Consider the following 56,753-nt stretch of genomic DNA (forward strand, 5'->3'; position numbering starts at 1 on the left):
GGGCCAGAAAGCCAAGCCAGTCCCCTGTTCATGGAAAGGCAGGAGCCAGACTCCAGGTTGGGGTAATGGTGCAGGATGCTGGTTCCTGAGTGCAGTGGGGAGGTAATCCAGTTTCCCAGAAGGGTTCTGGGTCCCAGGGGTCAGGCAGGATCAAGGGCAACTTAGATATAAGGCCTGAGGTGAGGGTTTCACTAGCAAAGAGGGTGATCTGATGGTGAGCTGGGTTTCCTAAACTTGAAAGAAACCTGTCTATTGGATTCATTTTAAGAACTTCTGCAGGAGACATAGGGCTGGCTGAATATGCAGCTGTGTGCCAGAGGAGCAAAGACTCCGAGAACCAGGCAGGAGCAAGCATGAAGTTGTGCTCCTCACAGCCTGAGGAACCCTTACAGGTGGAAAGACACTCCCACAGTTTAAAGAAGCAAAAACCAAGGTTCATGTTGCCTGAGGCCACACAGCACTGATTTCAATTCCCAGACACTTGGTCTCTTTCCATCAGAACAAGTTCCTTCAGTCCCAGCACCTCCCACCACCCACAGCCTCATCTCATTCCTGCCCTATAGGTTTAGGCCCCAGCCTGTACCCCAAGTGCATGGTTAATTCATGTTACAGAACTGCCCTTGCCCTGGGAGGTTCAGGTCGGGGTGCTTCAGCCCCGAAGCACTGTCTCCTCGGACAATCTGAAGAAGCTCAGTCAACTTTTCTCTGGATGTACAGACGCCACAGAGAAGGCAGGGAGAGACCCCAGCCTCAATCTCTAGCACCCCGCAGGTGCAAGGGCCCACACTGAATGTTCAGGCCTGGTTCCTTCTCATTACACAACTTAGTTTCCTGCTCTCTGGGGGCTTTCCTGCTCCCTGAAAGCAATTTACAGAACTCTCCTACCAAATCCTTAATCAAGGCACAACGTCCGTAGCATCTCCTGTCCTGATTTGCAGGAGAGGGTCACTCTGTGGCTCTATCACTCACTGGCTGTAGGACTCTGGACAATTTTGATGTCCTCTGAACAGTGCTTCTCAAAGTGGAGCCCCAGGGCCAGCACCAGGAGCAGCAGCACCTGGGAAGTTGTTAGAAATGAAGATTCTCCAGACCAAATAAGTGAGCATTTGGGGAGTGGGGTCCTGCAACCTGAGTCCTCAAGCCCTCCAGGTGAGTCAGCTCTAAAGCAAACTCCTAGATCAAAGGTTGTTCCTAGATCAAAGGTTGTTCTGAAGAATGAATGAGATAGTGCAAATCCCCAGGAGCAGGCAAAGCCATTGAGTGGGGGTGGCTGTGACTCTTGTCTCACCCGAAAGTCACTGTTCCATCTCTGCCTCATCCTTATTCACAGTCCATATGCTGTTTCACAAGAGTGGGGGACTCTTCTGGCACTTGCCCTCCTTTCCTTTGTCCCTCCAGCTGGGCTGAGTCTCAGGCTCCATGGCTTCCACTCTAGCTGACCCTGAGTCTCTCCTCTGCCCAAGGCCAGCATTCCCTCTTTCAACCTGGAGTTTCCACTGTTGAGGATGGTAACTTCTGCCCACAGGTCTCTCAGCAGCCCCTCCTAGGCCCAGTCATGCTCACCAGCTACTCAGACCCAGAGTGCCCAGAACCTGTGCACAGAACTCCCTTTGTCTTGGACCCTCTCCCCGTCTCCAGTGCCTCCAACAGGACCCTACTCCCTATTATCTCCCCCTCCTTCAACCTTTCCCACAAAGTCATGGAATGAACCTTCTAGAATCTGGACATATCACTGGGAGAAGGGTTAGGGTCTGGGTTTCCTGGAACCAGAATCTAGCCCCAGGCATCGCTCCACAAATAGTATTCATGTGGGAGAAATAATAATAAAGTATCATCAAGGGGGCTCAGATCAGAAAGAGTATCTTTCCCCCTCCAGGTTTCTCCATGCTTCAGGAACTCAGTTCCTATCTTGTAGCCCCAGGATGAGACTCTCCTGCACCTGCAAGTGTGGCAACCAGCCCCCAGTGATTGGTAGGGTTTTCCAACTGTTCCCCTGGATATGTTCTCCCTGGGATGCTGGTTTAAACTAGAAATTCCCCCAATGGTCTGACTTAATGAGCTTCGTTTGGAACCCAGAAATCTGAGCATTTAAAACAATCTCCCTGGTGTGATGCTTAGGACAAGATAAATTTAGAATGAGGGGGAATCAAAGATGAAGATCTGGAAACAACTCACTGTACCCCTGGTGTGGTGCTTGAGGAAGGGGGGCGCTAATCTTCTGTTTTGTTGAATGGAATTTTGTGGCGACTGGTCACAGAGATCACCTCCCCAAATCCAATTCTTCAAAAAAAAGAAAAAAAAATTCCGACAATTGACAGTTCTTTTCTTGTTGCCCATACTCAGTGCTTGAGATCAAGGAAAGATTGCTTAAACCAATAAAGTGAAGATAAAGGGGCCAAAGTGTGGGATTAAAAGGGATGAGCCCAAGCTGTTAGCAGACACAGGTGAGTGACCACCTGTCCAGGCCGGATCTGACTGCTCACTGGCCAGTCTGCAGCTACAGATTTGGGGGTGGTGGGGACAGCTGAAGCTCGCTCTTCTTCAAAATTGCCAAAGCCACCAAAATAAGCCATGCTCCCCTCCAGCCAGCTGAGCCCGCCCGTCCTGGTCGGGTGGACAAGGGTGCAATTGACCGGCGTGAGCTGCCTCTCGCCCACCCAGATGACGGCCATTTTTTTTTTAAGCCATCAAATTCAATATTTACAAAAGAACAATTCCATGCTTGGTTCTAAAACTCCTGACCACCCAAGGATCAGTTTGCTTCTCCCTTCAGCCCATGACAAGAAAAATGTAGGCGTGTGCTTTCCTCTTAAAAACAGAATAATAAATAGAGCAATTTTTAAAAAAATTAAAAAGCAAAACCGTTTATTGCACGCGGCGCCTTTCCCTCTGGTCCTTGAACAGAATAAAAAAGCCCATTTTGCCAGGGCTGGGTCCCCGCAGCTGCGGCCCTGTAACTTTAAACCTGGCCTGAGATCATCGTTTTGGCGCTAGCCAAACAGAGCCCGAGGGCGGTCCCAGTGCGCGGGGGCCGGGACCACCTGACGCCCACCCGCTCCCCGCCCTCGTCGGGAAAGATAAACGCTGACTCGGCTCCCAAGTTGCCAGCTGCGAAGTTTGCGCTCGGTGCTGCAGCGGCCCGGGAACTCGGCCACCCCAGGCTCGCGCTCCTCCAGGCTGGGCCCAGGCTGCTGCCTCTCCATCTGCCCAGCACGGACACCTCAGGCGGCCACCAGGAGGACGAGTCTGCGGGGAAGATGTGGACGGCTCCCGTGCTGCTCTTGGTTTTGGGGAGCGCGTGGCTCTGGGTCCCGGCGCAGGGAGGTAAGCGCCAGCGACCGTGGCCGCCAGCAGTTGCTGGTGGGGGACTCGCGAGCGGAGACTTGCTGGAATACCGGGCCTGGGGTCTGAGGTGGCCCGGGGGAGCGCGGGGGTGCGCTTGCACGCGAGTCCGGGCCCCGCATCCCGGAGGAGAAGAGCCCACGAGCAGCTTAGCTGGGGACAAGTCCCAAAGAAACAGCGGAGTGGGTGTGGCAGGAGGCGCCCCGGAATCCACAGGCGGCCAGGCTGGGGGCAGAAGTGGTCCCCCAAAGGGTCAGCTCACAAGACATAAGCTCACAGAAGATGGCAGCCAGGGGCTTCTGCCTAGGTTAGAGCCCCTGGGCTTTCCCCAGGATCCCAATCAGGAGGGCTGGTCCTGGGAGAGTGTCCCCGCTGCGGTGGCCTAGGTCTCCCCTGTGTGCCAGCACCTTCTTGGGTACAGACTGGAAGAGGCCTCACCTCTTAAGGGAAGGTACTGTGTGTTGGGGGGCGTGGGGGGGGGTTGAGCAGAGTGGTGAATGGAAGAGGGTTGTTCTGCTTTCTCTTTCTGCGGTGCTGGGACCCAGTCCAGGGCCTGGAGCAAGCTAAGCAAGTGCTCTGCCTCTGAGCTACACCCCAGCCCTGGAGCACTGTTACAAGCATTGAGGTTTAAGTGGGTTTGGGGGCCATATATTGAACGGGCCCAAAATGTCAATGACAGAATTCCCGTCTGTGACTCCTTGGACTTTAAGTGGACTCAGTCTGATGACCAGACCACCATCCACACGTTCCCCTCCCCTGTGTCCTCTTCTTGCCCCCTCTTTATCTCTTGCCCCCTTCTTCCTAGTGTACTGTGTGCTGATCTCCATGAACACCTGTCAGTATTTTACTTCTTTTCTGGGATTTTTGTCTGTTTCCCTGATGGTATATAAGCTCCAGAGGACTCCAATGCATCTAGGTTTGCTCCCCAGGGTCTGGACAATGTCTGATAATAATAGTTGCTCACCAAATATTGGCTGAAGGAATTGTAAGCAAGCTATTGATCTTTGAGGCTGGAGGTTGCTGAAGGTTTTCCATATTGAAGATCTAGGTAGGCCTAGCCCCAGGAGAGTCTTTCTTGGAGAGGGTGTGGTCTCCAGGGTGCCCAGCCTGCATTTCTATAATTCCAGGGCAGACAAGAACCCCTAGACTTAGGGAAATTATACAGAGTGCTCTGTGCCGGGGTGTCTGCTTCAAAGAGACTGAACCACTCTGTTTACAGGGGCCATGAGCTATTCACGGTTGTCCTATCTTTGGAACTTCTCTTTCCACTGGAATATATACAGTTCTTTATTTCGTTTCCGTTTTGGCCAGACAATGTGCACATGACAACATTTTGTACAGGGCAGAACAAGGTGAGGGAGGAACCTACCTGAGCCACACATCCTAGCATCCCAGGAAACACAGGCCTAGGCTTCCTGGTCCTTTGTTTCCCCCAGGGCTAGGGTTAGTTGTAATCATGTCCAGCCAGTTCCTAAACATCAAAAGTACTCCTAGCAGGAGGTGCGCAATCTTGTTTGAAAAAATAACTAGAAAGTCCACTGATAAAGAATCAAGGCCAGCCCGGGCTGGGATGTGATGGCGTCCGTTGTAGAGCACTTGCCTAATGTGCGTGGGGCCCTGGGTTCCGTCCCCAGGACTGGAGAAAAAAAGAAAGAAAGAAGCCCCACTGGGGTGGGCAGCCTGGGGAGGGGTGGGGGTGGCTGTGTGTGGAAGCTGCACTGGGCAGGAGCTGAGGCCCAGCAGGGTTTTTGTCTGGGAATAATGAGTGAGGCGACTTGAATATGGATGACTAACTTCATTGAGCTGAGCTATTGTTGGGGAGCTGGGCTGGGGGCAATTATGGTGATGAATGTTATTATCCTTCTCTTAGGGTCCTGGGCCCGACTGGGTTTCTCCCATCCAGTGCTATAATCTGGTTCAGTTTTATAATCTGGTCCCATGTGTCATCTCTTGGGGCGTTTGTGGATTCAAAAGAAGACGGTTGTCCACACATCTGGCGTTTTCCTCAATTGTCCGGCCCCACCCTCACTCTGAACTTTGGTCCAAAACACGTACTTGGGGGCCTGTCCGTAAGACAGTTTGTTTTGTGAAATTCTGCAAGCCGTTGCTTGCTGCCAACCCATGTGTGCTTTTCCGGGACCAACTCACCCAGGATTAATCATGCAGCGAATGGATTTCCCTGTGATTTCCCCGAACTTCTTGCCAGTTTTGGAGGCCCTGAAATCTTTGTGAGCTGCTAAGGATTTTTGTTGCACTTGAGGTATTTAATAAAGGTCGGGTCTCTTTGAGACTTCAGGAGGAAGTCCTGTGCATAACAGGGGAGTACAAGACTCTAGTAGCATCTAATATAAAAAACCACATGTTTAAAAAAATGTGTCCAGACAGGAGAAGGCTAAGTACAGACATGGCCAAGAGGACTAACTCCCTTTCTCCACCGCTGTGAATGAGCAGCCTGAGAGTGACTGTCCTAGGGAATTATAAAGACCTCCAACCTTAAGGGAGGATAGCTGATCAGCAGGAAGGGTATGGCCTGCCCTGCATTTCCATCCCCTGTCATGTGCTAGGAACGTCACCAACTACCTCATTTAATCCGTTACAACTCCTGTAAACTGTACATTACCTCAGAATACGCCAGAATTGGGGATTCAGAAATGGGTCTGATGCCAAACCTCAAGCTCTTTTTACAACACTACTCTGCCATTAAAAAAAAAAAAAAAAAAGTTGAACTTGAAACTAAAAATGAGCCTCACCTTAAGCCTCTTAAACATGAAAGCAAAAATTTTCTAAGGATATAATAACTGTACATTGCCTACCACGCTCTCCCTTTATGAGTGGAATTCTTGAATTCACTCTGCACAGGGGTACATTGCTGGGTGCAGGATTTGAACTCTGCTGCTTTGGGGAGGAGACACTAGCCCACAGCGTGCTTTGCAGTCTTCACGAAGTCACAGACCTGCGCTCTGAATTCCACTGGCTTATCTGAATATTTGACATATTTCTGGCTTTGGAGAGCCAGGCAGCCAGGTTACAACTTGTGAAAGTATTGCAGGGGAGTGCCAGGAGGGAGGGGAGCGGGAACTCAAGGACACTGTGCTATGCTTATGAAGCTCACTTAGTGAGTCTGCCAGAGGCCCCTTCCTCTCCACCGAAGCCTTGCCATTCCTGCTACCCGGACCCTCTCAAGGAAACAGACAGCATGAGCCTTTACTTGGAAGAGCATCAGATGGTTAGGGGTGCCGGGGTCCTTCTAAAGCCAAGTGTACAGTTACTGAGATTTATCAGGATTCTGCTGGGTGGGCAGAAGATAAAGCTCCCCTTGATTAGAGTTTTGAACCCTTTCTCTATTGATGTCTTTTTTTTTTTTTTCTTTTGATGCTGAGAATGGAACCCAGGGCCTCATGTTTGCTAGGCCAGAGATTACATCTGCAACCCTTCTACTGATTTTTTTTTTTTTTTTTTATGGTACTGGGGATTGAACTCAGAGGCACTCAACCACTGAGCCACATCCCCAGCCCTATTTTGTATTTTATTTAGAGACAGGGTCTCACTGAGTTGCTTGGAGCCTCGCTGTTGTTGAGGCTGGCTTTTGAACTCCCCATCCTCCTGCCTCAGCCTCCAGAGCCTCTGGAGTGTGCGCCACCGGCCTGGCACTTCGACTGATTTCTTGAAGCTTTCTGAGAAAGGAAACTGATTGGCATTTTATCCAGAGGCTATGAGATAGGTGAGGGAACAGCTGCAGTCCTGCCCAGTTCATCCAAGGCAGGAGATGGAAGTAGCTGCTTCTTCCCCAGGTGCCTGAGCCCAGCACCCATCACCCAGCCTGTTCACAGCCAGCCAAGGGATGGTGAGCTTTCTTGAGCTTTGGCAACAAGAGGACAATGGGTTGGTCCTCATTTTCTTTGGCTGAGTGTCTTGCCTCAAGAATGACTCCAAGGAGATGGGTGTGTCCTTGGAGGTGAATCAAGCCCTGTCCACTGGGAGGCGTGCAGCCTTGGCCAGCTTTGTTGTTTGAGAAGCAGAAAACTGAAATTGTTAAGACAATGAAAAATCGAATGCAGTTTTTCTGTTGTTACTGGTTGTCGTTGTTGTTGTTGTTGGTGGTGGTCATGCAAGTACTCTACCACCAAGCTACACCCCCAGCCTTTTAATACAGTTTTAAAATGAAACAAAACAAAAACCTATGAAAACAATAATCACCTTTCCTAAGGAAGATGTGCTCTCAAACTCTATCCATGGAGGGTGACCTGCAAGACGCCCCAGACAGTAGACAGAGGCCAACCCTGAGCCACCCGGGGGCCCAAGTCACCATTGTTATGTTTGAGGCGCTCAGGGGAATGCCAATGACCTGGACGGCAGCGGGTGGCAGGGACGGGAGGAGGGAAGAGCTGTAAACATCACCGAGGAGAACAGGGTATTTCCCACAGTTCATCACCAGGCCTCCACCCGGGAGAATAAAACACAGCAACTATCAGAAAAGCTGTGATCCAGTGAATAGCGTCTCCCCCAAAGGACAAGGTTTCCCAGTTTGTCTAGAGTCTAGAAAGGCGAGGGAAAGAAACCAGATTTATGGACGTTAAACCAGCTCCACCCAAGGAATTCCTTTATTTAACAAATGTTTGTGGAGAGCTGCTGGTGGGGGGGCGGTCACTGTTACGCCCACTTCCAGCTGGTCTGAAAGATGTCCTATCTGCTGGCCAGGAGGATTCCCACCTCAGTCAAGGTGGTTCGCTGAGAATCCGGAGTCTCTTCCCTCAGTCTGGACATGCGTTCCACCCCACAGCCCTGCCCTTTGCTTTGGGTCTCTACAGGTGACCAGACAGCATCTTGGGTCCTCTTTTTGTTCCCGAGCACAGTGTGCCTTGGGTAGCCAATATGTGCCTGAACGCCAGGAAACTATTTCCCGTTCTGTTTTAGCCTGTTTGGCTTCCTGGCCTGTTCTGCTAACGTGAGACAGTTTCACCCCAGCGGATTGCCCCGTAATAAGGTGAAATGCGAATCTGTAAGGCCGAGGGAGCCAGGTTCTGCATGGGAGGGGTGAGCAGCATTAACGATATTTTAGCAGCTAACATTGACGAAGGCCTTAGATCCCTTATTCCCCCCAATCTGATCTCACCCCCTGCTCTGTTGTCCCCACACTTGGTGTCTTCACTTCCTGACTCTGCACCCAACAGGGGCCCCACAATCTAGGTTCAGTCTCAATACGCCCGTCTCCTCGTTTGTGCTCCTGTGGCCCACCCCTCCCAGATGCGGACTCCTGCCTCCCCCCAGGCTCTAACCACTCCCCAGCTCCAGCCTGCACCATTTCCCTTCCAGGAGCCCTGCCTCTTCCAGTTTCTCTGTTTTTGCTCCAAAGGTTTCTTGTGCCAGGACTGCCCCTCCCAAGATCAAGTCCCATCTTCCCCACGAGGCTCTTTCCAGTTCACAGTCCCAGGACTCCCTCGTACTGCACACCCCTGGCAGGGGGCGAGTGTCTGCACCTGGGGTGGCCCAGGCTGCTGCTCCATGTATTCTTTTTATATCCACAACATGCACCTAACATGCACCACAACATGTCCATTTGTCTCTTTTCTAGCTGCCGCCACATATTCACACTTCCTGTCTTTAATTCTTAAAATTTTTAATTGACCCATAATTATACATATTTATGGGGTACAGTGCAGCATGTCAATATGCATGCAATATATAATGATCAGATCAGGATTGCTGCCATATCCATCCCCTGGAGCCTTTGTTATTTGTCTTGGGGACAGTCACATGCACGCTTCTAACATGTACACCCACTCATTGCCAACCCTCCTTATCCTGCAGCACTTGGGATAACTAGGTGTGAATATTCGTTTTCATTTCTCTCGGGTATATATGCAGGAGTGGAACTGCTGGGTCATATATGGTGACTCTTGATTTACCTTTTTAAAGACCTGTCTGCTGTTTTCCAAAGTGACTGCACCATTTTACATTCCCAGTGACAATGTACAGCATCCAGCTTCTCCCTGTCCTTGCCAACATTTGCTTTCTGTGTATTTGTGTTTAAATAGTAACCTTTCGAATGGGTGGAGTGGTATCTAGTAGTTCTGATTTATCTTTTCCTAATGACAGATGATGTTGAGTATCTTTTCCTTTACTTGTTGGCCATTTGTAGATCTTTGGAGAAAATGTCTGTTCAAATCCTTTGCCCATTTTTAAGTTGAGTTGTACTTTTATTGTGATTAAAAGCATTTTTTTTTAATTTTAGATACTAGACCCTTACCAAATAGATGAATTGTAGACTTTTTTTTCCCATTCTGTGAATTGGGTTATTTTTTCAATTTCTTGATAGTATTCATTGAAGCATAAACTAAATACTTCTTAAAATCTACTTCATCTCATTTCCCTTTGTTGCTCGTACTGTTAGGGTTGTATCTAAAAAGCTGTTGCTTAACCAAGGTTGCAGAGATTTACTCTTGTGTTGTGTGGTTTTAACCCTGGTATGTAGGTTTAGTTAATTTTTGTGGGTGCTGTGAAGCAGAGACCCAGCTCCATTTTTTACAGGTGGGTATCCAGTTGTCCCACCACCATCTGTTAAAAAGATGATTCTTTTCCCCCTTGATCCATATTGCTATCCTTATGCTAGTACCACATAGTCTTTCGTTTTTTAGAATGTATTTTAATTTAAAAAAACTTTCCCTAGTGCTGGGATCAAATCCAGGGCTTCTACATGCTAGGCAAGCACTCTACAACTGAGCTACATCCTCAGTCCATATATATATATATATATATATATATACGTTGTAGTTGGACACAATGCCTTTATTTTATTTATTTATTCTTATGTGGTGCTGAGGATCAAACCCAGCACCTCACACATGCTAGGCCAGCGCTCTACAGCTGAGCCACAACCCCAGCTATCCCGGGTCTATTTTTATTATTGGTTTTTGGATACTGAATCTTGGGTCTCACTGTGTTGCCCAGGCTAGTCTCAAACTCTTGGGCTCAAGCATTCCTCCTGCCTCTGCCTCCCGAGTAGCTGGGACTCCAGGTGTACACCCCACTGCACCCAGCTGAATACAGTCTTGATGACTGTAGCTTTGAAGTAAGTTTTGAAATCATGGAGTGTGAGACCTTTTCCTTTGTTATTTTGTGTGGTTTTTTTTTAAATAATTTTAGTTGTAGATGGCACAATACCTTTATTTTAATTATTTATGTTTGTGTAGTGCTGCAGATCCAACCCAGTGCCTCACACATGCTAGGCAAGTGCTCTACCACTGAGCTCCAGCCCCAGCCCCTTCCCTTGTTCTTTATGAAGATTGTGATTCTTCCTGTTCTATTTTCATTATTTGTGCACATTTCTTGCCCTTAGAAAGGAGAGTGCTTACAGGAGCCCGAGGGCTGGTGGTGGAGTGCTTGCCTCCCATGTAGAGACCCTGGGTTCCATCCCCAGCACCACCAAAAAACAACAATAAAAACGCTGTTGGGGCCACAGTCAGCTGGTGAGGAAGAAGAGGGAGGAAACGGTGGCCTTTCAGTAGGAAGGACAAGCAGGCAGATGATAGAAACATCACAAAAATCAAGTAGGCTGGACGGGAGGCTAGGAGCCAACTTGGTGGGGAGGGAGCATTTGTGCACTCCGGTTTAGCTGCAGGGATTTTGAGGTTAGAGTGGGACACGCAGTTGGCTCCATCTCGGGAGCACAAGGGGAATTGCCTGCTAAGGGGCATCCGAGGTGAGCCTTGCAAGTGAAGCGTGGTGTCTGAATTTCCCCTGCGTCAGAACAGAGGGAGAAAGATGGTACGGGAAGGTCCGGAGAGATCCTCCCTGCCAATAACAACTAGTTAAAAAAAAAAAAGAAAAATCTATGGAGCCGCACTTGAAGCCTTCCAACCAGGCTCAGGATCAAGGCCAAGGGCAGCTAGTGGAAACAGCCACATTCTGCAGGGGTGGACGGTGAGGTAGGATCCAAATGCTTCTCTTCCACTCTTGCAAAACTGCTCTGCTCAGCTGACGGCCAGAGTGAATCAGAGGCTCAGATTCCCGTTCAGTTTCCCAGCAGATGGCAAGTGCTCCCCAGCACCCCACTTCCCTGCCCGGAGGCTGTCCTGGGGCAGCACTTCTAAGACAGGTTCCCGTCATCTGGTGACTCAAGGGCTAGCACTCTGCCCTGGGAGGTGGCCTTTCCTACCTGACTGTGCTCCCAGACCCCCCGCTGAGTTCCAGAGACCTCATTAGGGAGGTGTGGTTCCAGTTTAAAAAACTGTGAACTCATTTCCTCTTTTACTGGAGAACACTCTGCTCTTAGTCAAGGGTGAAACGTCTCCCCAAGTTGAGTAATCTTGGTTGAGGTCGGAATCGGCAGCCTCTGTGTGAATGCTTGTCCGTGTTGGGGGGTGCACAGAAAGTCGATTCACTTCCGTGAGCCCTGGAGAGTTTAAATATCACCCGTCCATTCATTCTGCCAGCCAGCAGACCCGTGCCAGCGGCTGGACCTAAGCTTATGACAGAATGGCATGTCACCCTGGCAGCTACAAATGCTGGTCCAGAGACAGCAGTAAATGGCAGAGCCACCCAAATGCTAGTACAAGGGAGAGGCTCTCCTGTGGGAGAGCTCTGAGGGACGGGGATTTTACCTGGGCAGTGAATGGTTTGGATGGGCAGTGAGATGGTTGAAAGATGAACCTGCAGGTGCCTGGAGCAGCTCAGCCTAACGTTTCTGCAGAAGTTACTTCAGAGCAGCCTCAGTCTATTCCAGCTCTTTCTTTAAGGAGACCCGTGGGTCGGAGGTGAACAAGAGCAACCAGTACCTATGACGCCGTGTCACAGTAGTCAAGGCATGGGCATTGGGGTCTATGGGTCTGGAAGATCCTGATGTCTAAGCTCTGCTTTGCTGCTTGCTCCATATCTGGGCAGTTCACTTCGTTTTCGTGAAGACCAACGAAGGGCACATGATACCACATTTTGCACATTCTAAAATTCAACAAAAAGTGGCCATGATCAAAATCTCACCTCATGGTTGTAGAGATTAAATGCAGAATTTGTGAATGAAACACGGAAGGTCTCAGTTTCTTTCCCCTTCCAGGGGGAGAGAAGATGGATCTAGTTGGGGCGCCTGATGTTATGTCTTATGGATCCAAAGTTCTGTCTCTTCTACCTGTCCAGTGACTTAATATGTGACTCCTTGCTAGTAAACTGAAAATACTTTTCCTAATGGTCATTGGCTTCTACTTTTTCTTTCTTTTTAAAAACATCAATGCTAAGGATCAAACCCAGGACCTCAGATGCTAAGCATATTCTCTACCATCAACTTACAGCCCCAGCTGGTTATTTTTTTTTTTTTTTTTTGAGGCAGGATCTTGCCAAGTGGCTGAGGCTGGCCTTGGACTTGCTAACCTTCTGCCTCAACCTCCCAAGTTGCTGGAATTACAGGTGTGGGCCACTGTGCCCAGTAGTTGTAGAAAACTTTCAAAATTCTGCTTTCAACTTTGGGGGAGTGACCCAGAGGGGTCACCCCACCCAGAGCCCATTATGCCTGTCTCCTGGCTCCAAACCTCAGTGTGCAGGAACTCTTTTGATTCCCCCAGAGGAGCTAGTGGCACTTTTCCAATGCCAGCAGCCGGCAGCCACGTCCCAACTCCTCGTTGGGCTCAGCCTGCAGGGGCTGACAGACCTGTCAGGGTGAGTGGACAGCCACTGCTCATTAGAAACCAAACAGCAAGCGTCACCTCATCTCGCGGGTGAACGGTCCTGTCTTCAGCTACGCTGTCCCTTTTGTTAGGGGAAGTTATTTACCAACTCTGGAGTGAAGGCCAGTGAACAGTGCAGGGATATTATAATCTAAGGGGTCATTCAAGAGAAATTTCCTTCTTGGCTTATAAACGTACTTACGCAGTCAGCCACCCAACAGACGTCTGCTAAAGGCGACCGTGGCGCCAGCCCCTGGCGGCCTGGGCCGTGTGGGCTGGAGGTAGGTAGCCCTGTGAACTTCTGACAGAAGGTAAAGTGGGTGCATTTCTGTGGGTGCCTGGGGTGGCAGGGCCAAGCCTTCTAGAGGTTGCCTAGATGAATTGGGTAGCTTAGATTTTCCAGGGCCAGACTTTTGATCCAGGAAGCAATTTAGCAGGGTTCAAGGAATGAGTAAGGAGAAGTGACCCATTGGCCATATCAGTGAGGTTGTGCCCACACCCTGCCAGCGACTGGACTGCCAGGAGTCGAGGGCACACAGCCCTGCGGTGGGGAATGGCTTTCTTTGTGCAGAGGAGCTTTGGAACTTCAAAGGCTGTGGGCTCCCTCCATATTCCAAAGAAAGGCTTTCATGTGGTCAGGGGCGCGGCCAGCCTAGGGGCACCGGGAAGCTCAGAGGCAGTGTTCTGATGCCTTCCTCCTGGTGGGGGAACACCAGCTCCGGTAACCAAGGGAAGGTTAGCCAACAGCTACATAGGGTGCATTTGGAACGGAGATGAAGGGGTCGCACAGAGATTTGGGTGGTCAGGGCTAGAGCACCCGGCGGGGTGGGCTCCTCTCTGCCATCTAAGGCGTGTTTATTTTCAGGTTTCTGGGCACAATTTGGAGACCTGATGGGAAAATAAGATTCAAAAGCCTGCATCTATGTAAAAGAAAAGAAGTGGTGTTTTTCCTTTCCAAATACACTTTTTGACATCTCTCCAAAAGCGTGACTTTACTGAAAAAAAAAAAACAAAGAAAAAAAAAAAAGCAAAGCAAGTGTCTTGGGGCCGTGTGGGCTGTGGGTGGCACGGTGCACTCCTGTCGTTGTTTATTAGTTATCAGACAGTTTCTCCTGGAGGCAAAACCAGATTCCTTACATTCCTAGAATGTTTAAATAAAAAAGCATTTAACTTTTCTCAATGGCTGCAAAAGTCTTCCCAAGGCTGTTTGGTCAGCTCTCCTGGAAGGCTGACCTGGGTGTTCATTTTGACCCTGGAGCAGCCCTGGAGTGGAGGACCCCGGGCAGTGTGAAGGCCTGCCTTACTCTGCTGACCAACACTGCGGGTTTTCCTGAAGACCCCAAGAGTGACTCAGCTGGAGGCTGTGAAAACTGCTTGTCCCACCGTCAGAGTCCAAAGCAGAAATGAATAGACGGAGCTCCTCCCGGCATGCAGGTGGACAGGGCAGGAACTGCTGGCTTTTGTGATTATCCAGTGCATCACCCAGGAGTAGCTGGCTTTGTGGGGTGGGTGTGCCAACACAGCCCTAACGGATCCTGAAGTGCATTCTTGGCTCCGGGAATGTGCATAGTTCTGATTGTTGGTGGATGACGACTGGGAATGCTTCCTGGCCTTTACCTGTCTGGTTCTTTCCTTCTCCGTCACCACTGTCCTGGTGTGAGCACCAGCCACTGTCACCTGGCAGCAGAAATGGTCTAAATGCCCTCACTGCCTCCGCCTGACCCTTCCCAGCACACAGTCCCTTCATGTGGAACCCAGAGTGGCCTTGCTTTCTGGACTCAGGTGAAGTCCTCCCCTACTCAGCCCCTCCTTCCTGGCTTCTTTCCACCCCTTTCTTACCCAGTCCTAGCCAGTGCATGGGACCAGAGACCTGGCCTGAGCACTCTAGGGCTCAGAGTGGTACTCAGCACATAGCAGCTACTCGAGAAATATTTGTAAAATAAATATAAGTCCCGGGAGCTTGAGATAAGAGAGATGGGCTTTGTTGTTTTTTGTTTGTTTGTGGTTTATTTTATTTTTCATGCAGGAATCAAACCCAGGCCCTCTGCGTGCTAAGCAGGGCTAAGCAGGGACTCTACCATAGAGTGACACCCTCTCCTGGTGGGTTCAGGTCTCGATCATTGTTGCCGAGTTCACTTTATAGCCAAGAGAGCCGCAGTCCAAGGAAGGACGTTCTTTGAGAGCAAATTCTAGCCTTCTCCTCATCAGGCATTTAGATCCTCCCGATGTTCCCTAGAAGGGGACATGTTTGAAGAAGTTGAGACTGTGGTCACCAAAGAGGAAGACTGAAGGTCCTAGCAAGATGAGATTTCACCAGGGGAGTGGGGCCCGGGGGACGGTGCTGCTTCTGACCAGTGGGACTGTGACTGAGGGGAGGACCAAGGTGAGGGTGGGGAGAAGAGAAGGAGGGTGGGGCCTCGGGAGCAGGTGCAGGCTGTTGAGAGCTGCGGGAAGCCCATGTCAGAGAGGGGCGAGGCTGCCTTTGGTCCTGTGTTGGACCTAGGATGCACTTGGCTTTGTGTCACCCATGAATCAGACAAACTCAGCAAAGCACTTAACTTGTGACCTGGCAAAAAAATAAAATAAAATAAACCTGTCCTGACAACATGTTCAAACGTAAAGGCAGGCTTGGCACGGTTGCAGTAGGGGCCTGGCCAAGGGAGGGAGCCCGCTGACTCTGAATCCAAGGACGAGCCACCAGCCGAGAGAGTGAGTGAGGAGTCCGTGGATAAAAATGTCACTGTGAAGAGACCTCAACGGTGGGATTGTGGCCAAGGTGGCCTGACAAGGCTCTGGCCAAAACCGGGCTTAGGCATCAAAGGTGTCAGATGCCATCCTTGCCCAGATGCCCAGTGCGGGACTTCTGACCGCGCCGACCTGGAGGGATTTGTGTTAAGGCTGGACTCGGCAGGGTGGGCTCAGGAGCCATGGGGGGGGCCTTCGTGAGAAGAGGACTCAGAGGAGCCTGACAGAAGGTGGTCCAGAAGTCCCCTCCGGCCTCATGTCCCCGTCTGTGAAGGGGGCAGTGATGCCCCTCACCCCACCCTCGGGCTGTTATGGAAAGGTCAGCAGGAAGAGGACCCGAAACCCTGCAGTGGCCAACAGAAGTGAGGGGGTGGCCAGGTGTTGTGTCTTCCAGCCTGGGACACCTGCATGCACCTCTGGGTGAGGAGCCCCCGCCCCCTCTCTTCCCACACTGATTCTAGCTCCCCCTGGGCACCCACTCCACTGGGAGCTACCAGCTGATGGAGGAAGGGCGGGGAGCTTGTCGAAGGGAGCACAGATTTAGGAATCCGTTTGTCGAGACAGCAAGAGGAGCCAGTGTGGGGGCGGGAGGAGCGGGCAGTGGGCAGGCCATCAGAGCTGGCCCTCCTGTTGGGCAGTCTCTCCTGTGACTATGACACAGACACTGGAAGAAGCTTGTCTCAGGGAGAGCTGGGTGTTTGGAAGCCATGGGTAAAAAAATTTGTCAGAATAACTCTCACCTTTTGCCAGGGAGTCAGATTACAGTGAAGTGCCACCTCAGGACAGGGACACACTCAGATCACTGTTAGGCGATTTTGTTGTGATGCGACTGTCACCGAGGACACGGACATGAACTTGGGTGGAAGAGGTCAATCACTTGACATGGTCTTTGGATGCCATCAGGAGAAGTGGCCCGTGGTGGCCTTTAAGCAGTAGGGGTACACACTAAGATGTGACCTAAAGCATACTAGACACCCAGGCCAGCCATGTGGCTGTTTATTGTCATGAGCAAGGATTACGTGCTTCAGACACTTGGGTGTGCTAGTTACACTTTTCTCCAACTGGCAGTGCAGTAGGTTTGCACACACCAGAATGTGTGGTGCTATGACATTGTGACAACCGTAATGTCACTAGGTGATAGAATTTTCCATCTGGGCATGGTGGTACGCGTCTATAATCCCAGCGACTCAGGAAGCTGAAGCAGGAGGATTGCAAGTTTCAGGCCAGCCTCAGTAACTTAGCAAGGCCCTAGAACTTAGTGAGACCCTGTCTCAAAACGAAAATAAAAAGGGCTTAGTGGTTAAACACCCGAGTGCTAGATCCTCAGTACAAATAAATAACTAAAAAGAAAAAAATGTCCAGCTTCATTTTAATCTTCTGGGACATGGTTGTATTGTCATTGACCGAAATGTCATTCTGTGACTCTGGAACCTGTGTTCCCATCTTACATGAGACTGCAAAATAAACACAAGAAAAATGTAGATACTCAATGTAAGAACAAAACCTTGGGGAAAGCACAGGTGGACATTTACGTACTCTAGAGGAAGCATTTGGGAGCATGGCTTCAAAGGGAGAAAATAAACAGAAAAAAAAAAAAAGATGATGATGATGAGTACCAACAGAGCTTGCCATTTGCAAAAGAGGCAAATGCCAACCAGCGAAAAGGCAGTCTGTGGCGTCTAGTCCAAAGAGTGTATTCTTAAGGTCTGATTAGCACTAGCTGCTACAAAAAAAAGATGAATAATACCATAAAAGAAAAAAGGCCACAAAGAAGACATTCTCAAAGGGTAATAACCAGATAGCTAGAGACAGGCATCACCACAAACCAAAGGGAGGCAAATAAAACCAAAGGATTAACCATATATTCAAAAGATTTTGATTAAGAATTTGGGAGTATTATAATTCCAGCACTATCCTGACAACGTTGTATCTAAATTCTAAAATATAATTTAAGAAATGCTATGTGTAAACTTGAATCATCTCTATAGAGATGTTGGACTTTTTTTTTTTTTTTTTTTTTTTTTGCTACTGGGGACTAAACCCTGGGGCACTTAACCACTGAGCCACATCCTCAGCCCTTTTGTATTTTTTTTTTTTTAATTTAGATACAGGGTCTCACTGAGTTATTTAGGGCCTTGCTAAGTTGCTGGGGCTGATTTTGAATTCTTGATCCTCCTGCCTCAGCCTCCCAAGCTCCTGGGATTACAGGCATGCTCTACTACACCTGGTGAGATGTTGGACTTTACTACAAAGATAAAAATCATTTATAATTAGCACTTAGATACAAATAAACCCTTTCGGTTCTTTATTTTCAAAATGAAGAACCTTAAGTTGATTTGTCCAATCTCCTTAGTCGTATAAATCATGGCCCCGGTTTTTAAAGAATAACAACAGAAAATTGTCCAGGTAATAAAAGGTTCCTGCCCGATTTGGAAACTTCCACTGATTCCCCATGCTGGCCGAGGTTGGGTGTGGCAAGAAGAGGTTTGAAGGTACCTAGGAGGGTCCAAGGCTCTAGAACTCTGTGCACCTGGCTGTGGGTTACACCTGTGTGAACAGTGGTGTGTAAGTATGTGCATGTGCCCTTGTGCTTGTGAGCTTGCATATGTGTCTTAGAAGGACACATGAGCAAGGAGACATCAATACGTGGCTTCAGGAGGACAGGGGGACAGGAGGACAGGGGGACAGGACGTCAAACGCTGGCTGGAAACTCCGCAGCGGGCCTAGAGCAACTCTTCACCCAGGAAAGCCTTTGGCCAAAATAATAAGAGGAACGATTGAGAACTCTTGTAAAGATCAACTTTCCCATGGTGCAGAAAGAAAGCAGAGGCCATGGGACAAAGGACCTGCTTCTGAATCCTGACTGTCATTCATAAAACATCCTTTGTCCATTCAGAGCGATTTGGGTGTTTGGCTCTGAGGGCCAGGGCTAGCAAAGAACAAGAGGGAATTTTTATCAAGTTACGCTTTCATTGAACTGAGCTCTCTATGAAAGAATTCAAATCAAATTCATTCAGTACTCTTTTTTTTCTTTTTTTCATTTAAGCAAGGGTTGTTTTGTTTTAAGTTACAGACGCCACGTAGCAAGGGATTTTGCTGAACAGATCCAAAAGACATTTTTTTAAGTGGATGATTTGTTAACTCTGTTCAAAACAGAGGAGGGAAGAAAACAGGATGCTTAGTTTTTTTAATAAGGACACTTGCCTGGCAAAAGAATATTCCCGTTGAGCTTAATAAATTCAGTAAATATTTGCCCACTCTACAGACTCATAAATCCTGTGGGACCCACTATAACCATCCCCCCAGCCCAGTAAATGACCAGCAGAAGAGGCGACCCATTTGCACGACCTGAGTTATTCAGTTCGGAGCCTTTTCCCCATTCCTAAGATAGAGAAATGAATGCGTGTGCTTAAGTCCACCCAAAGCCATTGATCCGCAGCTGGATAAGGACTTGAGATGCAGACGGGAGGCTCAGGAAGCGAGCGGGTTTCCTCTGGGGGCCTCCTCCCTCCAGGCATCTGCAGAGAACTTATGATCAAATATTTATTAGCTGTGCTTCTGGCTGGGTTGTCTAAACAGAGGGAAAATAAGGCTCCGTAGGCAAGGAATGGATTGCTAATTTGAGCACTGCCTAGCTACAGATGAACATCTGCTCTTTAATTACACAAAGAGGTCTCCAAGCACCCTTCCCGGGATGCACGTGCTTGCTTATTTTGCAACTGTATTTAGTCATGGAATTTCTAGAACCACTCCAGTCTGGAGAGGAAACCCATGGCCTGTGAGTCAGATTTTTAACTCATGAAAAGGATTATCTGGTGGGTTCAGAGATGATGCTTGGGCACAGTCATGACTAGTTCTGGATCATTGCAACAGAGGTGGAAGAGGACACTGCTATGTTCTATTCTCTCCTGTCTGAGCCCATTTTCTGTTGCTATAGTAAAATACCTGATACTAGGGAGTTTATAAAGACTAGACATGCTGGGCATGGTGGCACATGCCTGTAATCCCAGAAGCTCAGGAGGCTGAGGCAGGAGGATCACGAGTTCAAAGCCAGCCTCAGCAAGAGCGAGGTGCTAAGTGACTCAGTGAGCCCTGTCTCTAAATAAAATACAAAATAGGGCTGGGGATGTGACTCAGTGGTTGAGTGCCCCTGAAGTCAATCCCTAGTCCCACCCCCTTCAAAAAAAAAAAGAATAAACATTTATTTGGCTTACGGTTCTGGCTGGGCAGTGCAAGAGCATCTGGTAGGGGCCATCTTGCTGCATTATAACATGGAGAAGGGTATCACATGATAAGACAGCTACTGGGACAGTTCAGCTCTCTCTTCCTCTTCTCCTTTAGCCACCAATCCCATCCTAAGGGGCCTACTCTGATCATCTCATCTAATGACCTCTTAAAGGCCACACTTTCAAATGCCATCAACAGATGAATTTGGGGATTAGTTTTCCAATACATGAAGCCTGGGGGGATGTGATTGAACCAAAGCGCTCCCCACTGTGGGATTCGCCCTGTTCTCCACCAGCGCCTCACTCCACTGGAAACCCCTCTCCCAGTCATTCATCCCCTTGTTGGCACAGAAAAGGCCGAGTGGGGCAGTGAGCCCTAATTTGCTTATTTATTGGCACTAAGAGTTGTATTGGTGTCTTGATGCCCTTGAATACATTACAGCCCTCCAGTAAGCAGTGAACGAACAAGTTGAACTGTGTCTATTAGGTCTGTACTAGAGCCCATGGTCCTTGTCAAGCGCACAGCAGTCTCAAAACTAAATGGAGAGAGGACTTTATCTATTTATCCATTTGTTTACTTAAGTACTCTCCCACTGAGCTCCATTCCAGCCCCGAGAGCTTGATTTTAAAGACAGAGACCCTGATTTTGGACATTGTGATTCAGTAGGTTTGCCTGGATCCTGGAATTAGGCAGGTTTAGAGATGTTTCCAGGTGCTTCTGTTAAGAATCTTTTCCAGGTCTAAATGATATTCTACTCATCTGAATGCATTGACTCATCATAAGAATCAGTGCCAGGAAGAACCTGCTTCCTTTGGGAAGGGTGTTCACACCTGTGTACAACCCATCTCGGTGGCATCCGGGGAAAAGGCTGGCTGCTTCATCTCTTTCTGTTTCCATGAGTGGAGACAACCAGGCCTCTGTGTGTGCCCCAGGTCCTGCAAGGACAATAGTTTGGTTCCTGGCACTGTGATATGCCAGAAAAAAAACAAAATTAAATAAAAGCCCCGCAAGAAATGGGAAGCAAAATCATCTGGCTGCAGCTGGCTGGTCAGGTTGGCCCACACTGTTTCTGTCTTAAACCCTAACTCCATTTGTCTTCAGCCATCACAGGGCAGCTAGAAGATGACCTTGTGACCCCAGGTGCAAAAGACGACTCAGCTACTCCGGCTATAGAAGACAACATCGTGACCACAGGTATCACTGAAGAGTTCTCTGCGTCTTCTGGCCCAACGGCTCTGGTGAGTATCTTGGGAAGAGACAAATCTGCTCCTCTCTTGGAAGAAGGATAGAATGTGTATTGTATGTAAAATCAACAGAAGCCACCTCGCCAAGGGATCGTGAGTGGCATGATTCCAATTCCGTCCAGTGGGAAGGTGGTATACTGACAGGTGACTTGAGAGGATTAGCCCAGGGGTCAGACTCAGAAAGAACCAGACTCAGAAAGAGCCAGACTCAGAAAGAGCCAGGTTTTAAAACTTCTCCTGCATTACAGCACAGTTTCAATACAGTCAACTGTCTTCTCGCACCTTGTGGCAATGTCACTGATACAAGTTCCCCAGTATGCAATCTCCATTTCCTGCCTCGCTATGTAGACCAGTAATGAGCATGAACTGGAATCAGCCCCCAGACCACGCTGGTATAACCCACGTGGATTCCGTGTGGACACACATACTACCCTAAGGAACTGTCACTGACACATATCTCAGGCACCTGCCCTAGACAAGACCAGAGGCCAGGCACAGGGAAGAGGCCGTGAGACACACTGTCAATCATCTAGGAGTTGATGATTGATTGGTTAACAAGACGGAGGCTCCTGCCTACCTGACTTTTGCTTTGCCTTTGGCCTTTCTGACCTTTGAACACCAAGCTTGTTCCAGCTTCTTCGGCTTCTCTTTCCTCCTCCTGCAATACTCTCTCATCCTCCCTGGCTGACTTTCTCATGACTCAAGTTCTGAGTTATCGCAAAGAGATTTTATCTAAAGCATCCCACCCCCCAGCTGCAGGGTCAGCAAGTTACCCACCAGACGTGTCCCACTGACTGTTCCTGTCAATAAAGTTTTATTGGAACACAGAAATGACTGTTTGGGTGAGAAGGATCTGGTGGCATTCACACTGTAAGAGCAGAGCTGAGCGGTTTGGGCTTGCAAGGCTGAGAACATGCACCGTTTTGGTCTTTAGAGAAAAAGTTTGCCAAATACTAGTCCAGTCCAGGCTATGTTTTCTTCAAAGCCCTTAAAGTTACTTAAAATGATCTTTTGTATTTGTTTACATATTAAGTCTTCACACCCCGCGACCCAGCCCCAGACTGCTAGTGGGGAATTTTTGTTACTCATTATATCCCAAGGGTTTGGAAATATGCTGGACCCACAGTAGTTTCTGGTAAAAAGCACAGAAGATAAAATTCACCATCATAACTATGTGAAGTGTACAGTTCTGCAGTTCTAAGTATATTTAATTGGCTAAAGCAGAACTTTTTTTGCCTTATGAATCTGAAGCTCTGTGCCCTCTCAGCAGCAGCTCCTCATCCTTCCCTTCTCTAAGCCCCTGGTGCCTGTTAGCACCTTATCTATTTTCTGTCTCTGATTTCGACTTCTCTGGATAGCTCACAAGGGAACCTCACAGTGTTTGTCTTCTGGGGACTGGTTCATTTCACTTAGCAAAGTCTCCTTAAGGTTCGTCTGTGTTGCTTCATGTGTCAGGAATTCCTCCCTTTTTAAGGCTGAGTGTCCGTGTGTGTGCCCGCCACATTTGGCCACCCGGCTCTCCGCTGGTGGATGGCTGGCCTGCTTCCGCGTTTGCCAATAGTGCTTCCTAGCAGCACTGTTTCCCGGGGTGTGCAGATCTCTCTTGAACGCCCTGCTTGGAATTCTTTTAGGTACTCAAGAACCACTTTCAGATAGTGCTGCTATCTGAAAGCAGATCGTTCTAGATTTACTGTTTTGAGGAGCTGCCATACTGCTCTCCACAGCAGTTCTCCCACTTTAGTGCACAAGGATACATACATTCCTAGCAGCCCTTCTAACAGAAGCGAGCGCAAACCTAGCTCATCACAGTTTTGATCTGCATTTCTCTGATGAGGGATGCTGAGCATGGATTCTTAAGCCTGTGAGCCATTTGTATAGCATCCTTAGAGAAACCTCTACTGCAGACATTTGCCCGAGTTTTGGGGTTCTTTTTGTTGTTCCGTTGTAGTTCTTTATACCCCTTATCAGATAAATGATTTGCCAATATTTTCTCCCATGTAGGTGGGTGGCCTTTTCCCCCCGTGGCTGGTGCCCATGGGTGCACACACCATGTTAAGTTTGATGTGATTCTATTTGTCCGATTCTGGTTTTGTTGCCTGTGCTCACTAGTTTGTCAACTCCTACATTGACACGGACTTTGGAGTCAGCAGAACCACTTCTTTGGAATCTTCAAAGTGCTAAGTGTCTTTTTTCTATGCTGATGAGTTGACTAATGGCTGCCAGCCCCTGGGTGGCTTCTGGAGTGGGGCTGGTCCCCAGAAAGACCGAGGTGGGATTACAAGGACTCTCAGTTTCACCCCAACGTCCAGGGAAGGGAGAGGGCTGACGGTGAAACTGGTCACCATTGGCCAGTGATCGAATCGATCATGCATAGGCAACAAAGTCTCTGCGTGGATTCAGAAGGATGAGGTCCAGGGAGCTTCTAGAAAGCTGAGTTCCTGGAGGCCCCTGGAGAGTGGTGCCCAGAGAGGGCCCGGAAGCTCTGCCCCCTCCTGTGTTCTCTGGCCTGTGAATCTCTTCATGGGCCTCCTCCGTGATACTCTCTGTAGTACACCATTAACCCAGCACTACTCAAGTCCTGCCCTGTCGTTTACAGGGTGACACGAGTTTGGGCATATTGTCAAATCGTTCTAAGCTTTGTTCGTACAATAAGACTAATAGTAGGATCATTTCCCAAGGTCGTGTGTGGAGTAAGTGAGAAACCACTTAAAGCGCCGGGGGCCATGTAAGCTCCCAGCAATGGCTAGTGGTCACTCTCACTAGGGGAGGGAGGAGGTGAAGGATGATTCAGGTGTGTGCCCAATACAGGTTACAGGGAAAAAGTGCTACTCGGGTTTATGGAAAAGCAAGTATTAAAGCTTTGTGGTCTGGTGGGTTTTTGGAAGAAATTAGCCACCAGCAAGTCAGCATGTCGAACATTTGGAATCCGTTCTTGGAGGAGACCTGGTTTTATTCCTGTTCCCACCCTTCTTGTTTTGGTTGCTTGGATCCACTTGGAATTTGTGCCATCGTGTCTTGTGTATATTTATGCCACCTTAAACCCCTTTCTGTTGTAACCCTTCTCTGCCGTATGCACTTTAAAACATTAGGCTTTATTTTCTATTTTGCCTCATTTGCATGTCTAATAGGCGCCAACAAACGCAGAGAGTAGAACAGATGTTCCCATTGAGGATCTGCCCACCCAAGAAGGCTCAGTCCACACCCACGAAGAAAGCCATAGCACCACAGTCCCGGATGTAGCAACCAGCCGCTCCAAAGGTAAGGAGACCCGCCACCCCAGTAGGGGTGGACCTGCTTTTGCCCACACCTTCCAAAAGTCCATGATCAAATGTAATAACAGGGGAATGTGTGTATAATGCAAGAGTGGGCACCACGATGCGCTCTTCTACTCCCAGCAACAAGGGAGGCTGAGTCAGGAGGATTGCAAGTTTGAGGCCAGCTCAGCAACTTAGCAAGTCCCTGTCTCAAAATAAAAAAATAAAAAGGGCTGGGGGTGTAGCTCAGTGGAAAATACCCCTGGGTTCAATCCCCAGGACCTAAAAAATAAAAATTTTAAAAAAATTTTAAAAAGAAGAAGAAAGAAAGAAAGAGTGAGTTCTGAACCAAGCTTTGTGTATACAGAATTCAATTTATGAGTTGCCAAATCAAATTTGAACTATCAGGTTGCTGGAAATCTATCTCTACCTTGAATGACAGCTAGTGATATGGCCCCTGCCAGGGCAAGTTAAGCAGCTCCTGACCCTGCACCAAGAACTTCATGCTATCAACGGCAGGAAACTCGGCCAGCCTAAGTAAATCTTGATAGATTCTACACTAACACTGACCATCTCACATGAAGTTCATGTCTGCATATGTGGAGCAAGGATCTTCTACACCAGATGGATCAGGATCTGGGGTTGTATTTGTGATTCGTGGTTAGCACACTGCAAATGGAGAAGCTTTGGAGGGGGCTTTGGGGTCATTACCATTATCCTGAGAATTAGACCTTTGCTGGTGAGCATGAGAGAAGGTCATGCTCAGCAATGGATGGGTTCATTCCTATTTCCAGAGATTTCTTAAAAGAAATCCAGCTATTTGAGATTTTTTTGTTTTCAAATGTACCTTATTTTGTAGCAGGAGAGAAAAAGAGCAAATCTTCAAGTAACTCCAAGGAGTGCTTGCTAACTGGAGAAGTTTTATATAAATTGTTTCATCTAATTAGATTTTATGTTTCTGTCTTTAAGATGAAAAGCCAGTGTAAAGACCATGCTTGAAGCAGTGGTTCTCCCAAACTAATTCCCCAAACCAACTACACATTTAAACAACCAGAAAGTCAGTCTGTATGTGTGTGAGAGAGTGTGTGTGTGTAATGCTGGGCATTGAACCCAGGGCCTTGTGGGTGCTAGACAAATGCTCTACCATGGAGCTATATCCCCATCAGCAAGGAACATTTTTGTATTTTTTTCTTTGAGCTGGGGTCTCTAAGGCTAGCCTTGAACTCAAAATCCTCTTGTGTCAGCATCTCCAGTAACTGGGACCACAGGCATACACCACTGCCCCCAAGTATATTATCCTTCAATAAACAATTCTGGGTCAGATGCCAATCTGGTTTTTAAACTCTATAGCACATCTGAGGACTTAAAAAATGCTTTTAATCTTGTACTCCCATGTTCATAGCAAGCAGGATCCACAATAGCTAAAATATGGAAGCAACCAAGTGTCCATGGACGAATGAGTGGATAAATAAAAATAGTACATATGTGCAACAGAATATTATTCAGCCTTAAAAGGGAAGGAGATTTCTGTTACATACTCAATCCCACTCAGAGCCTCATTATCCTGAGATATTTCCCATAAGAGTTAAAACTGTCATTCTGAGAACTGGATTTTAAGAGGTGATTTTATTAGGGCAGCAGATGGCCTGTTTTCCCAGGGAGTGCCCAAGTACAATGATGTTCCCATGCATGACACCTGCTCGTGATCACGGACAGCATCATTGGGAGGGACTGGGGAATACAGAACTAAAAGCTCTCAATTAGCAGAATCTTGCATCAACTTTATCTTCAGTAAAGCATTTTCTAACCCAGAGTGCCTTCGATGATGATAACCGTGTGTTTTGAGCCTAGAATCAGTAGCCACCAGGCTAGGACGTGATAAGCAAAGACTGAGCTATCCCTGCTGCAGCTGGCTACCCAGGATGACATTGATTCCATTACCCTCTGCTCTGGGAGGCTCAAACCCAACAGTCTCCTCCCCATTGTCTGAGGGTAGAATGCTCAACATACACTCTGCATATGTGTCCCAGAGCCATGGGATCAGCTCACGCAGGGAGACCTGGGTCTGGGGAACTACCCTGGGGCCATCTTGAAAAGGTCTCTTATTTTGAGGAGACTCTTGATACAAAGTGAGTGGATTATTTCAAAGCCAACCAACTGGTGAAAGTAAGCATCTTTTAGATGATGGTTTGGCTAGTGTGTTGGGAAAAACCAACCCTAAATTCAAACTCAAGACTCTCCTCCTCCCAACACAGATCACCTCTAACATCAAATGCAAACCCCTCCCCCCGCCAACAGAAACAACCCATTCTGCCCATGGACGTCAGCTGGGCATCCTCTAATCCAATTCAGTTCTGACATTATCTACCTGAAGATAGCATCAGATCCCATAGGTTGAGGGCTCAGTCCTTCAAGACTGCTCCCAGCAACACTTTAGGGGCCAATTGTGAGTTACAGACTCAGTATACAATGGAGAAACAAAGGAAAACACTTTTGTTTTAAATTAGGAACTGTGTAGAACTATCTGGAAGAGACTCACAATGGAGAATATTCATATTGTAAGTTCTAGAGTAGATCTGAGTGCTGATAGAAATCTAAACGTAACTCAGTGGCATGAACAGGTGAAACTCGGCTAGGCATGCTGCTGCCTTGTGAAATCTGGATTTGGCAACCCAAGCAGGGAATAGATGGCATGAGAGGAATCACAGCCCTGTCACCTCTTCCCAGATGAGAGTATTACTCTCCAAGTGAGCAATAGCCCTGGGCACAGTCTGTAAGTTTTCCATGATCTCAATATTGGACTAAGTATCCACAGCTGTGGATTCTTTCGCCACCGTAGTCTCTGAAACTTTTTGACCATTTATTTCATGTCTCTGTGGCTTAGTGTCCTTGACTCTGCTTTCTCAATTGGATGAGAAAACAAGTCTTGTATACAGAGATGCTGTGAACCCATAGATGTGAAGAAGCATTCGTGATTTTGATAATGATAGGCACCAAGACCGTTTCATGTCAGCGCTTGCTTAAAACCCAACCAATTTATCTAAGAAATTATCCTCTTTGCATGTTTTGTTACATTGTATATCTTTTGACAATTGTTAAATTATAATTATTAAATCCTGATAATTCTCTATCACTACATCTTTCCCTTTACAGAGAAAGTAGCTGAAGAGACAGAAACAACAGTCGAGAAAGGTAGGCAAGACCACAAGTTCAGAATATGCCTGTGGGCGTGGAAGACAGTTTCTTTAAACCTGATTTTTTTTGATGAGTTGCATATTTTTCCTGGATTATATGCAACAAGAGCAGAAGAGAAAAGCTTCTGAGAATAGTTTTCATTCATATATATATATATATATATATATATATATATTTTTTTTTTTTTTTTTAAAGCAAGTACAGAGAATTCCCTTTACTTGAAAAGAAGTAGGACTGGGGCTGCAGCGCCTTGGTAGAACATTAGTGTGCACCTTGGTAGAACAATCCGCCTGCCGCTATGACCCATAACCCATGACTTCCATCCTCACCTAGCACTGTAAAAAAAAAAAAAAAAGGAGAGGGAAGAAAAGGGGGAGAAAAAGAAAAGAAGTGAACGACTCACTTAAAGATGCTGCAGGAATGATATTCTACTCCAATTTGGTGTCACTAGGAATCAAAGTAGAAGCCATTTGACAGGCCGTATAAAAACACCACCCATTAGGTGAGGTCCATCTGTTATGCACAATAGTTCCTGAGACCCCCAAAAAAGTCTTTTCATTTAAGATGAGATTTGAGTAGAGAGAGCAGGGCTGGGGTGTAGCTCAGGGTCCGTGCCTGGCTAGTTTGTGTAAGCCCTGGGTTCCTTCTCTAGTACTGAACAGGAAAAGAGCCCAACACTTCTCCACTCATATTTACTGTGTAGAGCAGGACAGTGGCCTTGTTATGTGTGACACGTGGTGCCACAGGTGTATTTCTTACCTGCGGCTTATGCTTTTCTTCCCCTCCTGTGCAGATGGCTTGGCCACAGTGACCCTGGTGGGAATCATCGTCGGGGTCTTACTGGCCATCGGTTTCATCGGATGGATCATCTTTGTGGTTGTGCGGAAAATGTCGGGAGGGTACTCGTAAGTACTCACACCCCCGTGGTGGGTGGATGGGCGCCGTAGAGTTCAGGACTCAAACCTGCCAACTAATAGAAACCTCTTGGCGAAGGTCATGTTCAAAAGCCCGTCACCTCCTCGAGTACTGTCTGAAATTTCTGCAGAAGAGCAAATATCTACTTAGGCCAGATATGACGCTTACATTGACTTCTGCTGAGATCTGACAAAATTTGGGTCCTTGTCTTAATTTTCCAACTAATTGAACTTGAGAAGAAAAAAAAAAATTCAAACCAAGTTTTAACTTGAGACCTAATCCCCCTGCCACTAGCCATCTGGGGAAGGTGGTTTCTGAAGAATCACCTGTCACAGAGCCAAAGCTCCCATTGTGACGTGGAATCCCACTGGTGACAGGGTCTTTTTTACTTAGATCCCTCCTTTCCCTCCTGCTCTGCAAGCCTCCACACACGACCATCACATACCCTTAGGCAGATGATCCATGAGGGGAAGGCCTTCTTGCTCCTAAAGAAACTTCCCTAAGAATTCAAGATATTCAAGTTCATGGCGGAAGGAAAACCTTTTCTTACTTCTTGTTGGGGAGATGGGAAAGGAGGAGGGGGAAGGGGAGGGGGCCGTGTACAGCTGGGGGTTGGGAACTGAGGCCGGCCATGCAGCTAGAGCTGTAGCAAGTTTGGAAAGGCTTGGAGGTTGACTCTGGCTATGTGAGGACTAGGTATGGAGGAGGAAGGAGCGGGGAGACGAGAAGGTTCCACAGGGGAGAGACTTAGAGAACTAGGTGCCAGTAAAAGAAGCAATTCCCCCTCTATTTTCACAGACCCTAATGAGCTGAAGGATCCTGCCTCCTGCCGTTCCCTCAAAGTGTTGAAGAAGAGCCTCTGACTCCCCTCATTCCCATTCCCGAGCTCACGGGAGAAGATGACCCATGGAAGGCTGGCCCACCCCAGTCAAAATCCACGGCGATCCCTCCACTTGCCAAAAGGAAGCACAAGAAGGATGATTTACAAGACGTGGCTCCTCTAAGCATTTACCTTTTGAAAAACATTTTAAATACAAGCTTTATACAAGATCATTTGAAAGGACAAAATGCACAGAAAAGGGAACACACAACTAGGTGACCTGATCTGTAACTGAGACAGTATCACCCAGTGGGTGCTGGAGGTGTCCCGTCGTTCTCTGTTATGGTTAAAATGCAAAGGAATCTGGGAGTGTTTATGTCCGCTGAGTCCTTAGGTCCAGTGCTCCGCCGGTAAGTGGCACCGGCATTTTGCAGTTGCTGATCTGTTGAAATGTGCACATTGCCCACCAGCACGGCCTGGTTTTCACAGGCTCATGGGGTATGAATAATCAAGCAGAGAGTCCAAACTTGGATAAGATGTGATCAAGCAACGGCCTTTAGAAGGTCCAGATAAACATTTCAAAGCCATCACTTTAGATTACCAGCAGGAAGTCTGTATTTGGTACTGGGCTTCTCATAAGCTCCCCACGCATCTTCCAAGCCAAACCACGATGCTGTGGTTTGGACCCACCCGGCCCCTCCGCTTCCCTCAGACACAGGGAACCAGAGTCCAGGGCAGCCTTCCCTCTTCCCTAGGACCAAACCCTCCAGATTGGCTGCTTTGTTCTGAGCATGGAGATCTCAGCCCCAGATGTGGAGGAAACTGCTAAGTGCTCCGTGGTGCCAGAGGCTCAGCCATTCTAGAAACCAAGAACCAAGCCTGGTCCCCAAGCCGAAAGAAGCCCTGGGTGTGCCTCTGACATGGGAAGTAAAACCCTCCAGTTTTTTAACATTTGCTTTCTGCCTCCAAGGAAAGTTGGGAAGAGCAAGACATAATCTTGTACAATACTGATTTTTTTTTAAAAGAACATCTGGATTTAAAGATCTGAAGATATTCGGTTTTTATGACACAGCACACCTTTCAAGAGGGTCATGTTGAAAGCATCAAAATAAAGGAATACCATCATGCTCACTGCTTCTCTTCTCAAAAATACACTGAATTCTTTTGCCTACACCAGAGGTTTTCATTCTGACCAGATGCTCTTTCACGATTGGGGTTGTGCAATCCTGATGTCCTATAAGCTCGGAAGAGTTCATAAAACAGGAAAAAGTAAACAATCGGTTGGAAGCACAGCCCATTCCGCCCAGTTTTTGCAGTCCTGTGTGGATGTTATTTTAAACAGTGCATCCGTGTGCTCCCCAAGCCAGCTGGCCCACCAGGTTCTGCACTTGAACATCAGCTGACTGAGAGGGGGAATTGAGAGGAGCCTTCAGAGTGTACATGGCTTTCGGTTTCAGCATTCAGATTCCTGAACAGGGGTTAGGAATAATGCCCATTTCTTCTCTCCTATTCTTTCTTTCTCCCCATGCCTCCTTGACTGTGAAAAACAACAATCCTTCCCAGTCACACACTGGACCCCATGCCTGCTGGGCCAGGGCTGTGGGTTTCTTGGTCACACCTGTGTTGGTGTTCAAGGCAGTGTAGACACATCTTCAAATAAAATGGATGATTGTGGACATCCACATGAGTCAGACCTGTGTTTGGAAATCTCAGGGTCACCCTTGGGAATATCTCTCCAGGTGAGATCATAACATATGTGAATGTCCATCTGCCCGTTGACTTGATTGACAGTCAGTTGTCAATGGTCAAGGAAGTTCATCCATGGGAAATAGATGAACTTGGTCCTGCCAAAGTAGAGGGGTGAAACTCCAGGAGAGAAAAGGTGGAAGATAAGCGGCACCTGGGGGTTCCTTTTTCCCTCTCTGGTTCCAAAGGGTCAGGGAGGATTTTCCCTGGACCCTTGTTTCCATGCACAGTAGGGAGAAGCCCAGTGAGGGTGAATTTTCATCTTACCCCTGCCAGTCGAGGTCACCCTAGGAAGCTGTCCCCAGCTGTGTGGGGCTTGGCTACCCAAGAACAGGGGGTAAGAACCCCTGAGAGGGTCTCCAGCTGCCCACAGGCCTGGGAAGGAGCATTCTGCCCCAGAATCCCATGGCTGGGGTGTCCCACCACTTCTTGCTTGTCCTAATCATGCCTGGACACTGCCCTGGCCAGAGGGCTGGGCCCCCTCCAACCCACTGCCCCCTGGGGGTTCCATTGTCACACCTGAGTGCCCTTGTCAAAGTTGGTGCTCAGTGTCGTCAGCAGAGAGTCTCCCTCAAAATAAATACAGGTTGGGGAACCCTTACCCCAACCAAATGCCTGCCCCCAGAAGTGATCAGATTGCATATTGTTCCGATTTGGGAATAACCGTGCAGCATTTACCAGTGAACATCCCTAATCTAAAACTCTGAAATCCAAAATGCTCCACATCCAAGACAGAGCATCAGGTTGCCTCTCAAAAAGGGTTTGATTATTGGAGCATCTCAGAAGTTTGGACTAGAGATGTTCAACCTACATCCAGCTTTTGTTTAATAGGGATGATTGAATTTGCCAGTCACCCCCCCGAGTCCTGGGTGCCTATTCCACTGGAAAAGACACTGACTCCAGAACTTTCATTGCTCCCTCACAGCTGTGAAGTTGAGAAGTCAGGAAGTCACCAACTTCTTTGGGCTTCTTCATAAGAACGTCCATGCAATTATTCAGAGGGTCTCCCTTTTCTAGCAGAGAGCCAAGCGTGCTGGCCTCGTCCCACAGACCGAAAGAGAATGGGCCCTTATACACCCAGAGCATATTTATATCATCACATGCTACGTCCAGGAGATGACGGGAAACTGGCAGAGCTGCCAGGGTCCTGGAAATCGAAGGAACAACTCTGCACGACTCCATCAGGGCATCCGGGAAGCAGGCCATGCTGAAGTTAGCTGTTTGCACCCCATGAAAACCTTGTTTTTAACCCCAATTTCCCCCCGCCCTTTCAATCTAAAGAACTGATTGAAAATCAGGGGTTGGTTCTGCTTCATGTCCCACCTCCGAGGTTTGGCTTTAATGGGCAGGGAAGGCACGAGTAACCCAATCCCTTGCTGACTCTGTATTTAAATTTGTATTTATTTGGTAGGCAGGGCACAGGGCTACAGGGACACTGAGGAATGAGGCCTACTTTGATGTTAAAGCTTTTTTGCTAATTAAAGATCGGGTGAAACCCAAAATCCAAATACTAATAAGATATCAAGACAAAACTGGGAGAAATGTTTGAGTACGTTAGTGACATTATAGCTATTAACTAAAAAAAATTTTTTTTTAAATTTCATCTTTCAAAAAATAAAAGATCCGGTGAATGTCGGGGGAAGGACTTGCCTGAAATGTAACTGGGATGTTGCTGGAAACAGTCGTGCACTTGGGGCCTGGGGGGGGGGGGCGGGGGACACTGATTTCCTGGCACAATGCATTTCTCTTTGTCCTTCCAAAAGCTTAAAATTGGGTTCAAATGTTTGGTGGAGCCTCAGTTTCTAAATTCAATAAATGCAAATGGTGTGACTGTGGTTACTGGTCAACAGCGCAGAATAAACTTGAGATCTTGGAGTGGAAGAATGAAGACTGTCCCCTGGAGTGAAGGAGGTGAGCTTTGTCCACGGGTCAGGTGAAGTGCCTGGACTATCCCTCTGCCTTTCTGCCTCTGGGATCGTTTTCGCAGACACCGGTTCACAGCCTGCGTGTCCTGTTCCTGCATCCCAGGGCTCCAGGCCTGCTCCTCCACGTGGCCCGGAGAACTTGTTCCACCTCCCTTTCTTCTTCTCTGTCTACTACTGCGTGTAACTTCCCACTGGGGTTGGTCTTTGGGAAGAGGATTTCATGCACTGGGGGAAAGATGGCCAGTGTTTCTGATATGCTCCAGAAATGACTTTAAAAATCTAAAATACGTGCTTAAATAACCAAAACCACATGTAGTGCCGTGTGTCACCTCAGGAGGGGTGACAATGTCCTGGCTGGAGGGAAAGCTTGCTCCTGGCTTACCTTTTGCTCACCGCCCATACCCTCCCATGGAGCACCTGCAGGGAAGCTGGAGCTATGGATGGCGTGGGGCTGAGCTGGAAAGGGAACATGTGGGGTGGATGTCTGTCCAGAAAGATCCAGAAACAAAACACTCGAGTGGACAAGGAACTTTGGGTGGCTGAAGAGCTCCCCTGGAGCAGGTTCGCTGTGTTCATTCAACAGACTTGTGCAGTCAGGCTCATCCTGGGTGCTGGGGATACATGGGGAATGACCCCAATCATTGAGACCCACCCTCTAGTGTGGGAGAGAGATTGCTTGCCAAATAAATAGTCAAACACAGAGTGTGTGGAGGGTAGAGGCAGGCAGCAGCGAAGGGAAGAATGTGCAGGGTTGGAGGCCTGAAGCCCTGAGGCTGGCGTGGGAGAGGGCCGCACTGGGATTGGAGCAATATCCTTGATGGGGGCAGGGAGGGAGCCAAATGGATACATGGGAGAGAGAATTCCTGGCAAAGGTGACCTCAAAGGCCTGAGGCTCAGATGACCAGAGCAAAGTGAGCATTAGGGAGGCTGGGGAGGCTGAGGAGGCTGGGGAGGCTGGGGAGGCTGGGGGCCATGGAAGGTACTGAGCAGAGGAGTGACATGATCTGACTTAGCATTCCAACAAGATCATCCATATGCCAGCTCAGGAGGCTGAAGCAGGAGGAGCTCAGGAGTTTGAGGCCAACAGGAGAAACTTGGCAAGACTCCATCTCAAAAAAAAAAAAAAAAAAAAAAGGAGAGAGAAAAGAAAGAAAGAAAGAAAAAGAAAAGGGAAGTAAGCCAATTCCCCAAAACTAAAGGCCAAATGTTTTCTCTGATCAGTAGATGCTGATCTATGATATGGGGAGGGGAATGGAGAGAATGGAGGAACTTTGAATTGGGCCAAGGGGAGGGTGGGGACGGGTTATGGGGTCAGGAAAGACGGTGGAATGAGATGGACATCATTACCCCAGGTACATGCATGATTGCACACATGGTGCGTCTCTCCACCGTGGACAACCAGAGAATTGAAATGCTGTGCTCCATTTGTGTGCCATGAATTGAGATGCATTCTGCTGTCCTGTACCACCAAGGAGAACAAATTAAAAAAATAATAAAAATTTCAACAACTATATGAAAAAGAAAAGAAAAGGCAATCTATCTTCAGGTGAGCAACTGATCAGTTAAAAGGCCACCGTGGTCATCCACATGAGAGGATGGATGCGTAGACCCGGATGACAGCAGTAGGCGTGACCTGAGGTAGTCCAGTTCTGGTGATGTTTCCAATGAAGTCAGAACTACCCTGTGGATCCGTTGTGGGATACAAGATAAACAGATGTCAAGAAAATGCCGAGGACTTTAACCTGAGTGCCTGGGAGGCTGTGGCTGCTGCGGGTTTGAGATGTCTGAGGACCTGCAGTGGGGTGTGGCTGGCAGGCAGCTGGGCTGGTGAGTCGGGAGCTTGGGTTACGGAGCTGGCTGGCTGGAGACACCCTTCAGGGGCTGTCAGTGCCTAACCTCGTGACACTGAAACACGGGTGGTGTGATCCTAAATAACCAGTCCAAGGCCTGAGCTCGGGGGTCCCTCAAAGTTGAGTGGTCAGAGATTGGCAGAGGGATCACCAAGGGGGTCCTCAACCACCGCCTGGCTCCGCCGTTTCCTGTTCTTGTCTTCTGAACCCTCTGACAGCCTTCAGACCAATAGTCCAGCCCCCACGTTGCTTAGGCCTGAGATGAGTGGACACGACCATCCCCAACGCTGGGAAGGAGTGTTGTTGGTTGGAAATTCCTAGTCTGGCATGTGGGGTAGAACTATGTGTCAGGCCAGGTTGGACAGCGATGAGCACATCGTCACCCTTGCTGTGATGGGGACCCAGCTCTCTCCACTAATGGCACTACACTGTAAACCTCAAATCGCAAAGGTAACTTCAGGGCCTCTGGTTTTAGTTGCCACCTACTGCATGGAATTGCTCTGACCAAGCTTCCAAATGCTCTCCTATTTTCCAGTTCCAGTGGCCCCCTTCTTGGTCTGGTCCACATTCATTGTCCACAGCAATCAGCCCTGTTCTTGATACCCTCCCGCCTTTTTACTAGAGCTTTATAGTTGTACATAGGAGCTGGGTTCATCTCGACAAGCTCAGACATGCATGGGAATCCATTTCAGTTCAGGATCCCCCCTTTTCCCGGTCCACTTCCCTCCCATCCTCTCCTCCCTCTCCCATTCTCCTTCCTCTCCTCCACCATATTTCCTTTTGCTTGTCTGTTAATTGATATTTATTTGATGGGTTCTTTACATTATCCTATCCTTCCCTCCCCCTTCCCTTTATTTTACTCCAGCTTCCACATATGAGAGAAAACACTGTACCTTTGAGTTTCTGAGTTTGGCTTATTCCTTTTAGCCTGAGAGTCTCCAAATCTATCCATTTACTGGCAGATGTCATAAAGTCATTCTTCTTAATGGCTGACTAATATTCCATTGTGTATATATATATATACCACAACCTCTTTGTCCATTCTTCTGTCCAAGGGCACCTAGGTTGGCTCCATGGCTTAGCTATTGTGAATTGTGCTGCTATACACATTGACGCAGTTGCATCAATGTCCTGTGCTGATTTTAAATCCTTTGGACATAGACTGAGGAGTAGAACAGCTGGGTCATACATGGTTCCATCCCTAGTTTTTTGAGGCATCTCCATCCTGCTTTCCAGAGCGGTTGCACTATTGGGCAATCCCACCAATAATCTGACCCCTTTATTGAACCCATCTTCCCTCAACTGGCTTGCACAACACGCTACTTTATTGGATGCCTTTCCAGCTCTGCTCACTCTTCTGCTAGCTCTTGCCTTCAGTCCTCCCTCCCTCTTCTTTTTAAATATTTTTTTTAGGTGGACACAATATCTTTATTTTATTTTTATGTGGTGCTGAGAATCAAACCCAGTGCCTCATGCATGCTAGGCGAGCATGCTACCACTTGAGCCACATCCCCAGCCCCATCTCTCTCTCTTGCCTGCATGCTAAAGGCTCGCTTTTCACCTCCCTGTAGTCTCTCCACCTTGGGCCCAGGAGTCCATGTGCTTTCACAGCTTCAAGAAGCATACGCTCCAGATGAGCAGAAGTTGGTTTGGTTCCTTGCTACACCACAGCCCCTGAAGCAGTGCCTGACGCGTAGCTAATGCACAATTCTCTCCCCTTTTACATATATATATATATATATATATATATATATATATATATATATAATCATCTTTCTAGTCCAGACCCTCCAGCAAGCAAGATCTCCTCATTATGGCAAAGTCCCACCTCCAATCTGATCTACAGTCTACCAATAAGACCTTAGGCACACGTCACCACCACATTCTAAAAAATGCTCCCGTGCTTTTGCACAAAACACCTTGGTGGGGAAGGGCTTCCGCACATGATCGGGGACCTACATCCCATGTGTCCACCCAGTGTGTTGGAGTGAAAAGGGCATGGCTCCAGACCAGACCCTGGCTGCCTCGGTTCCACTCCCAGCCCCTGTGTGGAGGAACCACTTCATGTTTCTGTGTCACTAGGTTCTTTTGATTGAAAAGAATAGGGACTCGGCAGGAAAGCATGCTGATTCCCTGCCCTGTATTGGGTGGGTGCTGAGGTTTAGATACACGGTGTCTCCCCAACCCTCGGGTGTTCCACCAGGAGTGAAGTGATGGACTTGGGAGGGCCTTGACCTAATCAGTGGGTTAATCCCCTGAACCGAGTGGGCAGCACTGTAGGCAGGTGATGGACTGTGACTGGAGGAGTGGGTCACTGGAGGCCCACCCTTGGGGTCTATGTCCTGTCCCTGGTGAGAGGAGCCCCTCGTCTGTGTGTGTGTGTGTCCTTGTGGTCATGTTCTGAGCTGCTCTCCTGCTCCACGCCCTTCGCCATGATGCTCTGCCTCACCTTGGGCCCAGGGCAACAGAGCTGCCGTCTGTGTGTGGACTGAGACCTCTGAAACTGTGAGCCCGAAATAAACGTTTCTTCCTCTATGTTGTTCTTTTGGTCACAGCAAAAAAAAAAACAAAAACCACTGACTAAAACATATGGACACGTGCAAAAAGAAGGGGCATAAATCCTGTAGGAGCTCCAAGCAGCTGTGAGCTCAGCCTCAAGGAACTGAGTTTTCTAAACAATGCTAGATTCTGGAGTTTCTGGACACCCGGATGGCTATCCTGGATAGTTTTCATCTGTCCCTCCGCGTCCACTCTCCACCCTTCCTCACCTCTCCTCTGATCCACGAAACTGAGCTGAATAGATCAAATCATCCAGGCTCCCTTGCTCAGGTAGAGTTTGCTCTTTCAGGCTGGGTTTGGCTGACAGAGGCACCGAGCAGTGAGCTGAGGCGAAGGAGAGCTGGCCGGGGGTGCCTATTCCTCTAGCTCCCGTCCTGCAAGGCTGCGCGCTGCCTGTGGCTGTGACTCTCTATCGACAGCCCTGGCTCCCACCGGATGGGCCTCCCCCACAGCCAGAGGTCTCACCGGGTTTCAGGATCCAATCCCTCCTCTTGCTTCTTTGGTCTGTTGGTGTCACGGGCTTCCTGTGATCGTTAACTCTCGGGTGCCTCACTGTCCCTTTGCTGTTCCTTTAACTTTGTGTTGCTCCTGGTAATAGTCCCTTCCATTCAACGGCTCTCCATCAATGCTCTTTTGAGGGTGCTATGTGCATCCAGCTGACACCTGACTAAGACACCCACAGGGGTGTTCATCGATGTTCAAAACCAGAGTGATGTGCTTCTCACTTTTCCTCCCTTGGTGGTTCATGTCGCCACCAAACAACAGACTTATTCTCCACTTCCTGACTTCTGCTTATTTATCACATCCACTCTGCTAATTTATAACTCATGACTTACCTGGCGCATAAACCTGCAAGCCCTGCCTGCCGCAGTGGCCTCTCTGTGTATTATCCCACCTGGCGATTCCCCCTCGTCTTTGTCCACCAGAGTTTCATGCGCCAGGCCACGGGTCCTCAGCGCTAACAGGTACCTGCCTGCCCCTCAAGCCCTTACCCATTCCTTGTTGCAGGGAGGTGGCTGTAGCAGGAGGAGCACTGTGGAGACCAATACCTACCTCACAGTTGTTATCAGCTCAGAAGTAAATAGAGGGTGTTCAGTGTTTATCCGCAATCACAGCAACTGCTCAGTAATTAGCAGCAATTATGCCAACGGTCACTTTTCACTTCCTAGTACCATCTCATTTACTCTCATTTACCTCCCTGTGAAGTAAGTAGGCAGGGCAGAAATTATCCCCATTTTACAGATGAAGAAATCAAGGTTCATCATCTTGCCTGAAGCTACAGAGTTAGGCAATGCTCAGAGCACAGCCAGAATGTGGTGTCTTGATTTATTCTGGGTCCTCTTTCATTTAGTGCACATGTCATCTTTAAAACTGATGGTCTCCCCATCAGCTCAATGGCAGGGTCTTTTGAAGGTATACTTTCTTTGGCCAATGGAAAATAAAGAATCTATTTTTAAATTATGAAATATTATAAACAGCAAAATCCAGAGTAATAGCAAAGCCCCCAGATACCCACCATCTAGCTCTAGCAAATCCCAACATTTCATCACATTTTCAATATCATTTTTTTTTTGAGAAATAAAAACTTGAGCATATTGTCCCTTGGGCACCCTTATCACATCAATTTCTTCCCTCTCTCCTTCCCAGAGGGACCACTCTCCTGAACTGAATGCATTTCATCTTGAAATAGGCACATTGCTTGCTGTTCTAATTCACAGGCACATATCCATAACCAAGGTAGAGCATCATCGGATTGTATTTTCAACTTTTGTATATGTGGAGTCAATCTCTGCAGCTTCCGTTCTCCACCCACATTCTGTTTCTGAGCCTTTCTGCACTGACATCACCAGGTGGCTGATGTAGAGGACGGGTCATGGGGACACCACGGTGTATTTATGCTTTTTCCTGTCAATTGGAATTGTAGGATGTTGAATCCAGGCTCATGGCACATGGGGTCATATTAAAAGAACTTCCTTGTTTCTAGAGAGCAGGATTTTGTCCCATAGGAAAAAATCAAATGAGCTTCTTTTTCTGCATATTTAAATATCTGGACTTGACCAGGAATTAGCATTTTCTTATAAGCTTGATGCTTCTAGAAAGAAAGTCTAAATTAATTGGATTTGTAATGATCCTCCACCCTACCCCTTTATTTTCTTTCAGGATGACCACCTAACCTGACCTCTTTTTTTATATGAAAATATTTGAATAAAACATATTTATTTATTTATTTTCCAAAGGATAGAAATGCCTCATCTACTTCCACAAAAATATATCTGGATCTAGTTAGTTATTTCTGTTAAAGATATAATCTAGTGAACTTTAATATCAGCATTTGTTTTTAAAAGTATGAGATGATTTATCAGAAGATGAGAGAGGTTTTATAATGTGTCAAAGAAAAAAGAATTTAAAGGTGTGGAAATTATTTCTTTTTTTTAATATTTATTTTTTAGTTCTCGGCGGACACAACATCTTTGTTGGTATGTGGTGCTGAGGATCGAACCCGGGCCGCACGCATGCTAGGCGAGCGCGTTACCGCTTGAGCCACATCCCCAGCCCCTGGAAATTATTTCTAAGAGAAATGCTTCTTGGTGACCAGAGTCCATGATATTCATGGGGAAGATGTCAAGACTGGAAGGATTTCATAGTTGTCACCTCCAAAATGACAAAGAAGAGCCAGGCACACAAAATTAAAATCAATGTTGTTTCCTCTTTGAAGCAAGAAGGAGCAGGCTTGGTGTGGATCAGGGTTTCTCCATATATTATTTTATAAGCCACTGTCAGAAAGCACCTGGAGTCAGCTCCACATTGAATGGTGGCCCCCAAAAGACACGTCCCAGTCCTCGCCCCTGCTCCCTGTGAGGGGGATCTTGTTTGGAGTAAGAGTCTTTGCAGATGTAATTGAATTAAGAATCTCAAGGCGAGATCATCCTGGATTAACTGGGGGGACCCTAAGTCCAAACGCAAGTGTTGGTGTAAGAAGAGGAGAAGACACACAGAGGAGAGGGCCACCCGCAGACCAGGACAGAGTGGATGTGACAGTGAGACCGTCACAAGCCAAGGAGCGCCTGGAGACCCCGAAGCTGGAAGATGCTGGAAGCCTCCCTTAGCACCTTCAGAGGGAGGTGGTCCTGCCCACACCTTGATTCAGACTTCCCGGACTAGGAGGGAACAGACGCGTGTTGTTTTAAGCCATCCAACGTGGGGTGGTGCGTTCGAGCTTCCCGAGGAAGTTAATGTGCCTTTTGAGCAACCCGTCTGCCCACCCAGCCCAGCCCAGATGGACAGCGGCACTGACCTCTACAGCTCTGACCTTCAGCCATTCATTCCCTCCATCCTCCCAAACAATGGCTTGGCAGCCACCGTGCTTCCTCTGTGACACACAGATGTCACCAGACCTTCCCGTGCTGTCATCCCAGGTTGTCGTTCATGTTGGAGGAATCCACGGTGAAAGAAATACGGCCTAGAACAACCGGCAGAGCCAACCCTGGCGTGATGAGTGGAACACAAAGACGGGCCAACGCTGTCAATCCTCCGCCTCCGCCTCCACCGTGACTCACACTGAACACCTTCCTTCTGTGGGGTGCCCTCTGTGGGGTCAGAAACGCTCTGAAGAGAGGAAAATCCCAGCGTCTACTCAGTGAGCGCCCCTTGAGTCCTCCTGTCAGCCAGGCACTGTCCCAGACGGGAGCTGCGAGGTGAGATTACTCCAGTAATTCATACAGCACTGCAGGAAGAGGAGTCACTGAGGTGTGTGGCTAAAGGAGAGGCCATCTGGGGTCTGGGAGCATCCGAGGGACATAACTTCAGGGAAGGCGCTGGCAAAATAAGGACCTCTTTGCCTCCTTCTTACCTCCCCTTTGTTCACTCCCGTCCTCCAGTTCCTAGGCTCTGCCCATTGCCAAGAGCTTGCCCTCCGCTTGCCAGTGGGTCCCCCTAATCGGGTGAAAACCTGGAGTAAAGGAGCTTGGGGTCAAGGGTGGGCAGACCTGGCTTGCAGCTCATGTACCCATCATATCCCAGTTCAGCCTGGCTCAGAAGACTGCTCCTGGAGCTAGTCGATGGTGCCTGTGGAAGTGTTTTAGAGACGGAAAGCAGGGCTCAGTAGCAATAGGGGTTTGGGCCCATTTGGGAACCATCATGTCCAGGTGCTGTGCTCGCTCTGTTCTCTGTGCACGGAGCTGCTAATCCCTACTGCAAGCCTGAGATGTGGATCCCTGTCCTTCTTCAGGTGTGGGAGCCGAGTGTGGGAGCAGCTGTGTTAGTGATGGGCGCCCAGGGGTGGAGAGGAGCTCAGCTCTCCGTGGCTCTTTCACTAGTTTCTATGCCTTGAATCCAAGGCATTGCAACTGCACAGGCTCCCTGCATGAATCACAGTGTCTAGTCTAGAGAAATGTATTCTCTTTTAAAATCCAAGAACCAAAGGAATATCACCAGTGGAGGAGGAATTTCAGGGTCTGGGGACAGGTGGTAAAAGATCTTCCGAACAGAGGCTCTGCCAGTCTCTGGGATTCCGGCAGGGAAGTGCTCCTTGCATACACTTTGATGACTATGTCACACACCTGTGACAGTCTCTGGCACTCCAATCCATTGCTGCCACCTCTCAAAGTCATGTTATGTCATTGCTATTGGGAATGGATATTCTGGGGACCATGGCAGGAGCCCCCAGGCCACCATCTCTGTGCATCACACCCAGAGCTCGTGTGTAAGAAGTCCACACATACCTTGTCGTTTAAGGTCAGGTGGAGTCTGGGGTCCCTCTGAGACCTTACCACTTTCTTTACTTGGGGGGTGTGGCTGGGATCCCTGGGGGAAAAGCCTGGCAAAGGAAAAGGAGGGGGAGGGGAGGAGGGAAGTTCTGAGCAGGGAGTTAGTTCACTTTGCATTTCTCTAGCCCAGTGCCTCACATCACAACAAAGTGCCCGTCCTGAGATGCCAAGGACAGCAGGGAGCCACACACACACCTCTGCCACAGGAGCCCTGGGCTGACCCAGGCAGGAGTGTGAGAGCCGATTCTACTGACCAAGGCATACTCCTGGCAGCATGATCTGGAGGAACACTCACTCCCCATGGAGTATTAGAGGGAACCATGTGAAACTGCCATTTTTATAGGAAACTTAGTCAAAAATGAATCCCGGGGCTGGGGATGTGGCTCAAGCGGTAGCATGCTCACCTGGCATGCGCGGGGCACTGGGTTCGATCCTCAGCACCATATAAAAATAAAATAAAATAAAGATGTTGAAAACTAAAAAATAAATATTAAAAAATTCTCTCTCTCTCAAAAAAAAAAAAAGAATCACAATTTCACGCTGTGCAATCCAATATATGTTTCCACATTGTAAATACATGGGCCTCTGAATATTCGCATATTGAATATTAAAAAGGCATCATTTCTTTCTTTCTTGAAGATACAAACTGAGAAGTCTCAAAATCTTCTTTATCCCAAAGAATCATTGTCTGTGCCCTCCACTGAGGCCGTTGCTCTAGGTGAAGTGTCGTGTGTGCTCTGACGTAAAGAGGGATATTTGCTCTGCGCCTGCAGAAGGGTTGGGATTGCAGAGGTCCATGAGGGGCTTCCTGAGGAGGACAGCAGGAGCAAATCCCAGAGGGGCAGGAGGACCGTGGGTTGAGGGGTGACGGCAGCTGCCTGTCAACGCACCCCAGGCCACCCACCCATCAACATGAACACAGTGAGGACCAGGCTTCTCCTTTAACCCTCTTCTGGAAACCCTTTTCGGGTGGGATAGACGGCCACTACATTTATTCTCCCCACAGCATGGCCTCTCATGTTCTTGGGCTGAGAACACAGACATGGGGGAAAGAATCTGCATCGAGGTGTGGTGGGTGCACATCCAAGTCCCCAGAACTACATATGTGACCTATTTGGAAAAAGAGTCTTTGTAGGTGTCATTAAATTAAGGATCTTGAGACGAGAAGATGGTCCTGGATTGCCCCCCTCTACTGTAAATCTAAATGTGTCCTTAGAAGAGAGAGAAGACAAGGAGACACAGACGGAGGAGGAGGTGACAGAGCCCAGCAGGCAGAGATGGACAGATGCAGCCACAAGCCAAGGAACACTGACAGGCAGCCGCTAGAACTTGGAGAGACAGGGAGCAGATCCTCCCTGAGAGCCGTGGGAGGTGGCACAGCCCTGGAACAACTAGAGTCCAGACTTCTGGTCTCAGATCTGTGAGAGACTAGATTTCTGACACTTGGGGCCACCCAGTTTGTAGTACCCTGTTACAGCAGCTGCCGAAAACAGTTCTCCAGGTAAATGCATCTCAGCTCCTGGGCCAGGATCATCTGCCTTTGTGGAATTCACCTAGACCTGGTGGGGCAAAGAGCCATCCAGCCATCCTGGGGAGGACCCACCAAATGCACCCCTCTTAGCATGATACCCAAGCCTCCGATTGTAACCTGCAGTCCCTCTCCACAGGCAAGGTATAACCAGTTATGGGGGAAATCTGCTCACCTCGTGGGGTTAGACCCGCCTCCGTGACCTGAGAGCTGCAATCAGCTCCCGTCCATCGCAGCCCACCATGAGGACTCAATCTGTGGCTTAGGAAGGACAACCTTGGTGAGCAACTAATTGGGAGGAAGCATGCAGCCTGGGGGGCCCAGGAGGAGATGGCACGGTGACAAGGCTCTAAATCACTGCCTGTGCCGCCCTCTAGCCACAGCCCGAGCCCCCCTTTGCGTCAATAAACCTGCGTCACCCTGGCTGGGGTCTCTTGTCTGCATCTGTGGATTTAGGCATCAGACCAAACCCACAGAGCCCTCTCAGTCCCGAACAGTCAGGCGAGCACACAAAGGTCCCCATTCACCCTCCTCGCTCATGAAGTTGTCCAGGCTGAGGGGAGCCACGCTAAAAGCCCTGCACAGATCACATCTGAGGGCATGTTCATCGTCTGGCCAAGACCAGGAGGCTCTTCCCCATGGCTTCTGGCCTGGAGGGTTTGGGTCCTGGTGCCTCTGTGTCCCGGGCACGCAGTGGAGGGATCACGGGGCTCAGAGGGCTTGGTGTTTTCTCGCTTGTGTTCTGTTTTGTTTTGCGGTGCAGGGGATGGAACCCAGGGTCTCCTGTGTGGTAGGCAAGTGCTCTGCTTACTGAGCTCTACCTGCAGCTTGGAACCTGGATGGGGGAGGCCGTCCTTGCACGTGATTTGAGTTACCTCCCTGGCTGGGTGAGAGGCGCTTAGGCACAGCTGTGTCAGAATTTTCCCCACCCTTCTCAGGTCTGAGGGCTCGTCTGTGCAGAGGCGTGTCTGGCCACTGCCCCAAAGACCCAGTCGTCACCCCTGACCTTGGGATGCTGCCCCCCTTCATCTTCCTTGGATGGGATTTTCCCCAGAATTTTTTGTTCCCCAATAAAAGTCCACTCCCTGGTGTGTTCTCTCTCTCTCTCTCTCTCTCTCTCTCTCTCTCTCTCTCTCTCTCTCTCTCTTCTCGCTAGCCTCTTCAGTAAACCTCGCTACCACAATAGGTGGCTAGAGGCTGGAGCTAGGAGGAGCCATCCTGGAGCTGGTTTAAAGGGAATTAGAGTCTTGTCTCTTTAATTCAAAACTCCCTAGCGGTTTCTCACGTCTGGAACCTTCATTCATGAAGCTGGCACCGGTCGCGGGCTAAAACTGGTATTTCTTATTGAATCAAATCAGTCCTCTGCGTTTAGAGGCCCAATGCCCGGCAGTTCTTGAAACCCAAACATCTCACTGTGATGGATACCTTGAGATGGACAGGCCATGGAGAGCAAAGGTCCTCTGTAGACAGAACCCCAGGTCCTTTAAACTTCCAGGATGGCTTTACAGTGACTGGAGAGAAGCCCGGCCGGTGGCAGCTGTGGCCCCAATTTAGGCAAGAAAGCCGAGGACCGTGGGGGCTGGGAGGAAATGGTCTCTGGTGTTCTTTCCTGTGTTAAAACTCCCGTTGGTTGACCTTGAGCTGCCGGAGCAATGGAGGCAGATGATGGGAATGAGACGATGCTAATAATCCGAGGGCCGGTTTCGGCCGCACGACTCCTTCTCCACCGGAAGCCATCTGCACCGGGAAAACCAAGGTGTGATGAGCTTTCAGATGGCTGCCATCTGGGTTTCTCTCTTCTGTCTCCCCTCCTTCCACTGATCGCAGCTGCTGCAATTCCCACCATGCCAGGCCTTGGCCAGGAGGCCTTCCACGCCCTCCTACGACCCAGGAGGTGGAGACCGTCACCCTCACCTCGCAGAAGAGACACTCAGTGTAGACGTCAAGCAGCTGTCCCGAAGGCACCCTGCCCCTGGGGAAGCTGAGATCTGAACCCAAACACGGCAGCTCTTAGCCTCGGCTCTGCGCTGCCTCCCCGTGGGCCCCCCGAAGCCTTCCCACACCCAGACGTGGTCAGGACCCCCTTTCGTGGAAGACAGCAGCAGCAGCACACCCTCCTCTTCCCAGCCGCCGTCACTGTTGTGCACCAACGATGGTCCACCATGGCTCCTTTCCCGTCCATTTCCCACACTGGGCTGTAGATGCCTGGCGGAGTTTCCCAGGACCTCGCAAACAGCAGGCTCTTTCCCTCTCAGTTCCCGAGGCTGGACGGCTGACAGCCCAGGGCCATGCTCTTTCTCTGGGGAGAGTCTCCCACCTGTTCCAGTCTCAGGGGCTCCGGGTGTCCCCTGGCCATGACTACCTCCCCGGCTTCAGCTGGTCTCCTCCTGGCCGCAGCCTAGACTTGAACATCTTCCAAAGGCCCTGGTGTTGAAGGCTCTCGAAGGGCTATTGGGACCCCAGCTCTCCCCCTCCCTCTCATTCCTACTGCCCTTAGGTGAGCAGATTTCCTGCGACAGGAGCTCCCTTGTTCCAGGCCAAATGACGGAGTCAACTGACCATGGACAGACGCCTCTGAAATCATGCCCCGAAACGAAACATTCCTCTGCATAAATAGGTTTTCTCTGTTATTTTGTAACCCTGACAGAAACTCCTCTCGAGATCCTTCACTTAATATTATCTTCTGGCCTGTAAGGAAATAGTCACAGGTTCCAGGGTTTAAGACATAGACATGTGGCGGAGGGAGGAGGTCCTGTTTAGCCAGTGTCAGTCATTTTTTATTGGTTTTTTTTAGTTATACATGACAGTAGAGTCCATTCTGATATAATTACACACGTATGGACTGTATCTTATTCTAATTAGGACCCCAGTCTTGTGGGTGTACACGATGGTGGGATTCACTGTGGTGTGTTCATACGTACATAGGAAAGTTATGTCAGATTCATTCCACTATCTTTCCTTTTTCTATGCCCCCTCCCTTCCCTTCATTCCCCTTTGTCTAATCCACTGAACCTCTACTCTTCCCTTCTCCACCTTATTATGTGTTACCTTCCACATATCAGTGGAAACATTCGACCTTTGGTTTTGGGGGATTGGCTTATTACACTTAGCATGATGGTCTCCAGATCCATCCATTTACTGACAAATGTCATAAAGTCATTCTTCTTAATGGCTGAGTAATATTTTATTATATATATACATGCCACATTGTTTTATTCATTCATCTGTTGAAGGCACCTCATTTGACTCCATGGCTTAGCTATGGTGAATTGTGCTGCTATAAACATTGATGTGGCTGCCTCACTATAGTATGCTGATTATAAGTCCTTTGGGTATAAGCTGAGGAGTGGGAAAACTAGGTCAAATGGTGGTTCCATTTCAGGTTTTCTGAGGAATCTCCATACTGCTTTCCAGAGTGGTTGCACCAATTTGCAGTCCCATGAGTAATGTATGAGTGTACCTTTTCCCCCACATCCTCAACATTTATTGTTACTTGTATTCTTGCTAATTGCCATTCTGTCTGGAGTGAGATGAAATCTCAGTGTGGTTTTAATTTGCATTTCTATAATTTCTATAGATGTGGAACATTTTTTCATATATTTGTTGATCTTTTGTATTTCTTCTTTTGAGAAGTGTCTGTTCAGTTCCTTTGCCCATTTATTGATGGCCCAGGATAACTCTTAAAGAACAGGAACTGTGAGTCTCATTGCTACGGAACCCAATGAGAGTGGGACCCCTGGGGTGCTCAGTTCCCACAGCGCATTCCTACGAGCCTGGCAGAGACCTTGGCTCTCTCTATGGGAAGGGTAGTGTGTTGGCCTGTTTTCTGAAGCTATAACTAAACGTCACAGACTGAGTCATTTATAAAGAATAGAGGCTCCCTTGGTTCATGGTTCTGGAGCCTGGGAAGTTCATGCACATGGTGCTGGACTCTGCTCAGCATCTGGTGAGGGCCTCCTGCCAGGTCGCGACATGGTGGGTACTGGATGGTGAGACAGAGCAGGAGTGTCAGGGAGATCATGCCTTTATACCAAAGCCACTCCAGCGATAGCCCATCATGAGGGCAGAGTCCTCACGGTCCAGCCACCCTGCAGGATCCCACCTCTCAGCACTGCTGTGTTGGGGACCAAATCTCCAGCACTTGATCTTTGGAGGACACATTCAAATCGCAGCAGTTAGACCCACAGCTTATATGGAATTCTCTTTTTTGCCCTTTTGGTACCATTATCACCGTTCCCCAGAGCTGGATCTCCTGTGGCGAATTCTACGTGGCAGTGAACTGGGGGAACATTCCCTTCCAGGTCTCACTTCTTGCTGATCTCCATGAGCCAGTGTGCACGGTGTAGGCTGCAGATTCCCGAGAGAAAGAGTCGGTCAGCTGCTCATCCGCTGGGCTCACTGGCCAGCAACCCAGGAAGTGGGGTTCACATGTCTTCTTAACCGGCTTCATCCAGCAAGCTTTTCAGGACTTACCTGGTTTGGGTGCCTGGCAAGGCTGAGCTGCTGGCTTGCAGATCGGATATGCAGTTGGAATGCTTTGAGCCCCTGTGCCTGACCGGGGCATGGAGCCCTCCCCACACTCCCCCTGCCCTCCAATGACGACACCTTCCAAATGCACACAGGCCTCTGGGCTCTTCCTCTCCCCCAACGCCCTTCAGCAGAACCCTCCAGTCTGATCCATCTTCTCTGAAGCTATTAATGAGCCTGGTTTGCTAGGAAGTCCACTGTGAAGATTTGTCCCGAAGTGAGAACTCAGGACATGAGCTGGGCTACCACCCGAGTGTAGACAGTACTCAGGTTTCTTGTGGCTCTGAGCAGTTGGGGACAGAGAAGCACAGAGCAGAGGATCAGCATCCATGAGGAAAGGTCACAACAGAGAGAATGAATAAAGGTTCTATTCATGGCTTTGTGAACTTCAGGTATGAGCCACTCGCAAATAGCTCATGTCATGCTAGTGATGAGCTCTACCAGAGAAACACCATCCAGTGTGGAGTTTCATGCAGAAGAAAGTCAATAAGAGTGACAAGGTAGTCAGTGAGCACTTTGATGGCTTCAGAAAAATTTAAATTATATTAAACATCACAGGCATACAGTGGAATTTTATTTCAAGTGGTCATTTGAGAAAATATAATTTTGCATTCAAACACTACCGTTTGGGGAGGCATCTCAGAACCTCTGGTTGGTACATAATCAGTTCTGGCACAACAATGAAGCTTGGATGTAGTATTCTGGGCTTTCCAGCTAACAGTTTTATATATGGGCTATACCACCTCATTATTAGAGAAGAAAAGTAAAGCCTTGATCTGAACCCTGAAAATCAAGGTGTACATTGCAGAGGAGAGGGACACAAGCTCAGGATACTCACTCTATTTAGGATGAAGCAAGTGAGACTGTATTTTCAGTATTTTTAATTTGTCATCATTCACCATGTCCCCTGAAAAGTGATAACTGCATTTAAATAATTTTAGGTGGAAAGAAATAAAATCTGGATTTTTTTTTTTTTAGAATCTGGATTTTATATGCTCACAGATCAGAAATGAGAAGTTCTCTTTAAAATATCATCCATCGTAAAGTGGCCCAACTGTGGATGCCTACTTTGTAGCATGTGCCACATGCATGTGATTGACCCTAGAAGTGAATCAACATCCAATTGTCTATGGTAGAGACTTCCTACCAGCTCATAGGATCAGCTTGTGTATCGCAGCAATATCAAATTGCCAAAAAAGTTTCTCCATGTTAACGTGCAATTGCCCAGTTTCTGTTCTTGAATCAGTCACACACAGTTCTGGGAGAAGCACCAGTCTATGAAGGGATCTAGTTCAACCTCCTCTTTTCACAGATTTAGTCATTCAACTATTCATTTATTCAACTAAGAGCAGCTGAGCACAGAGCTCAGCTAGACGCATTCCTAAATAGGGGAGACAGAGCAGCAAACACTTCAGATATGGTCTTTAGCCTCATTGTTGTGAAATGAAGTGTGGGAGGGGGGGAGTGAGAAGTTCCCAGGTTGAGGAACCTGTAAGAGCAAAGGCCCTGAGAGAGGAAAGGATTTGGAGCACTTCAGAAATAAAAGATGGCCACTGTGGAGAGGAGGGTATTGGGGTGGGGGTGGGGGTGGGGTGGGAGAGAGTGGACTGGGAGGCAAGGGCCAGATCACATTGGAAAGAACTTTAGGTTTTATTCTATGAGCTGTAGGAAGCTATGGGAGGGTTTGTGTCAGGAGAGTGAGTTGGATGAGAGGGAAAGAGGCTGAGTCCAATTAAGTTGAAGAAGTCCTTGGGGATGGCCCAATGAGATCCACACTCCAAAACAGCAGTCGTGGAAATGAAGAACTATGGTTTTGGAAGCTGGTTCACAAAACATATTGCAGTTTCCATCTCACTTTTGCTCTGGGCTCACTTGCCAGAGGGGAAGTTAGCCACCATGTTGCAAGGATGCTCAAGCAACCCCACGGAGAAGTCCGTGTGATAAAGAACGAGGGCTTTCTGGGGACCATCAGCACTGACCAGCAGGTTGTGTGAATGGACCACCTGGGAGAGCATTGTGTGGCCCCAGTCAAGCCTTCAGTTGGACACAGCACAGGATGGAGTCTTGTCTCGAGAGCACCTGATCTCCTGAAAGTAAAAACCACCCAGCTAAGCCGCTCTGGTGTTCCTGATCCACCAGAAGCTATGACGTAAGGGCTTACTGTTCGTCTAAGATGCTAAATCTTTTCAAGCAATTTGCCATGCAGTGACACAACCAATACAGGAAACAGTTTGGGAATCTTGAAGTCTAAAGTTTGTTGATGCAGCTTGGAGCATAATGAAATCCAAAAAGGGATGTTTGCTGATACATGAAGGTCAAGGTGAAGCATAACTTCTGGAACAGTGAGCCAAGCCCAGCCCTTGTCAGTGAGTCCAGAGAGTGGGAAGATGCATTAGGAGAAGACTGTCACACCAAAGACTTGGGCCAGCTCATATGGACGATTCCTCACTCTAAGCAACATTTGAAAAGAGAGTAGTTAACTCTTCCTGAAGGAAGGCAGGAGAGCTCTGAAGTATACCTCATCTATACATTCAATATCACTATATCGTATATCATAGACATATAACAGCCAGCTACTACAGAACACTGTGGTGAGTGTTGGAAATCTAGCAGTAAACAGTACAAACTTGGCTCCTAACTGTATAGATATTTCTGTCATGGAGATGAGGAGGCAGACAATGATTAAATAATCACGCTAACAAGTAGGTAGTGCCAGTGGCTATGTACGTTGAAAGAGCAAAAGATAAAAACACCTGATGATAGTATCTTAAAGTGTTTGTGTTGCTATAACAAACCACGTGATTCTGGGTAATTTATAATGAACAGGAGCTTATTTTCACACAGTTCTGGAAGTTGAGAAGTCCAAGATTGAAGCACTGACAGATTCACTGTCTGGTAAAGGGCTTATTCTCTGCTTCCAAGATGGCACTTGGAAGGTATTGTGTCCATGTGGCTGTGTCCTTACATGGTGGAAGGTAGAAGGGCAAAAGGACACTGTGGCCTCACATAGAAGAAGAGATGGAAGGTCCAGGAAGCTCTCTGGAGACTCCTTTCACAAGGGTGGAGACTGCATGACTTATTTACTTTCTCCAGGTCCCACCTCTTAATACCATCACCTGGGATTTAAACATTCAAACCCCAGAAGGAACATGAAAACTCAGATGGGGGAGGCCTTCCTTCACTGAAGAAAGGTTCTCAGGCAGGAAACTAAGGAAGACCAATGTGGTTGGGGTATAAAGACCATTGGGAGAGGAGCAGGAGAGGGGTCTGGGTTGGTCAGTCGGGCCAGGCCCAGCCTCCTGGGCGAGTTAGGGATTTGGGTCTTTATCCGAGGAACGCCTAATGGTCCTGCTTCTAATGGCAAGCTAATTCCTCTGTCATTGATCCCCCAATTTGTTCTCGAGTGTTTTTCCTAACGAGGTAACACATGTCAACGAGAGGACTGCGGCCCGATGACAGTAGAAGCTGGTCCTGAGGATGTCCATTTGCCTTTGGCTGCAGATCAGCGTGGGCTCCGGGACTTACCCACACCACACACGGCTCCTCCAGCAATAACACCGCCAGGAGGCCAAGAGAAGCAATCTGTGGCCTGGTTCTGGGGTTGAGCTTTGGATGGAACGCAGTCCATCTATTCCTAATCCAAAGAGGCTACTTTAGAATAAAGCTTAGTGTCTCCAGCCCTGAAGGTGGCCTCAAGAACCTGAACAAATATTTGCGTGTGTCCACCTTCCTAAATTTGTCAAATGATTCTTCGCATAACCTGTGGTTGATGCTAATTTTTCATCAAAGCCAACACAGTTTTCTTACCTCTGAAGGTGCATTCAGGAAATGGAAACATGACCATTTACTCAGATGAACTCTTGCTCTGGAAATTCACAGCATTTCTGCCGTGATAGGGACCCTCAACAGCTATAGACTTGCCTGCCACGGCAATGCCGTTAGAAAATCACCTGGAGTTGTAGCAAAAGGACTTCGACATCACCAGTGGCCATTAAAGCACCATGTCTGGCTGGCAAAATGGGAAGAGGGACATTGGGGCTGTGCTACAGGGCACTGAGGCTGCTCTACGTAACTCCCAGCTCACCTGGGGACAGTCTCCAAACACTGAGGACTGATATACATTGCTCCAGCCAGTGAGCAGGATCTGATCCATAAGGGGGTACCATCCCTGTCTCTGGCCATTGTCATTGTAGAGAGAGTGGACCACATGGGGTCGACTCCCCCACACCTATTTTCTCCAGGCACTCCGTGCAAATCAACCGTAGGTCTCATTCCCCTTGCCAGTGAGTGATTTAGAACAAGAATGAGAGCTAATTCTAACTTCGGAGAAGAAAGGGGGAAGTCTGCTGGGGGTGGGGTCCCCTGAGACAGGTTTTCTCAGCGAGAGGCCAATGCACCCCTTAGAGAAGAGGTATTCTGTCTGCGTGTCCTGGACCGATGGCTGCCATCTTGCATCATCCAGCCCCAGGACTGACTCTCAGCCGACAAAGAGGTGAGAGAGATGCAGGAACAGCCTGAGCCCGTGGCCGGGCTCCTCTGTGCACTTCTTGCTGCGTCTGGTGGTTGAATTCCCTTCTGTTCCAGCCACCTTGAAAATCTCTAGTGTTTTCTTTGCCGTTGAAGACTTGGTAATGGATGCCCCCTGTAAATGCTTCATTCCTCAGCAAATGGATGTAAGTGATTTGGAATTAGTTAATTGTGCGCAGCACGGGAAGAACAAGCAGGGGCTGCCGTCATGACCTCAAGGTCAGTCTGGAGGGATTCTCCTGCAATCAGACTGGGAACAGTCAAAACAGGGGTTGGAAGGGCCTGGGGAAGAGGAGCTTGGGGCTGGGTGAGCACCACCTGGTGGCGCATGGGTCAAGCTCTACAGTCAGACTGTTCTGGATTGGATTCTTCTGGCCCTGCCACTTGCCCTTGGCATGTCCCTGAACAAGGAGCCAATGTATCTTTACAGAGGTTTTTCCCTCTTCTGTGTCTTCCATAAAGAGCTGTTAGGAGGAGAGTCATGCTTACGAAGAGACTGGAAGTAAAAAGATGTCAGATTTCTCTAGAACTTTTTGATCTTCATAACCTCTTTATGCTTAAACATGATCAAGGACCACAGAACGTTCTTGTTTATGCGGTATATGGGTTTTTTTTTTATTAATCCAGGTCATAAAAACACTTGTCCTTTAGGTGCCTGTACTAAACCAAGTTGCTAAGTTTTACACTAGATTTCAGGCAGTTGACGTCAGTTTGGGACCTGTGGGACAATAAGGTAAAGGACAGTTTGAAGCAGCCCGTCCAATGAAAGCAAAGGAGGGTTTGCAGGTGCGATGCTTCGTTAGTGTCTAATGAAGACTCGGCAGCTCAGCCCCACTGCGTGTCCTCCCTCTGCATGTCTGATAAAAGCCACACCAGCACAGCTGTCACCACAGTTCTATGCAGGGGTGATGCACCCATCATCTGAAACCTTTGGCAACATGCCTCAATGGTGGCTGTTTTTAAAAACCATGGCAGTGACAGAGCACTTGCCCAGCAGAGGAGAGGCCCTGGGTTCAGTCCCCAACACACATTAAAAAAAAATTGTAATATAAATGTGTCCATCACAAAAATATGGTAAAGGTCGTCAACTCCTGAGCACCCATTCCCCAGATTTAACAATTTTGACATTTTGATTTTTGTCGCAGGCTGGGCGCAGGTGGTGACGATTGTCGCATCCAACCTTCTTTATCCCTCTCTCCCCAGCCTTCCTTCCTTCCTTTGTTTTCTTTAGTCATTTCAAACACATCTTTAACATTTCATCTCAAAATACTTCTGCAGATCTTTCTGAAACATAAGACCTTTTCCCACAATCTCGTCATCACATCTGACTGGTTAAAATTCCTAAATAAAATGATGAGTCAGTTCATATTTGAATCTCTCCACTGATTGCATTTAATTATTTTGGTTCTTCCGTGTTTTTAGAATCTAGAACACCCCCCTTGCTTTGGCCCTGGTTTTCCTCGTGGCCTTGACTTATTTTAGAAATGGTATCAGTTTTCCCACCGCAGGTCTCATAGGCTGCACCTGCTTGATGGCTTTCATCTGGGTCTTTAATTCATCGATTTGTCTCTTTTTCCCCCCTGTTAACTGAGTTAGGTCTAAAGGCCTGATATGGTTTTGGTTCAACCTCTTTGATAAAAATACATCATGGGATACCTGGTGCAGTCACACACACCTGTAATCCCGGAGGCTCAGAGGCTGAGGCAGGAGGATGGCTAGTTCAAGGCCAGCCTTGGCAATTCAGCAAGACTCTGTCTCAAAATAAAAAATAAAATGGGCTGGGATGTGGCTTTACAGTAAAGTGTCCCTCGGTTAAATCCCAGTACCAAAAAAAAAAAAAAAAATTAAGAAAAAAAAAGTCATTGCAGTGCTTTCTACAATAACCTATTTATAGGTGGACTTTCTATTGCATCTCATCAGAAGGTACATTTTTCCAGTGACTTCACTGTCCCATACAGTGAAGCTCTGGTCAGTCAATAGGTGTGGGTGGTGGCAACATCATTCCTTCATGGTAAATTCCCCCATCAATTATTTCCTGCTAGGTTTTACTACAATTTAATCTACAGTCCAGTTATTGAATAAGGAATTGAAAACATGGTGGGTTTTATTCCACTATTCTTTCTAATGAATTTGCTGGAATCCACTTGTAAAAAAGAACTTTCTCTTATGAACTTGGGCTATTTAGTAACCTGGAAATACAGCTTATATGGAACAGACAGGATTCTCAACTCTTTCTCTTTTAAAAATTCCATTGTGTGTGTGTGTGTGTGTGTGTGTGTGTGTGTGTGTGTGTGTGTGAGACATTGGGGATTAAACCCAGGCCCTTACAGATGTTAGGCAGTGCTTCTACCACATAGTTGTATCCCCATGTCTTTAAAAAAAAAATTTTTTTTGTAGTTCTAAAGGATTTAGCCCAGGGCTTCATGCATACTAGACAAGTGTTCCACCTCTGAGCTACATCCCCAGCCCTTTATTAAATTGTTATTTTGAGGGTCTAGGTTTGTGGCTCAGTGGTAGAGCGCTTGCCCAGTATGTGTGAGGCATTGGGTTCAATTCTCAGCACCACATATAAATAAATAAAATAAACATCCATGGACAATTAAACAATATTTTAAATTCTTTTCTTTTTTTTTTTTTTTCCTTTGAGACAACATCTCATTAAGTTGCCCAGGCGAACCCAGAACTTGTGATCTTCCTGCCTCGGCCTCCCCAGTAGCTGGGATTACAGGCCTGTGCCACTGTACCCAGCAATGATCCTTTCCCTTTGTTGATTCTCAGAGTTTGTGCCTTGGCTACCTCAAGTGTCCTGTGATATCTTTTTTTTTGGTTTTTTAATATGCTACTGTTTTTTTTTTTCCTCTCTCTCTCTCTCTCTCTCTCCCCATCAATCTCAATCTGATTATCTCAGTAAGTAAACACTGGTTTTTCTAAATTTGTTGTTTTAATTGACTATAGTCATGTTCCTTTTTGAGTTTCAGATTGTTTCATCTTAGGCCGGCAGGAGGCTCACAGAGTTGGCTTTTTGCCGTGACCCCGTTAGTCTTGGATCATGTCCTTGACTTCTGGTACAAGAAGAAGCCCCAAAACCAACTCAAACATCTCTTGCCTCTGATTTGGACTTGGTTTTTTCTCTAAGAAGCTCTGGTTTATTTAGTGGGGATGGTGTGCTTATTGCTATTGAGTTGTTATTGCTCCTTTTCACTGACCTAGAAAATACACATTTTCCAAAAAGAAAAAGCCACAAAAATTTATAATATGTACACTTTAGATCTAACATCCTTGAGTTTTGACTAGATTAATGTTATATTTAAATGTGGTTTATCTGTTACCCTAGAAGTCTTGATTCCTAACCATTATTGTTATTGCTATGATGACTTATGAACCCATAATACACATATAACAGTTTAAAAACTACAATACCAACATTGCTACTAACAAGATCACTGAGTGAAGTTGGGATTTTCTTTGCAACTGTCTTTTTGAAGAATGTTCCGATAGGACTCATGCTTCCTATGCTGCATTCAACAGTGACTTGAAATAACTCTCTTATCTTTAGGATACACCATCCATTTGATAAATAATTTAGTATGTGTTTTGATTTCTTTTCCATTTTCTTCCCCTCCTTTTGATTTAATTTGATTTTTTAATATGTAAAATAAGTAATTCCAAAGTCGGAGCTTCACAGCAAGATACATCTTCAGAGGTCTCCTTTCGTTCTCCTATTGCTCGCACTCTCTCTTATTATCCTTCTTATTTCCTTTTGAAATATAAGAAAATGTTTCTCTATGTCTTGGCCCAGTTATGCCCCCGACATCCTCTATTGAGCCCAGGGGCACTGAACCCCACTGAGCCACATCCCCAGACCTTTTTCATATTTTGTTTTGAGACAGGGTCTCGCTGAGTTGCTTAGGGCCTCGATAAGTTGCTGAG

General features: G+C 47.9%; 1 protein-coding gene across 1 annotated transcript; it reads left to right on the forward strand.

Annotated features, from left to right (window-relative positions):
- The first annotated feature begins 3,077 nt into the window (after positions 1–3,077).
- On the forward strand, positions 3,078–31,046 carry Pdpn (podoplanin). Its single transcript, XM_026410314.2, has 6 exons — positions 3,078–3,324; positions 21,069–21,205; positions 24,340–24,469; positions 27,619–27,657; positions 28,454–28,565; positions 29,374–31,046. The coding sequence occupies exons 1-6, from the start codon at positions 3,258–3,260 to the stop codon at positions 29,378–29,380; spliced, it is 492 nt and encodes a 163-aa protein (XP_026266099.2). The 5' UTR covers positions 3,078–3,257; the 3' UTR covers positions 29,381–31,046.
- The last annotated feature ends 25,707 nt before the right edge of the window (positions 31,047–56,753 follow it).

The sequence above is a fragment of the Urocitellus parryii genome, chromosome 11, assembly GCF_045843805.1.
Source record: "Urocitellus parryii isolate mUroPar1 chromosome 11, mUroPar1.hap1, whole genome shotgun sequence".
In the NCBI taxonomy this organism is placed as follows: domain Eukaryota; kingdom Metazoa; phylum Chordata; class Mammalia; order Rodentia; family Sciuridae; genus Urocitellus; species Urocitellus parryii.

Excerpts from the sequence above, each read along its gene's own strand:
- Pdpn (XM_026410314.2), top strand. The coding sequence starts at position 3,258 with ATGTGGACGGCTCCCGTGCTGCTCTTGGTTTTGGGGAGCGCGTGGCTC. Across the intron at positions 3,325-21,068 it reads CTGGGTCCCGGCGCAGGGAG|CCATCACAGGGCAGCTAGAA; the intron begins GTAAGCGCCAGC and ends ATTTGTCTTCAG. Across the intron at positions 27,658-28,453 it reads AGAAACAACAGTCGAGAAAG|ATGGCTTGGCCACAGTGACC; the intron begins GTAGGCAAGACC and ends CCTCCTGTGCAG.